This window comes from Leucoraja erinacea, chromosome 35, assembly GCF_028641065.1.
Source record: "Leucoraja erinacea ecotype New England chromosome 35, Leri_hhj_1, whole genome shotgun sequence".
Classification (NCBI taxonomy): domain Eukaryota; kingdom Metazoa; phylum Chordata; class Chondrichthyes; order Rajiformes; family Rajidae; genus Leucoraja; species Leucoraja erinaceus.
Genome location: NC_073411.1, coordinates 15,232,077 through 15,304,165, shown reverse-complemented (window position 1 = coordinate 15,304,165; position 72,089 = coordinate 15,232,077). Strand labels below are relative to the sequence as shown.

Sequence of the window (72,089 nt, the reverse complement as noted above, 5' to 3'; positions counted from 1 at the left end):
CACCAGTAACAAGAGCCAATCAGCTCTCCTTCACACCAGTCCCCAATTGTTGCTGTTTGGGGCAAAAAGAGAAGACAGGCAGATGTACCATGTTTCCACCTGGCAGAAGATGCATTTCCATTCATCATACTGGTCTCCCAAATGACCAGGGAAGTACTCACATGTCTCTAAAGACTGCCTACAACCATCAGTAAATCCATCCTGATAGTTGTCCAGAGCACATCAGCTCAAATCACCAATCCCCCCTAGAAATACTCAACCTTGGCAGCATGAAGGTCAGACTAACTGCACCAGCTCACTTTAAATCACTCGATTTGCCTCACTCACATTTGAAGCAATGCTATAAAGTTAGGAAAGGTTAACTTGTTTCATAATATGTCTTCAAAATTAATTGAGTAACTTCAAGTCAAAAATTAGGACTTTTATAACCCAGACTACTCCTACTAACACCCAATACTGGCATTACTCAATGGTTAAATTATTTTACCTTTACATACATGCTCAAGAAGCCAAAAATGAAGGGGCATCAACTTATCTCCACCCATTTCTGCTTTCCACAGAGACCTTTCCCTCAGCAACTCCTCCCTTCCCACCCCCTCTCCAGGTACTTTCCCCTGCAACCACAGCAGATACAACACCTGCCCCTTTTTACCACCCCCCCCCCCCCCCCCCCCCCCCCCCCCTCCATCCAAGGAGTCTTTTTTCAGGTGAGGGAGAGGTTCAACCACATCTACTGTTCCAGGTGTCAACTTCTGTACATCGGCGATACCAAGACAGGCTTGCTGATCGTTTCGCTGAACACCTCCGCTCAGTCCGCCTTAACTTACCTGATCTCCCGGTTGCTCAGCACTATAACTCCCCTCCCATTCCGACCTGGGCCACCTCCATTGTCAAAAGTGAGGCCCAGTGCAAATTGGAGGAACAGCATCTCATATTTTGCTTGGGTAACTTACACCCCAGTGGTATGAACATTGACTTATCTAACTTCAAATAGCCCTTGCTTTCCCTCTCTTCATCCCCTCCCCCTTCTTCCCATCAGTCTTAATGTCTCCGACTACATTCTATCTGTCCCGTCCACTCCCGACATTAGTCTGAAGAAGGGTCTCGACCCAAAACTTAACCCATTCCTTCTCTCCAGAGATGCTGCTTGTCTCACCGAGTTACTCCAGCATTTTGTGTCTACCTTCGATTTAAACCTGCAGTTCTTTCCTACACATGAATATGATACATCTAGTTATCAGGGGCATGCATCTCAAAATAGGAATAAGACTTAAATAAGAAACCAGAAAGGAAAAAGCCCATTGCTTAGTTCAACCATATATTTAAGAGGGACTTAGATGTGGCCCTTGTGGCTAAGGGGATCAGGGGGTATGGAGAGAAGGCAGGTACGGGATACTGAGTTGGATGATCAGCCATGATCATATTGAATGGCAGTGCAGGCTCGAAGGGCCGAATGGCCTACTCCTGCACCTAATTTCTATGTTTCTAACCAACCAAAGGAATAGAAAATATCAATTGAGAACAATTAGACAACCCATATTGGTTTACACAACTTCAATAATCTTTTGAAAGAAGACACAGCAAACACAATATTTTTATAAAATGGTTTTATGAATTGTTTTATTGTATAAAACACACTTATGTAACCTAGTTGTTGACAAACAGCTGTATTTTCTAGTTATATTTTCATACAGCTTCAAATCTAAACTGTAGGACATACAAACAGATCTTTCAGATTATATTGAACACTAAATTTATCTGCTAAAACTCTCCCATTTCATTTTAACTACTCTTTTAAAAAAAATATGCCAAGTATCCCCAGGTTTCTTCTGTCCAAATTACAGTACGACAGCAGGGAGGAAGAGGGTAGGTTCAAAACTGAGCTTTATGCAGTTTTCTGCTGGCCCTTCTTTCCAATCAGAGACTTGTGAATGTGAGGGATCACACCTGTAACAGAAAACAAAATAACATACAAATGCAACAGCAAATAGTTAACTACTTTAGAAACATAGAAAATAGGTGCAGGAGGCCATTCATCGTGATCATGGCTGATTGGCCCCCATCAATAACATGTGCCTGCCGTCTCCCCATATCCCTTGACTCCACTAGCCCCTAGTAGAGCTCTATCTAACTCTCTCTTAAATCCATCCAGTGACTTGGCCCCCACTGCCCTCTGTGGCAGGGAATTCCATAAATTCACAACTCTGGGTGAAAACATTTCTCACCTCAGTCTTAAATGACCTCCCCTTTATTCTAAGACTGTGGCCCCTGGTTCTGGGCTCCCCCAACATTGGGAACATTTTTCCTGCATCTAGCTTGTCCAGTCCTTTTATAATTGTATGTTTCTATAAGATCCCCCTTATCCTTATGAGCTGCATTTACTTGAAAACGGTCTGCCCATCTTTGAGATACCAGCCCAATGTATTGCAGTAAAAATTGGACACTGAACAGTGTAGGTGAGTGTCTGGAGAATGGGGAGTGGCAAGAGTAAAGTTGATGGGCAAATGACAGAATAGATGAGGGAACAAGACTGATGGGAATGCTCCAAGACACAGTAATAGATTCACTACAGTGCTATGAAGTACAAAAATGGGACTACTTGATTCGAAGGGTTCCTAGAATTGCTTAATTTTGTCCTCGTTATAGGGATAAATCAGTAGGCATGACGTTTTTCCGACCCTTCTCTCCAACAACCAGTGCAAAACCAAAACCCAGCAAAGCAGTTATAGAAATTGTACTTCTATTCCAATGCTGGAGTTACCAGCAATCCTGGAGCCCTTTGCACTTCCCTTTCTTAAATAAAGAAACTTTAGTACTGCATTTTGCATTCTTAACGGTAACTAATTATCTACACCAGGAATGACTAATGAGCCATGGACAATTTAAATACAAAATAGTATTAAGTTACATTAGAAGGAAATGCAAAAACTCAAAGAATAAAAATATCTTAGCATTCTACAACTGTTATTTAAAATGTTATTTGAAAGATTTATTATTTTGGTGCAAAGGGGTAAGGAAGGAATGGGAATCACATTATGGGGAAGCAGTGACATTTTGTATTTGGAGAGATCAGGTGTTAATGTACAATAGAGACAAAGGGCATGCAACCAAGTTGACATACTGGGCTTGGTCCATTTGGCCCACACCACTCTAAACCCTTCCTATCCCTATATACAAATCTCTTTTGGAAGTTGTAATTGTATCTACAATAGCTTAATCGTGGAGTTTATTCCAGATTCAGACCTTCTGAGTGAAGGAGATACTCCCAAGGTTCTCTTTAATCCCTCCCCTCAAGCTTATTCCCGCAGTTTTAGAATCTACTGCTCTGGGGAAAAGCCAGCATTTGCTTTATCATTAAGCTCCTCATAATCTTGTATACTTCAATAAGATCACCCCATAGGCTTGTACGGGTCAACAAACATGTTCCAGTCTATCCCTACAACTCTAGCACAAGTTCAGATTAACACCCTGGTTAATGTCCCTTTGCACTCTTTCCAACTTATTGACATCCTTCTTGTAGCCAAGTAATGAGAACCGTACACAGTATTCCAGTGTGGTCACACCAACTTCTTGTACAGCTGTATCATGATATCCCAATGTTTGTACACATTATCCTTCCCTATAAAAAGTGTGTCTAACCTTATTCACCTTCCTGCCCACCCGAATCACAACGTAGAGAACCATGTACCTGTACTACCAAATCTCTTGGGAACCACTCCAGGGTTTTACCTTTTATAGTACTAAAGTGTATCACCTCATACTTGTCAAGAGTTAAATTCTATTTACCTTTCCTTGGCACAACTTCCCAACTGATCTAGATCCTGCTGGAGACTTAAATATCTTTCCTCACTAACCACTATATCGCCAATTTTGGCATCACCTACAAATCTACGTGCAATGTTAACTACATTGTCATCCAAATCATTAATGTAGACAACAAACAGTGGACAGGACTAACCACTGCAGCACATCACTAACCAGACATACAATGAGAGAAACAATCCTCCAAAGGACCCCGTGATTACTCCCCCCCCCCCCCCCCCCCCCCCCCCCCCCCCCCCCACTGCTCCGACCGACGACGAGAGGCAAAGGTCCAGATTCAGAGCTATTAGTATTGTACCCATATTACATTTTTGGATGAGCACGCAGAGGCCTGGATCTTTAGATATTCCAAACCCACTAATTGCAATGTGACATTTAGTTCAGTTAATGTCTGCAATAAAAGGTATAAATGTTGATCATTAAAAAACACAGGCTAGCCTACGTGACACAATCCACTAATTTCTTTCGTCTTAACTACTTTTTTAACAACTGCACTAATTTCTTGTTTTCTTGCAGTCATGTTTTCATTGGCAGGTAGAATGCGTGTTACTTATCTACAAGTTATATTTTTCTGTGTAGCCCGAGATTGAGTGCTTATGAGGTTGCTGCTGCAAGTTTTTCCCATTGTTCCTCAACATGCTTGTGCACATGATAAGCTTGACTATTTCAGTTCAGCAACAGCTAGGAATTGGCAATCAACGGACCATAACAATGATTTTTATGCCCTGTGAATGAGCTGTAGTCAGAGTATTTCAACTGCTACAATCAATACGCTGATCTAATAATACAACTTTGTTCTGTCAGCACCAAGATAAAACCAGGCACTTTAAATTTCTAATACTTTTTCAACCCCCAAAACTTCAATTGAACAATATCCAGTAGATGAGATATGCTCTAAATAAGATCTATCCAAAAGAGCATGGCACACTGTTTGTATGCGTGAGCATCAAAGCTTCCAGTTGAAGGACGCTGGACACCTCACTTGGAGTTGTATGAAAACCAAAAGCTGAATTCACATTGGAGGCCAGTTCAAGAGCAATAGGGAAGCTACTTTAAAGAGTATATAATAAGGGCCCCTTAAGTGCAGAATGCTTTTTAAAGAATATTCTTCCATTTGATCAACATGAAGCCAAGTTTAGCAATGGATTCAAAAAATTACCCCCGCCAACCCTAATAATTCCAACACGGCAGACAATATCTTAAAATAAACAGAACTAATATTTTATCTAATACAATGCAAAGATAAGAGTCAGGTAATGGCTCCAAAGTATGCAGTGTGCACCACCATGTCAATTCTCCCTACCAAGCTTACAGTTCTTAAGAGCACGTACCCTTGTCTGTTGGCAAGCGGCCATTAAGCTCCTGGCATCAAGTTGTACTAGCAGCTTTTTACATCCATTTATACTTACAAATTATACAATTAAGCAATGGTTTATGCAAATCAATACCCTTCCCTTTCTTATTCTGACAAACGATTGCTTGCATGAAGAACAATGACTGTTGCATCAATACATACCACCACCAGCAATGGTTGCCTTGATCAGTGAATCCAGCTCTTCATCACCTCGGATGGCCAACTGCAAGTGACGTGGCGTAATGCGCTTTACTTTCAGATCCTTCGATGCATTTCCTGCCAACTCCAACACCTGGAGAATATCAACAAAATTCTATCTAACTTTTGAAGATACAAATTAAACAATTTTCAGCTCTTTGTTAAATGTTACGGTGAATATGTTAAAACAATCCAACATTGGGAAATTTTTCACTTTTTGGAAGGGCTGGAATGAAAAAAAAAAAAACCCCCAACACCAGGCACTCAATCTCTTCAAATTCCACTCTCTACATGCCACAGTGAATAATTTGTTTCCAAATCTTTTCTAGCCTCATATCAAAGCTGCATCTGTGCACAAACTATTTTGCTTTCAGTCACTAGATTTCAGATCTGGAATTCACCATTCAGATCACTCCCCATCGTTCCTTTACAATGTGGAAGCAGACTGTTGGCGCAACATGACCACTATGCCCCATCTACACCAGACCCATCTGCCAGTGCCTGGCCCATACCCCCCAAAACCTAAGAGTCAGTTGGCAAGCAGCCATTAAGCTCCTGCCATCTGGAATTGTTTGTTGAATTATTTCTGCCTCGCAGTACCTGGGTTCATAAAAATCCCTCTTATATAGCCTGCGATTCCCCTGCATTAATTTTTGCCAAATCTGATGAAATGTCATCAACCAAAAGCATCAATAATTCTCTTTCCCAGATGCTGCCTGACCCATTGGGTATCTACAGTTTTTTGCTCATCTATTTCTCTCCGGTCTTGGTCATCCTCAATGAAAAACCACTTAAATGATCCTTGCATAATGCTATCGAAATACAAGTTTGAGAGAAGGAAAAAAAAGTCACATAGAGCAGTTTAGATCAAGATAGATAAAAATAGCTAGATAAAAATGAGTGAACCAGACTTTATACATACTTATCCTAATACAAAATATTTATGGGATGAAACATTTATCAATCGCATGGCCTACCTCAGCAGTGAGATACTCCAAGATTGCTGCACTGTACACGGCAGCTGTAGCACCCACTCGTCCATGGCTGGTAGTACGAGTCTTCAAATGCCTATGAATACGACCTACAGGAAACTAGAAGAAAAAATACCAAGCGACAACTGTCAACATGGTCCAAAAAAAATCAAGAATCCTATTGGTAAGCTAATATTGTTATTTTATATATTCATACTCCTCCAGTCCTGTTAAAATATAGAAAATGTTCAAAGAGCATATTAGTTATGAGATCCATGCCTTTCCCTTGAAAAAGCGTCTAAATTTAACCATTTATTTCCGGCTACCTGGCTTAAATCTCATGTCAAGTTTCTCTCCTGGAGATAACTCATGCTACAGTAATTTTTCAGTAGACTTCACCACTGAATTTCATTTATCTTCCATACAAAGTTAATCACTCAAACCAAAAAGTTTAAAATGTAACGAAAATTCAAACACAAGCCGACAACAAAGAAATGTCCCATTTATAGCTTTGAGCAGTCCAAAAATGTCTTCAAAAAATGGTATTTGTTAGTTTAAAGCTGCCATATAATGGATTTTCTTCTGTGCAAAATCCCTTTTCCCGTCGCAGGGAAAAAATGCTTGCTTGCTCTCAGCTGGCCTACAGCCCCCCCCAATCCCCAACAACTGCTAGGAATGATGGCAAGAAGGTGCTGAAAATGTTCTACCAATCGGTTGTAACCAGTGGCACATTCTTTGCTGTGGTGTGCTAGGGCAGCAGGGCGAAGGCCGTGGACACCAATAACATTGACAAACTCATCAAGAAGCTGTACAACTTCTGTCGTGGGGTAGACTGACCCCCCCCCCCAATCTTTGCACATCCCAATCACGTCTACTCATAACTCTAATTTTACGTTTCATGTATTTTGTGTTTTATGATTGTTGGCAGATCAATTTCCTTCCTGGGATAAATAAAGTTCTATCGTATCATATGATCCTAAAGAGTGATGACATCATGTGGAACCAATCATAAAACTGGAATTCTCCTTTGAGAAGGTTAAAAGGCACTGTACAAAATTTAGGAATCTTGATAAAGCACACAGGGAGAAACAGCTTCCATTTAGGACAAAGGCAGCAACTTGGTCATGTTGTAAAATAATCAGCGAAAAGGTAGCAAATAAGAACCCAAATCACGATCTAGAATGTACTGCAGAAAGATTGGTGGAAACAAATTTGACTGCAACTTCCAAAGGAACTGACAAAATAAAGTTTTGAAGGACAGCCGAGAAACAACGGATGGGATGACTTCCAAGATATCAACACACAATTGAGATACATGACCCTCCCATACTGTATGCTTCAATTCTATAATTATAAAATTCTTCCCTTATGTCAACTAAAGTTTAAGAAAATCATTTTGTCCATTATAGATAAAGGGAGATTACTAGAAAGGGGTGACAGATCAGTCATGTTTGAAATGAATGCCAGACCGAGTCGAGATAATGTATTCCCCAGTCTTGCTCCTGAAGGATTCAAGCCCTTACACTAGGATTTCCCAAAATTAACCTGTTTAAAACTTGATTATGCTACTGAGAGTTTTTAAGGGCCAAAGACAGTAAGCCTGTTATAACCAGAGGCTAGGAGATTCAATGTAACTCACTAAAATATTGGGGGGAAAAGTGGCGAAAGTTTCCAACATATCCTGCTGCACATTGAAGAGATATTAAAGCAGGTAGACACAAAATGCTGGAGCAACTTAGTGGGACAGGCAGCATCTCTGGAGAGAAGGTATGGCTGACGTTTCATGTCAAGACCCTTCTTCAGACTAATGTCGGGAGTGGGCGGGACAGAGATAGAATGTAGTCGGAGACATTAAGACTGATGGGAAGAAGGGGGAGGGGATGAAGAAGGGAAAGCAAGGGCTATTTGAAGTTAAATAAGTCAATGTTCATACCACTGGGGTGTAAGTTACGCAAGCGAAATATGAGGTGCTGTTCCTCCAATTTGCACTGGGCCTCACTCTGACAATGGAGGTGACCCAGGTCGGAATGGGAGGGGGAGTTATAGTGCTAAGCAACCGGGAGATCAGGTAAGTTAAGGCGGACTGATCGGAGGTGTTCAGCGAAATGATCGGCAAGCCTGTCTTGGTCTCGCCGATGTACAGAAGTTGACACCTGGAACAGTAGATTTGGTTGAACCCGTCACCACTTCATTCTCTTCAAAGATGCTGCCTATCCCACTGAGTTACTCCAGCATTTTGTGTCTACCTTCGATTTAAACCAGCATCTGCAGTTATTTCCTACAGATATTAAAGCAGTCTGCCTTCTAGTACAAATTGACATTTTAAAAAACTTATCATAAATCTGATTTTGCAATTGGATATTTTAAAAACACTTAGAAATAACAATAATCTTGCAGCCATGTAGGGGAAAAAACAGGAAAGCTTAATAATTCTAAATTAAACAAGCAATTCAACAAAGTTAAATCTCACCCAAATTGTTTAAAGCAGGGGTCGGCAACCTTGTTCTGCATAGGGGCCGGGACGCATTCTGTGAGCGGCTGGCGAGCCATATCCATCACGTGTACACATGCATCCCACCCCGGATGGCAGCCATCAAGTCACAGGCCCCTTCGAGGACGCCACCCAGACGGAGCACTGGCCCCTAATTATGGGCAGATGGTTACGGGCGCTCACGAACATGGCGCACCTATGGACGATTGCCTTGGCTTGGTCCTGAAGGAGGTGGCTCAAATACTCGTCCCCGGCCTATTGACAACCCAAATCCCGACAGTGTGTTTAAGAAATAAACTGATGCTGGAAAAACAAAGGTAGACATAGAAGCTGGAGAAACTCAGCCGATGAGTCAGTATCTATGGAGTGAAGGAATAGGCGACGTTTCCGGTCGAGTCCCTTCTTCAGACTGGTCTCAGAGCAACGTCAGCCACTTTGGAAGAAAAGGGCCTCGACCTGAAACGTCGCCTATTCCTTCGCGCCATAGATGCTGCCTCAACCACTGAGTTTCTCCAGCTTTGTCTTCTTCCGATCCCGACAGTGAAACCCAGACATAGAAGGTGCGTAGCCGTGTTGGTGGCTTTGCGCAGGATGCGGTACAGCCAGAGATCGGCGCTCCGTCATTGCGGCCGCCAGTGCAGGCCTCCTTGCATCACCGCGTCTGGGCACCACAGTCACGGGGATGAAGGAAGTCGACGGGCCCACACAAATATGGGGGGGGGGGGGGGGGGGGAAACAACGTCTGCGGGCTGGAGGATTCTGGGTTACAGGCCGCATTCGGCCCGGGGGCTGTAGGTCGCTGACCCCTGGTTTAAAGAACCCCTCCAAAGTTTAAGCTGTTTCTGAAAACAAACTTATTTGTATTATCCTTTTAGTCCTTACCAGGATATCTGATCCACAATTATCATTACTGAACAGAAAAATGACAAAATTATTTGAAAATGCACGGACAGTGGCGAGATGTTAAAATTCAAATTGACAATAGATGACGCCTTTCAATGTTGTGTAATTTAGCTCACTTAATTTATCCGCTGCTACCTGGAGGATACTCAGAACCTTCAGACTTGAGAAAGGAGTAAACCAAGGAGTTCTGCCAACTTCTCTAGCGCCTTTCCCAAAACTCCAGGATTGTAATGAACCTTCTTGCAAGAATTGACCTAACCTTCAGAGCGGGTGAGAAATAGTTCAGCCTATAGCAACTAGAACCTCCATGCAAACTGCAACATGCAGATGATCAGAATGTTTGTGCTTCACGCGTGGAGGCAGATCTCCAAGACATTGTTGACTTGCTCACCGAAACATGCAAGGCTTTGGGCTTCATACCCAAGAAGTAAACGCCCACAGACCCCTACTGACCTGCCATCCCTAGAAAACACTGCCTTCCATCTCTGAAGGTTCACTTTGAAATCTTGGAAAGCACAACCCACTTCTTGGGAACCACTGCTCAGCAAAGGTAGACAACACTGCCATTGGTCAATGAGGAAAAGGGCATTTGAAGATCAAAACTTCAACTAGACAAAACAATCTACTGGGCAGCATGAATCCGGACCCTAATTTCTGAGAGCTGGACAGCAGGCATCTCAATGCACGACGAAAACAAATCCACGACTGTCTCTACCAAATTTTCCAAGTTCACTGGAAAAAGCAGACCAGATTCCCAGCTAGTCTAGGTCAGCTACACTGGGCTAATCACATTTCTGCTACTCCTTAAAGAGACAATACCCAAGCTGTTATGGGAGATTGCCAGGCAGACAAAACTCAAAAATGTGCTCAAAGCTCAAAATCCATATCAACGCTTGGGAAACTGGGCCATAATCCCTCGAAGAGGAAGAGCATTCAGGTTGGGGCACCAGCAACACAGCCCAGCATAAGCACAAATTACACCTTTCATAATCTACTGAACACAAGGCCCCATCTGAAGAGGAGTCTGCAGCTCCCACGTTGGCCTCATAACCGTCTTACTTTCAAAACTAATTCAGTCATCCTCAATTGCAAGGAACTGCCTAAAAATACATTGCGATGATGCTCCTGCCCCACAACGAGGATATTCTACACTGCTTAGTGGTACCAATTGTGCAAACCAAACAAATAGAGGACTGATCTAGAAGCCCACAAGCTCAACAAGAAATCGAAGGTGTAGGAAGAAACTCAGATACACACAAAATGCTGGAGTAACTCAGCGGGACAGGCAGCATCTCTGAATAGATGGAATGGGCGATGTTTCAGGTCGAGGCCCTTCTTCAGACCTTAAGGTTTCTTATCAGTGGATTCTTCACGAACTCATGGGGCGTGTAGTAGGGTACATCAAAAGCATTAAGCATATCTGAAGTGAATATACCAATTTAATGAATTTAGTATTGTGTCTAATAGCATTAAAAATATACTACATGCAAACGTATTTAACCAAAACCAGTTACTGAACATTTTTTTTAATTTCCTTCCTTCTAGGTTGCAAATTCCAGAAAATCATTTAACTAAAATAGAGCAGCCAGCTGGAGCAGTCACAAAGAAGAATTTGGGCTGAAGTATTACTGTCACAGGAATATCAATACCCTTTATGGGAAGAAATTTGTCGACCTTCCCAGGTCTAGTTTATATGCAATTCTCAAATGCCTGACATAGCTGAGCAGAAGACTTAGCTCAAGGACAATAAATGTGGCTTTACCAATAGTGTCCAGTCCTAAAGAATAAATATTTAGAATAGGTTTGTCTTTTTAACATGAAAATGAACACAAAATATATCCAAGATGGCAAGTCCACAACCCACCTTTCTCCATTCACATTTCTCTCTCCTTATAATTCCATCAGCCACATCCTTGTCCATTAACCAAGCTTGTCTATATCCGACTGCAGCCTCTGTGTCCTTCTCATAACTCCCACACATCAGCAGCAAGCTTGTATGGTGGCATATTTGGTGTCCAAAATCACTCAATATTTGCAGCTTAAGATCTGATCTTCATAACACCCAATTAGTTAGATCCCCATCCTCAAAAAAAAGCTTTTGTGTTTTACTGTTAACAATCCTCACTCCAAACCAATACAATGTCCTATTCCCATGCCGTCTAATTGTAATTACTTACGTGGGACATCTAAGAGCCCTTCTGAAACGTTAAAACACATCACACCTTTATGATTTCTGCTGGTCACAACCACAAAATTAAATGCATTCTTCGCATAAATCTATGTTAACATTGCCCTGTTCTATTATAATTTTCTCAGCATCTTACCACATTCAATCGTGATGTGGACTGGGGTACAAAAACAGCCAGTGGTAAATAACAGCATCAGACGCGTTGCAAAGCAGATAGAAGGAAACAAGAGTGACTGGTGTAGTACCCTACACACAAAGTAGTTATTTGTTGGAGGCCAATCATTGCAGTCCAGGAACTGTTGCAAGTTCCTCAGAAAAAAGCCCAAATTACCTTCAGCTGCTCCAAGTAGGGCTGTTCATTGACAATTTCAAAACGAAGCCTCATAGGACACAACATTTTTCTCATACTATAAATAACAACTCAATTATTTGGATATGTACCCAGTTCTGAAAAGCTATTTTGTTATATCCAATTTTTATCAAAAAGGCATACCTGTAATCCTGCTCTTTGAGAGCGGGAAACTGCTTTAGCTTTAGCCTTTCCCGAATCCTTCCCAGCTTTCCCGCCAGCCTATCAAAGAAAGAGGGAAGATGAGAACACAAAAGTTCCCCCCATATCAATACAATATGCAATACATGCAGAATTAAAGGCTAAGTGTACCAAAATGTTCGTGGCAGTTAATAGTGAATGGAGATTTCCTCTTGTACTTATTTGATTATCAAATACATTGTCTCATGATAATGTCCCCTTTGTATAACCTAGAACTATGAAGTTGTACATGCTGAAATTAAGAACATGCTGATTTAATGATATTTAAATAGAATTGGTAAATTTATATTGAGATATTATGAAGAATTTGAGAGAGGAACATTTAAATGATTACATGTGACATCACATGGAAATTGAACACTTCTAACTAAAGCAGTACCAAGAAACCAAACTGGAAAGCATTTCATGCAATATTGTACAGCCCCAGCTAAACCTTTATTGGACTGAACAAGTAGTTCAGCAAAGGGAGAGGATGAAAAATGATTTTTTTTCTCAACTGAATTCAAGAAATACATGTACGAACTTCTCAAGTTTGTATTTAATTAATTCTTGAAATTATTGTAACTAATTGTATTTGATCCACATTACAAGATGCACTTTCACCCAAATGATGTAGTTTTGGTTAAAAATCAATTCCTTGCTCAAAATATTCTGAATTCTATTGCATTTTACATTATAACAATGACTATAGTTTCAAGTACTTTAGCCTACATATTGTTTTACATAGAAACATAGAAATTAGGTGCAGGAGTAGGCCATTCGGCCCTTCGAGCCTGCACCGCCATTCAATATGATCATGGCTGATCATCCAACTCAGTATCCCGTACCTGCCTTCTCTCCATACCCCCTGATCCCCTTAGCCACAAGGGCCACATCTAACTCCCTCTTAAATATAGCCAATGAACTGTTTTTTGAGACACCAAGATTAATAAATATGTGCAAGATTTCCCATTGAAGTAATCCTTAGCCTCAAAAGTTAGCTAACAATCTCATCATGTATGGGTTGCAAACAATAAGTTGTTAAATGTTAAATAAAAGCACAAACTTATGATATTGTCACACATTTGTTCTGGGTTGCCAGCTGATCACCAATGATGCCACAAAACATTTATTTCCAACTAGTAACATTTGTTCCATGCCTAGACTAAGTTTAATACTGGATTAACTTTTGTTTTAAGAGTATTCTGGCAGTAAATCCAGATAAATAAAGCCAACTAAATGTATTGTTGTTGATGCTTTTAACAAATCATTTTACATTAATCCAGACTCACACCCCATCATGAGCCAATGCCAGCCTCATACATCCAAGTGCACAGCAGTAAACCTGGAAATGGAACAATTTAATTCAGCTGCTTAAATTCATCACTAATAATGATCTAACCAATAAGCATTAGTTCCATAAGTCACTGTGGCCTGGAACAATTCACAAACATTGACAAGTAAAAGCAATTTATTCTCTCATAGTAATCCCTTGAGCGACATACTTAAAGTTGCAGATAGAAACATAGAAATTAGGTGCAGGAGTAGGCCATTCGGCCCTTCGAGCCTGCACCGCCATTCAATATGATCATGGCTGATCATCCAACACAGTATCCTGTACCTGCCTTCTCTCCATACCCTCTGATCCCCTTAGCCACAAGGGCCACATCTAACTCCCTCTTAAATATAGCCAATGAACTGGCCTCAACTACCCTCTGTGGCAGAGTTCCAGAGATTCACCACTCTCTGTGTGAAAAAAGTTCTTCTCATCTCGGTTTTAAAGGATTTCCCCCTGATCCTTAAGCTGTGACCCCTTGTCCTGGACTTCCCCAACATCGGGAACAATCTTCCTGCATCTAGCCTGTCCAAACCCTTAAGAATTTTGTAAGTTTCTATAAGATCCCCTCTCACTCTCCTAAATTCTAGAGAGTATAAACCAAGTCTATCCAGTCTTTCTTCATAAGACAGTCCTGACATCCCAGGAATCAGTCAGGTGAACCTTCTCTGCACTCCCTCTATGGCAATAATGTCCTTCCTCAGATTTGGAGACCAAAACTGTACGCAATACTCCAGGTGTGGTCTCACCAAGACCCTGTAACAACTGCAGTAGAACCTCCCTGCTCCTATACTCAAATCCTTTTGCTATGAAAGCTAACATACCATTTGCTTTCTTCACTGCCTGCTGCACCTGCATGCCTACTTTCAATGACTGGTGTACCATGACACCCAGGTCTCGCTGCATCTCCCCTTTTCCTAGTCGTCCACCATTGAGATAATAGTCTGCTTTCCTGTTTTTGCCACCAAAATGGATAACCTCACATTTATCCACATTATATTGCATCTGCCAAACATTTGCCCACTCACCCAGCCTATCCAAGTTGCCATCAATTTCCACAAGTTACCACTGACATTTAAATTCTAATTTATGACGTCTGGTTTATTAATCTCAAAAACATGAAACATATGGCAGTACAATTTATGGGCAAAACAGTCAAACACTCGATACTTTGCAACACACATTTTAATCTCACTGAAACCAAAATAACATCTCTATTGAATCCGTGTAAAAATTGAGATTGCGCTACGACGTAATTATTGCCAAATATTCTACAAATTACTTAGGACGTTCACGACAATTGTAGAAAACACTTTTTAAACTACAAAGTGAGACTTGCATGTCTAAATGCCCACCCCAAACTCGGGGTAAGTTGCTAAAGTTAGGCTGCAGTTGTGCACAGCCCGCTCTCTGGAGCTGCGGGGCCGGCCGGGGCAGGACAGCGTTTCCCGCCACTCAGCTGTCACTCATCCCCGGGCCCGGGAAAGCCCTGGGGGTGGGGAGACGCCCCTTCGGCCCCTCTCCTCACCGGGTATCCCTCCCTCACCCCGCCGGGCATCCCTCCCTTACCCCCAACTCTTCCCCATTGACGGGGGCAATGCCACACACCCCGTGCTCGCGTGGGTTAATTGACGCCGCGGGGGGAGAGGTCGGTTCCGGTTAAATATACCCCCCCCCCCCCCCCCCCCCCCCCTCCAAGATTGGAGATAAAGGCAGCGGCGTGAAGCAAACGGCGGTAACCGGTGCACGGACGCCGACCCGAGCGGCGGCTGTGGGTGTCCGGGGAGCGGCGGCGGCAACAGCGCACCTTCCTTCAGCCGCCCCGCCAAAAAAAAAAAAAATCCCGCCGCGGCCGGCAGGAGGACGCGGGTTATGGATGCGGTGTAGCGGCGGTATCTGTGTGAGGGAGGGAGATGGCGGGAGGGAGGGAGCACTCACCATGTCCGCTGCTGTCCGCTCTCGCTCTCTCTCCCGCCGCCGCCTCGCGCCCACTCTCCGCTCAAACAATAACCGTCACCCCGCCGCCGCGCGCGCCCACGTTCCGCCAATCGCCGCCGCGCTTGCTCATTCAAACCCGCCGGCCGCCCAATCGCCGCCGCGTTTCTTCCCACGTCCCGCCCCCCGCCCAACGGCTGCCGGGCCCCAGTTGGCGCGCGGAGGCGTCCGTCCACTCGCCCGGCGGCAGCGGCTGCAGCAACAGCAGGGGCTCAGGTAAATCTCCTCACATATATATATATATATAAACATGGTAACCACACTCTTTCATCCCCCCGTTCTCAACAAACCATGGATAAATAAATGACCGTGTGAAGTGCCGCCAATTAGATCAGGCCCTGCACACTAGTCCCGCCCACTCGGCGCTCTTTTCCAGTTACTGATGACACGGTGTGTGCTGTATTTGTTTAAACTAGCCGACTTCGACGATCTCGTCCCGTTTTTGTGGAGTTGGGGAAAGTAAAGTTCCTTCAGTGAGTGGGTTTGGCGGGAGAGGAGATATAAGGGGCAGCCCGGCGGCGGGGACCGCTGATTGACAGCAGCACCAGCCAGTGCAAAGCAGAATTAAATCTTCATCGCAGTTTGAAACTCATTTTTGAAAAACAACAAGATGTGCATCTTTCCATTCGCGTTGCATGGCTGCATATTTTCAGATTGCTTTCAAATCTGGCCATGTCATTCCCCCAATGATCGCTACGTATTACTTAATATGTTAGCTGTTTATAAAGTTGACCAGCATAGGAAGATTGATTTTTTAATTAGTGTAAGACAGCTTTGATGGCATATTTTTTAATTGCATTTGTATTAACTTCATATGCACAAAGTAAACATATGGCCCATCAACAGGTTGTCTTAGACAGTTTGCACCATCTGGTCCTCCTATTTGGGAGCTGTATACGTTAAGCATAAGGTTTTCAAATTGGGCCATAACCACACTTTTTCCTAAGGCAGGGATTGGTGAATTTCTTGACGCGTTTAAACATGATTTTTTGAAATTTCACAAAATGGTACTTTCATTCTGTTGTTAATTTCCTGTCTACATCTCAAAATAAAGGGTTCCCATGAACCTTCCTGTAGCTTCTATCAATTACTGCAGTCAGATCCACACCTCTGCTTACCTACCTTTGCTCCATTCCCTTGACGAAACATGATCTATCAATTGCAGTTTGGAAAGTTTTAACTAAACCAGCACATTGGAAGAGGGTACCAATCTATCTATACATAACTAAAACTCTGATCTTGGTATCTTCCAGTTTGGCGGTCATTCTATTTGCGCAAAAACGGTTTGCGATAGCGCCACGATTTTTCGCCAGTTCACTCACCGTTCTCCTATGCCACGATTGCGATTGGTTGAATGTCGTAAAAGTTAGCGAGGTTAAAAAATCTTAAATCCACACGTGCGCAGATCGATCTCTTCTGCCAGTTGGCGCTGCGTGGATTAGTCTCTTCTCCTGTCACTTCCTGGGACGGTCCACCCCTTCCTACGCCATTGCGTCTTTATTGGAGCTGAGCATGGCCAGCGGAGGTTTCCAACCAGACTTTCGGAGGGACCCGAAGCAGCCCAGCCCAGCGTCGGCGATGTCGCCAAACAAAGCAGAGATTCTGATCCCGGTGGAGGAGAACGACCAGCGCCCACCGTGAGTCCCCATCACACTGCCAATTCCAGCCACTATCCCTCCGGTCCCACTCGCTGGCTCCTCCCCCATGATGCCCCCCTCTCCCCCATGATGCTCCCCCCACCCCCCGCTCACACATCCCTCTCCCCCTCCCCACAACCCCACCCTCACACACTAATCCCCCACGACTCCTCTGCCCCCACACACACACACACACACACACACACACACATACATCCCCCTCCCACACACCTCCCGTCCACATAGATAGTTAATCATAACAATAATAGTCTTCTTCTTGCGTATGGCATGCACAGCCTAAAGTTGTAGGACAACTTGTTCTATTTGATCTTATTTGACTGTGCACGCCGGGTGGATTGCATTAGTCAAAACAGGGCGGACCACGGGAAGGTTGCAATCTTCCACCCCACAATAACAGTAATAAAGGTCCAAAACATGACTTAAATGGCCTGACACGAGTAAACCAAATTTGTCCTTGTTATTCCTGCAGAATAAGCACCTCAACGATACGGTACATCACTAAATACACGTCAGATATGTATTATGTCGACCCACTTAAAAAGATTGATTTTAAATTAGCATGTTTTTTTGGTTATATTTTGCATATTTACAGTAACATTATGTGCACAAAGTAAGGATATGGCCCCTTAACAGGTTGTCTTTTAGACAGTTTGCATTGCCTTTTGGGCCCAAAGAATAAAAGTCGTCAAGAATCCTGGGACTGGAACAATGAAATTCTTATTTGCTGTAGCTTTACACATTAAATGCAACAATTTAGCAAATGAATATTCTGAGTTATACAATATAATAAACAAGGCCACAATAATGCAAGCCAACATACGTAGTGCAACTTACTACTAAAGTCCATCATAGTTTGGTGCTGAGGTAAGGTTGCGGTTAGGGATGCACAGGGTGGGTGGTTACCCATGGTATTCCAGCAGACACTTAACACTAAATTGCTAACCAGCAGAGGCTTGTTACTGTGAGAAATATAGTCATGTATGTTCAAGTACTTTAGACATCGTTACTGAACCTGCTCAAGGATGTATGCCTATATTAACAAATACTTGCCAAATTTTGAATATAATTGAAACTCAACAAAAGCTGCAGGCAAGAGAGGACCTTGTGAAGGAAATAAGCAATATGGAAACAGAGATGCTGATAGCACAAGCCAACCATGTCTTCCCCAGGTTCATCAGTTTACCAGGATTACCTGGGAGCATCACTACTGCAAATAACTGACACTCGAGCCTTCGTGTTAATACTCTTTCCTTAGTTCCTACCACCCTTCTACACATAAGGAGCAATTTACTATTCAGCCTATTAACCCATACATCTTTGGGATATGGGAGGAAACCCACACAACCTTAGGGAGAATGTGCAAACCATATACGAGTACAATCAAACCATGCATGGTGCAGAATGTGAAAGGAAATAGAGTACAGAGCTGCACATGTTATAGCTGTAGATAAAGTGCAGATAAAAATGATCTTTAATTGCCACCTGAACCTGGGAAAGCAGTTCATTTGCCACAGTTTTTTTTTCCTTAACAAGGTTTTATTCAAATGATCACAGTTCCAAATTACTGGAAAGATCAAAAACTGCTCAGTTTGCAAACGTCAATTAATCAATCATCAAATTATATTGTCATCCTTATCCATGCCTCACTCAATCCCCCATGACACCGATGTTCACAGAAGGCTTCCAGCGTCGTGGACATCGCGTGTTCCCTCTCCAGGGACACGCGGGCACGAACGTAAGCCTGGGAGATGGGCAGGCAGGCAACTCGGCAGAATCCTTGACTGCCTGCTGCCTGGACCCGTGAATGGCCTTCTTGGCCCTCCCTAACCAACCTTGCTCCCTCCGTACTGGGTGACCGAAGATCAAAAGCGTGGGGTTGAATTGCAGCTGAAACTTGAGTAGCAGCCCCTTCAGATATTTAAATAGGGGCTGCAATCTCTCACACTCTATCATTTGCCACAGTAGACAGGGCGACAAAGCGGGAGTTGTGAGTGGATTACTGAAAATAGCTGGGGCAGTGGAATGAATATCCTGTGCATTTCTCCGACTTTATAATTTCAAATTCTGTTACATTGGAGAGATTGAGGCTTTCCATCCAAAATACACTGGCTAACAGTAAGAAAACAGGATTCTGGTTAGTTATACCCTCTCTAACCCAGTAGAGGGTGATGGTAGAAATATAATGTAGCATTCCCAATTATTCGTGCACCAATCAGAATTCATTCAACTGTAACACATTGGTCCACATCCATATATGTGTGTGTGTGTGTGTGTAATATATATATTTATAATGTGTGTGTGCCCCTCCCCCTCTACCCCATCCTTTCTACCCCCCCTCCCTCTCTATCCACGCCTGCGCAGTTGGGGGCTATGCGTGAGTGGATAGGGCGGGGATGGGGGAAAAGGAGCGAATGAATAATATTAATATAATATCAAGGGGGGTGGTTAGAGTGTGTGATGCCGCAGGCCGACCCCCCCCCCACAATCACACAATGGGACGGGACCCAACGGGTCTCACTTGGTCTAGTCTATATATATAAATATATATTATTATATATATGTGTGTATGTATGTATATATATATTAGACCAAGCGCAGATTCCACCGCTCAAGCATAACCCCCAACTGTGCAAGTGCATCTCATTTCTCTCATCCCCCGGCACTCCCTCCTCTTCCTCTTCTCCCTCCCTCTTCAATCCCCAGAGAGGGAGGGGGATAGAGGATAGAGAGCGAGTGGTGGTAGAGAGGGAGGGTGGTAGAAAGGGAGAGGCGTTAAAGAGGGAGGGGAGTAGAGAGGGAGGGGGCAGAGAGAGAGGGTGGTAGAGAGTGAGAGGGGGTAGATTTGGGGGGAGAGGGTGAGGGAGGGAGAGGGTAGAGAGGGTGGGAGTGAGGGTAGATAGGGAGGGGGCATCTTTCTCCTCCACCCCTCCCCATCTAACTCCTCCACCCCATCTCCCTCTACTACCCCTCTCCCCACCCCATCTCCTTCCTCAATTCCCTCATTCTCCTCCCCTCACTCCAAGTCGTAGAGCAGTGCCAGGGGCCTGGAACTCTGCCTGGTTCTCGTACTCAGCCCGGCCCTGGCTGTAGACTCCAGCCGTCAGCTCAGCCGCCGCCTGGGCTATAGTGCAGGCTACGACTTCATCTGCGGGCTCGTCCCTGACCACGGACCCAGGCTCGTCCTTGGTTCCAGCGGCGGCTTCTTTCTCGGCCCCGGTCACAGCCCCATCCCAAGCCCCGGGCTCAAGAGAGTCAAGAGTCAAGAGTCAATTTAATTGTCATTTGGACCCCTGGAGGTCCAAACGAAATGCCGTTTCTGCAGCCATACATTACACACAAATAGACCCCAGACACAACATAATTACATTTTACATAAACATCCATCACATAGCTGTGATGGAAGGCCAAAAAAACTTATCTCTCCACTGCACTCTCCCCCCCCCCCCCCCGATGTCAGAGTCAAAGTCAAAGCCCCCGGCTGGCGATGGCGATTGTCCCGCGGCCATTGAAGCCACGCCGGGTGGTGCGAGGTCGCACACCGGGTCTTGGTGTTGGAGCCCCCTGTGTACGCTCGCAAAGTCCCGCGGCCATTCCAGCCGCGCGGGGCAGTGGTGTCAGGCCCCGCTCCAGGAGCCCTTCAACCCCGCAACTCGGGCGGGAGAATTCGCCGTTGCAGGAGCCCCGAAAAGCGGTCTCCCTCCAGGGATCCGCAGGCTCCCGGTGCCGCCGTCCGCAGACCCGCAGTAGCAGCCTCCGACTCAGCAGCAGCAGCGGCAGCAGCAGCAGCAGCAGCGCTCCTCCACCGCTCCACCCCGCTCCAGTCTCGGCCAGCTCCGCGACGGCAACGGTGAGTCGGCACCAGAGTCCCCGGCTTCTTCCCGTTGGAGGCCGCTCCTCGTTGCGGCCTCAACGACAACTGAGACCCGACGAGAAAAAGGTGGGGTCTCCAGTGCAGGGAGAGATTCAAAAGTCCCCCCCCCCCCCCACCCCCATCCCCCCACACACACACCCCAACATAAAAAAACAAAAACTACATAAAAACACAGACAAAAAATATAAAAAAACGCGGACAGGCTCAGATTCAGATTCAATTTTAATTGTCATTGTCAGTGTACAGTACAGAGACAACGAAATGCATTTAGCATCTCCCTTGAAGAGCGACATAGCAAACGATTTGAATAAAAAAAAAAAAATAAGTGTCCGGGGGGGGGGGGGGGGGGGGGGATTGGCAGTCACCGAGGTACGTTGTTTAGTAGAGTCGGCAAGGGTGTTTAGTAGAGGCTGCAGAGGCCGCTGCTGGCTAGAGCCGCGCCGCCTACCGGAGAGCTCAGCTCTCACTCCAGCTCGAGCATTAGGCTCGGCTCCAGTCAGGGCCCATGGCTCCACCCTTGCCATCAGGTGTCGAGCGTCGGTGGTCACGGCCCCATCCCAAGCTCCGGCACTCACTCCAGCATGAGCACCAGGCTCGGCTCGGCTCCAGCCAGGGCCCAGAGCACCACCCTCGCCACCAGATGTTGGACGTCGGCAGCTGCCGCACGAGTACTGGAGTGGCCCGCCCTCCCTCCCGGAGTGTCCCATCTGCGGGTAGTCGACGGCTGCACCGGGGTTGACTACCTGCCCCTTTTCCGGGCCTGCGTCCGTGCCCACGTGTTCCCTCTCCAGGACACGGGGACTTTGGAGGCCTTCCATGAACGCTGGTCGCCGAGGGAGATCGAGTGTTTTGTTGATAAAGTTGGCGTTATATTAATTTGATGATCGTTTGTTTGTAAACTGTCAACATAGGCAGTCTTTGATTGTGTTAATACTCTGTTTTTTAAATTTTTTTAAATAAAAATATTTGTATTAAAAAAAACGAGCGTCCCGTCCTGCCTTGCGAGTGCATTGTGACGTCACCGGGGTGCGCTGGAGTGTCCCCCCCCCCCCCCTCCCGGAGTATTCTGCCTTGCGAGTCCATTGTGACGTCAATTGCAGGTTTTTTTCCGAAATGGGTGAGTTTTCGGGCTGTTTGTAAAACTTTAAACGATTAAAAAGTTCGGAAATATAGGTGGGAATCCGACAGAAAGATGTTTATCGCTTCGACAGGAAAAATGTGAGTAGAATGTGTGAAAATGGGAAGGCTGGGGCCTAGCATTTGGAAGAAAGTAGGAATTAACCAGATTGTGCCCAGATGACACACATAGACACACATATACATACACATAAACAAGAGAAGAGTTTTAGTTATAAATATATCTATCCCCAGAGGTAATCAGTTTTTTGGAGGCATTTTTGTCTCAGTGACAAGGAATTGCCACAAGTTTAACGTTGATCTTTAGTTTTTTAGCGATACAGAGTAGAAACAGGCGTTTGACAGCACTGGGCCTGTCTTATTTTCTTAATGTTCAGCTCTGCTGCGAAGCCAGTAGATTTCCAGAAACCGCACCCCACAATAGGTTTGCCTATCAGATCTTGTATATCACAGGTAGCTGCTCTTCAGTAAGATCGAGGAAAGGCTTTGCCACACGATAAGAATCTGATCCTCAATAGTGCCAGGCCGTTACAATGGATAACATGCACTGTTCCCACTCACAGCATTAATCAGAAATCAGGATGAGCCAAAGTGGCTTAATGAGGACAGTGATCTGTCTGCATATTCATCCTATCAAGTGCAACCCCTTTATCCTGCACACTCCTTCCCCACTTACTTTCTGACTAAAAACAAACTTGCATTTTGTTTTTTCCCAGTTCTGATGAAGGGTCAACAACCCAACATGTTGACACTTTCTCAATAGAGGCTGCTTTGCCTGCAGACATATTACAGAAGTTTCTGTCTTTCTTTCAGATTTTTAACATCTGCAGTTTGATTTTGATAGAGTGAGAAATCTCCCTCCTGCTGGCTGTATAACATCTTTGTTTAGGGGATTAGCTCAGCCATTTCTGGCATAGCCTGAGTCCTCTACCCTTTCTTGGTAACATACATAGGTTTCTGTACAAATAGGTTGGCAAGGAAAGACACTCAAGTAGCAATGGATTATGAAGGATTTCACAGTGGAATAAAATATGAGAGGCCTCAGTTGAATGAGAAGAGAGAGTGTACTTTCCTTAACAGAGAGGTCAATAAATAAAGGACATATCTATATAGGGTATAGAACATAGAAACTAACAACTGCGGATGCTGGAGTAACTCTGGGTCATGCAGCTTCTCTGGAGTACATGGATGGATAGGTGACGTTTGGGATCGAGACCCTTCTACAGACTTTTGTCTTTATATATAGGGTAACTTGCTAACAGAATTAGAGGAAAGTGCAGGAATAAATATTTTTCATCCAATGAGTTTGGACTCTGGCACTTACAGGTACATTTAAAAAGAACCTTGAGAATACGGTTGATGTTTTATATTCAGCACTCGAGAATATAAACTCTCTAGAGTGCGATCACAGGAAGTCCCTTGGTTATAACGGTTCATAACCATAAATTTTAATGTTGGAAATGAACGAGAATAGTGTGTGGAGAGAGATCACAGAAACAGCTGTGATTGGAGAGCATCCAAACGCAGGAAGAGCGGCCAACAACTAGCCTCACTGACCCAGTGAAAGACTCGGCTCTGCGCTCCCAGCGCTGCTCGGTTTGTCCCAGACCTTGATCATTGTAGCTCGGTGAGAAATGGCAAGCGGAGATGCTCCGCTCCCACCCGGCAGAGGATGCCTGCAGCTCTGCTATAGCTAGCCAATCCATCCTCATCCATCCCACCTTCCTTCTATTATCAAATCCTTAGGCTTGGGGACTGTTCGATTCACGGCTGCCCCAATCAAAGATTAATCTTTGGCCCCAATGAAGACATTGGACTTTGTGTAAGGAACAGATGCGTTACAATGCTTAGAACTATATTCTGCACTCTGCAACTTCACTTTCCTCTACATAATGAGTTTAAGTTGATTGTATCTATGTTTGGTATATCTGATATGTTCGTATAACATGCAAAACAAAGGTTTTCATTCTACCTTGGTACATGTGACAATAATAAACATAAATCTAAGTCACATTTCAGCCAGTATGGAATTTTGTTCTCTGAGAGACTTTTTATTTTCATTAATGCGGTGTTGATGCTGCTCACTGTGCTGATATTTATTTCTTCCCCCGATTGCTGCACTCTGTATCTTCCCCTTTGGTCTCGATATATTATACTTGAGTTTGAATTGATTACATCTACGTTTGGTATAGGTAGAAATATACATATCTTTTGAAAGCCTTCAGGAAATAGGTAAGAGACAACCACATTGATAGGTCTAGAGTCACATACTTACCAGACACATAAAGACAGCAGGTTTTCCTCTGAAGAAAATCAATGAAGTAGAGTAAAACACGAAGCGCTGGGGTACCTCAGCGGATCAGACAGCATCTCTGGACCACCTAGATAGGTGATGTTTCGGACTGTAACCCTTCAGAATGATTGATCTTGAAAGCTGGAAAATAATTTGGGCAGGACAAAGCCTGGGTTTGATTGGCAGATGATTCTGCCACATCCATGCCTTCAATCAACATTTCTCATCTGCCAATCCCCATCGCCTGTATCCACCTATCACTTGCAAGGGTTTGTTCAGTCCCCACCTCTGGCTGGTATGTGCCTGTGACTACCCTGGTCATTAACTATCACAGCCATCTCCCTCTATGTCTCAATTCAACACTCGTGAATGGGTTCCCAGATTCTTATCATTTCATCCAAGTGTGGTTTGCGGTGATCACAACTGCACACAATATTCTTAAGTATAGTCTAACCAATGTTTTATGAAGTACCGTGATTTCCCAGTCGTAAATTATAAGCCATGTTCAATGGAGCCAAGCATCCAAAATGCCTTCCTCACGAACCTATATTTGTATCCCTTGTGTCTCTGGGTGTGGACACCGACACACTCACAAATATCTGCCTCTAACCAGTTATCCGCTGCTCCGCAACTTACTCCAGCCATTTTAGACATTTGAAAACCCTATTTCCAGCCTGCTCTCTCCAGTGTAGTACTCATAATGCATTTGGAGAGAGGGGGAGCACCCAACCAGCAAATGGCCATACAGAGGTCATGCCCACGGTACCACGAACTGAACAGGAAGATTCCAGTCCGACACAACCCAGTTAATGGATGTCAAGCTGGAAAGGGTGCAGAGAAGATTTACAGGATGTTGCTCAGACTCAAGTGCCTGAGCTATAGGGAGATGTAGAAAGGCTAGGACAAGCTGCTTTCCTTGGAGTGTAGGGGTGATCTTATAGAAGTGTACAAAAACATGAGAGGAATAGATAGGGTAAATGCACAGAGTATTTTGCCCAGAGTTGGGAAATTGTGAACCAGAGAACATAGGGTTGAGGTGAGAGGGGAATGATTTCATAGGAACCTAAGGGGTAACTTTTTTATACAAAGGGTGGTGGGTGTATGGAATGAGCAGCTGGAGGAGGTAGTTGAGTCAGGTACTATCATAACATTGATGAGATATTTGGAAAGGTAAATGGATAGGATGTTTAAAGGGGTTATGGGCCAATCGCGGGCAGGTGGAACTAGTATAGATGGGATGCGTTAGTTGGCGTAGGCAAGTTGGGTCGAAGGGCCTGTTTTCACGAACTATAACTATGAATAGACTTCCTACACCCTTCAACACACTGCAATCTCTGAATAGCAAGGCAAGAAATTTCCAAGCAAGATTTCAGTGAGAAATATAGGAAGCTGTAGATGGAACTCATTTAGAGCTGCCACAGGACCCCATTAAACACTGATTCATTTGAGAAAGGGATTGATTTAAGTGCATCTTCTTGTACACAAAGGGGCACCATTGCCCAACACACAATAAATTTTAAGAGCATCCAAAAAAGCACAGACCATATGTGATCTGGCACAGTAGATACTGTTCTTTGCTCATGGCTTTGGACAGGGTTGATCCTTCTAAACTCCAGCGAGTACAAGCCCTGTGCTTCAAATGCTCATCATACGTTAATGCAATCATTCCTGTGATCATTCTCGTAAACCTCCTCTGGGCACTCTCCACCACCAGCACATCCCTCCTCAGACTGCTCCCAATGCTCCAAATACGGTCTGGCCAGTGCCGCATAATGCCTCAGAATTACATCCCTGTTTTTACTCTCGTCCTCTCAAAATAAATGTTAACTTTACATTTGCCTTTTTTACTACCAATTCAACTTGCAAATTAACCTTTTGAAAATCCTGCACCAGCACTCCCAAGTCTCTTTACATTTCCAATTTCCGAACCTCTCCCCATTTAGAAAATAGTTATTTCAACAGTTATTTATTTCAACTACCAAACTGCATGACTCCACACTTTGCTACACAGTATTTTATATGTCACTTCTTTGCCCATTCTCCCAACCTGTCCAAGTCCTTCTGTAGACTCCTTATTTGCTCTACATTACTTGCCCCTCCACCTATCTTTGGATCATCTGCAAACTTGGCCACAATTCCCTAATTCAAATCATTGATATACAACGTGAAGAGTAGTGGCCCCAACACCGTGACAGCCAATTAGAAAAAGTTTTCTTTATTGCCACTGCCTTTCACCATTCAGCTAAACTTCTATCCATGCTAGTATCTTCCCTCTAAAGAAGGGTGCTCCGGTTTCCAAAGACGTGCTGGTTTTTAGGTTAATTAGCCTCTGTAAAATTGCCTCTAGTGTTTAGGAAATGAATAATAAAGTGGGATAACAGAACTAGTATGTATGGATGATCGATGGTCAGCATGGACTCGGTGGGCTGGAAGGCCTGTGTCTATGCTATATCTCTAAAATTAACAAAAACCTAAAACCTCGGAATGCAGGAAAGACAGTGGGGAGAGGAACATGAGAGGAAGGTATATACAGATATGTTATCCTCGTGGACAATTGGTCTGTGGCACTTGAATCCCTGATGTACTGCACCTTATTCTCCAGGTGATGGGGCCTGTGAGCTCAGTCGCAGCTCCCTGTGTAGGCTAATCCAGTTACTTCCAGCTTCTGCAAGAGAGATGGGTGTTAATGGGTGTTACAATGTTTTTGCATGGTGTGCCTGCATATCTGGATTAAATATCTGGAAATAGCAAAGGTGTTGGCACAATGGGGTTTTCACTTTTTCCCTGGTGTGTCAGAGGGAGCGCAAGAACAGGAGCCCCTGTGTTCTAAGAGAGCGCAGGAATCAGGCCCAGTAACAAAACGTCAGGGTTTCCAAACAGCGGGAAAGTGGATTACAGGAGTTTCACTCTGATTTCACCTGGTGGTCGACTCCCAAATTAATTCATGCCTAACAAGTTTATGAGAAAGCCATTGTGATCAGTGTCACAGACGCACACAGAATTAACACCGGATATAGGCATGTAAATCAAGTATTAATGACAGGATTAAACTGACCTCAGATCCTTGTACGTTGCCATTTTACTACAGGGTTTAATGGGCAATTGAATTTCTGGTACAGTGTTTGAACCAGACGTTCTAACTTGAAGAACATTTGGATCACTTAACCCTGATCCTGTGTTCAGTCAACATATACCAGCAGGGGATACTGGTTAATGATGAGAGACAGGGCGATTTGTTGCTTTCCAATAAGGGTACCAAGTACCGAATGCTTGGTGATAATCAGTTGATAGATGTGCCAGGCCTTTATCACTCAGAGTAGAATCAATATCACACCAGGGCTTGTTTTAACTCATCACTGGCTGGAGCCTTAGACAGAAGCATCATGAGTGGATAAGTCACAGTGGTGCAGAACAATTCACCCACAAATCAATTAGAAAAAGACATTGAGGTCTGTTACAAGGGAACAGGTTCAAGGATCTGACTAGTGGAACAGAAAAAGGCTCACTCGTCTGTTTAGTTACAAATCAGTTTTATTGGCAAGAGAGCCAAACACAATACTTGTCTTGGTATGCGCGGGGTCGAAGACTCGAGGGTTCTTGGTCCTACCTGCAGCACGGCCTGTTGCAGGCTCCTCTGCACTGAGGGCCGCAGCTTGGTGCAGGGGTGCTTGGCCTGCACCAGCGCCATCTCGTTTAAATATTTATTTTTACCAAACATATTCTATTCGTCCGATCTACGCCAAATGTTTCAATGGAACAGGTTCAAGGATCTGATTAGTAGAACAGAAAAAGGCTCACTAGTTACAAATCAGTTTTATTGGCAAGAGACAATAGACAATAGGTGCAGGAGTAGGCCATTCGGGCCTTCGAGCCAGCACGGCCATTCACTGTGATCATGGCTGATAATCCACAATCAGTACCCCAAGGACATTACGTTCCTGCCTTCTCTCCGTATCGCATGACTCCGCTATCTTTAAGAGCTCTATCTAACTCTCTCTTGAAAGAATCCAGAGAAGTGGCCTCCACTGCCTTCTGAGGCAGAGAATTCCACAGTTTCACAACTCCCTGGATTAAAACTTTAATCCTCATCTCCATTCTAAATGGCCTACCCCTTATTCTTAAATTGTGACCCCTGGTTCTGGACTCCCCCAACATCGGGAACATGTTTCTTTCCTCTAGCGTGTCAAATCCCTTAATAATCTTATATGTTTCAATAAGATCCCATCTCATCCTTGTTAGAGTTAGTGTTCCAGTGTTAGGGAGAACAAAAATAATACTTGCCTTGGTATGCGCAGGGTCCGGTTTACAACAGCACGCCTCTCTCTTGGCCTCCGTCCGTGGCGTTGATCGCGACTCAGTCTGTCGGTGAACACCTCTCGTGCATAAACTAACTTCAGGTTTACTGGCGCCTACCTTTCTACAGGTAAGAGATCAGCTGTTAAAATAACCGCTGGTACGTCCTGGCCAATAGCACTGCTCCCAAATTCAAACTATAACCAATGGTAGGGGACTGCATTCGAACGAGGCCCCCCCCCCCCTTTGGGAACTAGGCACTATCAGTCGCAGACTGGCGCGTAAATCAATACACACAGACCTACAGACATGGCGCATAAAGGTAATACAGCGCTGCTGGTTTGGCGCGCAAAGGTTTAAACAGCTCTGTCGGCTTAAGGGCCTGTCCCACTTGGGCGTAATTTGTGCGCCATTTACGCGTCACGACGCACGTGTCATGATGCGCGCGTCATGACACGCACGTGATGCGTGTATGGTGTGCATTACGGGCGCACGGTGCGTGGTGACATAGGCAGTGACGCGCGGGACGCCCCAGGATTTTGGGATGTCCTAAATCTGCGTGATGTGCAAATTACGCCCAAGTGGAACAGGCCCTTTAGTGCATGGCAATTTAAACTAAGCGCTGTCGGCTGCAGTACTATAGGGGGTAAATATAGCGCTACCGGCTTCAGCGCTATGGGCTTTAAATAAAACGCTACCGGCTACTGCGCTATGGGCTTTAAATATAGTGCTACCATCTACAGTGCTATGGGTCACAGACGGTTCGGGAAATATTCACGCATAACAAGGTCTCAACTGAAACCTCAGCATGTTTGTCAGAGAGATGGTAATAAATATAACTAAAGGTGGGCAGGAGCCATTTTAAAATGCACTCTGTTGGGAATCTTTCAAATTTAAAATCTCTTTTTGCTGAAATAATAACATAAGAAATATTTACACTTCAGTAAATTTTAAAGGATTAATGTGCTATCAGGAACCAAATGTGTGTTAGCTGAGATAAGGAAATGTTTGTTTAGGAGCCTTGCACAGAACAGGTGCGGGTTAAAGTCGTTGCTGAGGGGCCTGGTCCACCGATGCCTCTCCAAACAGGTGTCTGTGGCATCTGCCGTCAAAACTCGGAACTCCCAAAGAGCCAGGGCGGATCGTGCAGCAGGGCTCAGTCGCAGCCATGTATAGCAGAACTACACAATATAACGCAAGAATAAACTGGTGTTAAAAGCTATAGAGTCATATAGCATGGAAACAGCCCATTTGGCACAACTTGCCCATGCCGGCCAAGATGCCCCATCTATACTAGCCCCATCTGCTCACGTTTGGCCCATCTCCCTCTAAATTACGGACATTTCCAACCTCACTTCTGAGGTCTGAGGTCCCCACCTGCTTTAAAAGGGCATCAATTATACCGGTACCCAAGAAGAGTAAGATGAAGTGCCTCAATGACTATCGACCAGTGGCACTAACCAGTGGCTTTGAGAGGCTGATCATGGAGCAAATCAACTCCTACCTCGACAAAAACCTGGACCCACTGCAGTTCGCTTACCGCCACAACAGATCAACGGTGGATGCGATCTCGCTGGCCCTCCACTCCGCACTGGACCACTTGGACAACAAAAACTCATATGTCAGGCTGTTATTCATTGATTACAGCTCGGCATTCAACACAATCATCCCCTCCAAACTGGTTACCAAACTCGCAGAACTGGGTCTCTGCGCATCCCTCTGCAACTGGATCCTCGACTTCCTCATCCACAGACCACAGTCTGTTCGTATTGGTGGAAATGTGTCAGCCTCGATAACAATCAGCACGGGAGCACCTCAAGGCTGCGTGCTCAGCCCCCTGCTGTACTCTCTATACCCATGCAGGGCTCGCGCTTAACTTTTTTTCCCTGTTGCCAGCCGGGCAACCTTGGCAGCTTTTCAGGTTGCCAAATGACATTTTAGGTAAACATTTAAGATGGCTTGCATGACGCGTGCTCGGACGAAGTGCGCAGTTACCAGTCGGAATTATGCATTCACATATTATTTCTGCTTCAAATAAAGTCACAAACTAACATATTCACCAATCAAGTCATGATATATACCACAATGACATGCAGCAAAATTATTTCCAAACAAAATTGTGGTTGGATTATTCGGCGTATGATCAACCTGTGTCAACAATTCCTGGACCTTGATAACATATATGCTTAACCATGCACACTACAAGCATGTTTTCTGTGAAGAACCGAACATTATCATGACATGGCCATAGCATGGGTCGTTATTGCTATTGGTACAGAAACACTCTCGCTTCCCACATAATTTATCCACAACAAAATATACAGGTTGCAAGGAATTTTCTAAAGGCATTTTATGATAATAGCTGACAAAACTGACTATACCCATCTGACATTACACTAACTAACAAGAGATGGCCAAAGGACATAAATGCAGCTAATGTTTGGTAATATATTTAAAGGTGTCAAGACGCCACATTACCAGACATTCAGATTAGATGTATGTTGCAATGAAGATACCCAGTTTGTAAGCACCATTTAAAAAAAAAATGTTGATAAACGCTTTTTCCATCAGTCCCACTTCAGAATTAACGTTAAAATTTCAACTGAAATATCCCGACCAAATTTGTGATGTATATGACTGACTGTAGAAGTAAAACCTGGATAAATCCAACGTATAGTTGTGAATGTTGCTCATTAAATAACTACAGTACTGATACTCCATATTAACAGCATTGATTTGCCATTAAAATGAATTCTGTAATAACGTGTCACTGCGGTTTTAATGTTTCACGTGTTCAAAATTTAATTAATCCATCTTTATGGATTAAAACAAATAATAACATTGGGAATTAAAACATATTTGATTCAATTCCGTTATCAAACATAGTCAATGTTAGCTCTGAAGACATTTCCAGCACAATAGGGTCGGAGGGAGGGGGTGTATGAATCGGTGTGGATTGGATGGATTGAGGCAGGGGAATTAGTGAGTGTTGGTTGGAGTAGGTACAATTATGAGGGGAGAGCGCGGGGGATGTCAGTGGGGTTGAATGGGGGGGATCTGTGCAGGATGGATGGGGGAGCAGTGCAGGATGAAGGGGTGAGCAGTGTAGGATGGATGGGAAGGGGGGTCAGTACAGGATGAATTGGGGGACCAGTGTAGGATTGATGGGGAGTGGGGAGAATCACTGCGAGGTGGCTAGGAAGATCAGTGCAGGATAAATAGATGGGGGGGGGGGGGGGGGGAGTGGGGAGCACAGGGGATGTCAGTGAGGACACACGCACGAGGCTTCGGAGGCTTCTGTGAACGGTGATTTCAGCTCAATCCAGCGCTAAATGCAGCTCAGCTCTGCCTGTCTCGCCTACAGCCCCGTCTCAATCCAGACATGGCTGTTGGTTAACCTGGCGGGACTGGCAGAGCTGAGCTGGGTTTTGCGCTGGCTGTGGGCCTGGGGGCGCCGCGCCCGTCTGACTCCCGACGCCTCTGGCCATCCCCAGGCATGTGGAGGCTCTCGGGCGGGGACGGGGATGGTCCAGTGGCGGTTCGGCAGCGATTGCAGCGCCGGAGACTGGGATCGGTCCTGGCTGCGGTGCAGGGCTGCCGAGAGTGTTTTGGTTCGTCTCCCTCCACCAATCACCCCCCTCCCTACCCCTACTCTACTTCCGCCTCTGACCGACACCTCCCTCCTCCAAGGGTCTGTTTTGAAAGAACCGTTGGCGGAGTGGCAGCAGCTGCCGCTAACACACCGGGCGGGGTGCGGGAGGAGGAGATGGAGCCATCGCCGTCGCCACTGCTGCCCATCTTTAGCTCCGACCCTCCGTCGCGCCACACTGCTGCCGGACCCGCGGAGTTACTCCAGTTTTTGTGTGTCTATCTTCGGTATAAACCAAGTTGCTAAGCCGGGCAAAATGACTCGCCGTTTAGGTTGCCCGGCGGCAATTTGAGTAGTCATTGGCACCCGGGCAACCGTGAATTTCAAGCCCTGCCATGACTGCATAGCCAACCACAGTGCGAACTCCATCATCAAGTTCGCTGACGACACCACTGTTGTGGGGCGTATCACTGATGGGGATGAGTCAGAATATAGAAGGGAGATCAAGCAACTGTCCATATGGTGCCAGCGCAATAACCTGGCCCTCAACACCAGCAAAACCAAGGAACTGATTGTGGACTTTGGAAGGAGTTGAACTTTGTGTACGAAGAAACTGCTAGTTTAAACCGAAGATAGACCCAAAAAACTGGAGTAACTCAGTCGATCCAGCTCACAATTTCATCGCTGACAATCGATCCAGCTCGAGGTTTTTCCCTCGAGCTTAAAGGTCGAAGGCAGTTGCTGAAAAGTCGTGTTAGTGGCACAGGCCCTTTGATCCCCTGCATCTTAATATTCTGGATCAGCCTACCATTGGGGACCTTATCAAATGCCTTACTAAAGTCCACGTACCCAATCCTCATCGATCATCTTCATCACCTACTCAAAAAACTCAAATCAAGTTAGTAAGAAATTACCTGCTGCTGGCTGTCCCTAATTAACCCATTCCCTTCCAAATGAGAGTAAAACCTAACCCGAAGAATCCTCCACAATAGCTTCCCTACCTCTGACGGGTGAATCACTAGCCTATAATTCCCTGGATTCTTTCTACTTCCTTTCTTAAATAAAGGAACAAAATTAGCTACTCATGATCAACATTCTGGTCACCCCCCCCTCAAGGTTCACTTTGTTGGCACAGCAGAACTTATTTATATCTGGTTGTACTTCTATGAAATGTTTTCAAATATTTTACTCAGTTAAGGGTGTCATATGAATTGTCATTGTGTTGGGATTCTAAAAACCACTCAAATTATGCCCACAATACTGACATCTTTTGAAAGGAGTTGCCAAAACAAAATTAAATGAATTGTTCCACCCTATGCAGTAACTCTGAGATCAGTGGTGGTGTCCCTGCCTGTGGCTTTATCTGATGGAGGATTATAAGCTTATGCGAGCAAACGCACCAATCCGGGGAAGTGGAACAGTTGGCAAGAGCAGAATTCCAGCTGTGGAGTGGTTTGAGGAGTCGTATTGCATTATTTGATAACAAGGCACCAGCTTAATGCTCCAGATATAATCAGATATAATTACAGAGGAGTGCAGAGACTGATGTCTCATTAATAATGCACTCACAATACAGTCTTAACAGGTGCCCATCCCAAACCCTCCCGGGTATGTTCCCAACAGGAAACATGGTTTGTAAAAAAATGTGAACGAAGAAGATAGTAGATTGGAAACCAAAACAATGAGGAATTGCCATACTAATTGGTTCAATCAAACAGGGGCAGGAGCAGATCATTCAGCCTGAGCCCACTCTACTGTTCAATGTGATCACAGGCTAATTCAGTACTCTGTACCAGCTTCCTCCCCTTAACCCTTGATCCCTCTAGATCTGAGAAACACATCTAATTCCTTTGTAAATGTGTTTAATGATTGACTTTAACTGATTTTCGTGGTAGAGTTCCACAGGTTCACCGTGGAAAAGACATTTCTCCTCATTTCCACTAAGAAATGATGAACTCCTTAAGGACACAGAGTGCTGGAGTAACTCAGCGGGTCAGGCAGCATCTCTGGAGCACGTGGATAGGTGACGTTTCGGGTAGGGCTTTCTTCAGGCCAGAGAAAAAAGTAGAAGGTATGAGATAGGATTGAAGAGTTTTATGATGTCTTAGGTCAGGAGACAAGATTTATGCACAATACTCTTGGCATGACCTTGCCAACATCCTGTACAACAGAAAACAAATCACCCTATTTCTTTGCAGTAAAGGCCAATATAAAATTTTTCTTCTTAATTACTTGCTGCACCTGAACACCCAGATCCCTCTCTAGTCACTCGTATTTGCTCTCCATTTAGATAATAATCTATCTTTTGATTCCGAAGTACATGACCTCACTTTCCCACATTATGTTGCATTTGCCAAGTTTTTGCTGGATTACTCATACATTGCTTTAGTCATTACATCTTCATTTAGCGTGTACTTCTACCTACCTTCCTGTCATCTGAAAACTTGGATACCTTACATTCTGTCCCCTCTTCCAGATAATGTCTTATACTTTATTTTTGAAGTGCAGATTATCTTTCTGATCCTCAAGGCCAATATATCTTTACTCATAGACACAAAACGTTGGGGTAACTCAGCAAGTCAGGCAGTACCTCCAGAGATGCTGCCTGACCGGCTGAGTTATTCCAGCATTTTATGTCTATCTTCAGTGTAAACCATCATCTGCAGTTCCTTCCTACATAACTCTTTCCTCAACAGTCAGAACTGTTCAGAGTGCTCCAGATTTAACTTGGAGAAAAATATGGGTGTATCCTCACTGGCAATGGAGGAGGCCCAGGACTGAAAGGTCAGTGTGGGAATGGAAGGGGAGTTACAACCCAACAATAGGAATATTGAATTTTCTGATTTTAAGTTCTAACTCACAAACAGCCCACTTCCCCCTCCCCTTGCACCCCTAAAACACCCCCCCCCCCCCCCCCTTGCTTGCTTACCCCCTCCCCTGAACCCCAACTAACCTTATGCTGGTTTCTCCCCTCCCCCTGCATCCCATCTACCAGCTTCACAATTTGCTACTTTTCTATCTTTGAGCTTTACAATTCACAACTTTTTACGTTTTGGGCTCACACCTGTCTTTTCATCTCTGGCCTTTGTCCAATAATCTGCCTATCAAACCTCCCTCCCTGGTCTGTGTTCACCTATTTCCAATCACATCCTGTCTTGCCCCTCCTTTCAGTTTTCTTTCCCTTCTTCCCTGTAATTAATCTGAAGAAGGGTCCTGATCCAAAACGTCACCTATTCATTTTCTCCAGAGATGCTGCCTGACCCGCTCCAGGTGTAACAAGGGCTTTGTATAGCTATATAGTTGTATGCAGTCCATTGTAAATGAAGGCTGTGCGTGATGTTAACACATTCATGTGTACGCGGCGGAGAACAAAGAATAATTGTTTACTAACCAAGCCGACCATTAAGATCATAACTCCAAAACACCTTCAGATTTGAGTTCCAAGTTCCAAGCACAGGCTGGCTGACCCAGTTACAGTGGCAGATTAGGTGTGTCACATGACTCCTGCACAGAGAGCAGTTTGTCTACAGAGGGAAACACCACAAAAGCCAGCATTTCATTCAGCTTTTCATCTTCTTTCTGCCCTTACAACAATTATGTGAAGCACAGAGTGACAGCAGTCAGCATGTAACACGACTCTGGAGTGTTGCCAGGAGTAATCTGCTGTGTTTATTTTTGGGTTTGGCATTTTCCCAGCCTCTCACAGGGAAGCATCTTACATACAGTTCCATTTAATGCATCTGCACGCTTTAACATGACTAACACTGCTGCTAGAAAACACTCTGGAGCCTGTTCTTTCAGGAGGCTGCTACAAATTGCTGGGCTCTTTCCCTACTGCACTTAGATTTTCCACACTTGTAAATAAGGCAATACATTTGACTTAACTTGGACAGCTATAGAATTACTGGCGCACCATCGTGCCCCAGCATTTCCACACTGCTGCCAAGTCAAGTCATATACACAGGTACAGTAAGGTACAGGCACAATGCAGCAGCATCACAGGCACAGACAACACACAAAACACACATTATATATATAAATAACACATTAATTCTACAAGACTGAAAAGGGAAAGAGCAGTACAAAAAAACCAAGTCCACGGTAATGCAAGAAGTGATCTGTGGTGTTCCATTGCCAGGGTAGCATTACAGTCACGTGCAGGGTGGTTCAAGAATATGATAGTTGTGGGAAGGTAATCGTTCCAGAACCTTGTGATGTGAGGCTTCAGGTTTCTGCATCGCTCCTGCATGATGCGAGCAGCTAGAATCCAGAGCATGGCCTGGATGTTGGGGATCAATGATGCTGCTTTCTTGTGACAACATCTCACCTGCACACTTCGATCATGGGGAAGCAGAGCTTGAGCTTATACTGTGCATCCTTTTGACTCGCTGACTATCTCCCCACTTCTCCTTCAGTTCAGATGAAGGGTTCCAACCCAAAGTGTAATCTGTCCATTTACCTCTGCAGATCCTGCCTAACTCCTCTGAGTTCCTCTAGCAGTTTATATATTGTACATGGTTTGAGATCATGTGATAAGGCAGTGAAAATATAGCTTTACATTTTATCTTAACTAAACCATAACCGCCCTGTGAGTGTTTGCCAGGATAGTGTAAACACAGCTTTATTCTCTCTCTAACCTGCACTACAACTGCCCTGGGAATGTTTGATAGGGCAGTGTAAACACAGCTTTACCCTCTATGTAAGGTGGGCTGCACCAGCCCTAGAAATATTCAATGGGCCAGTATTGGATAAGCTTTACTTTGAGAGGCAGCACCTACTGAAATGGAAGGCTCTATTCTCCACTCCTGACACCTGTTTGCTTTGAGCACATAAGTCACACATCATTAATTACATCATTAGTTGCACAGATCTTCTCCGAGTGCTTGCTTTATTAACCTCACCATTCTCTATTTTAAATTAGCCAATGATTTCATGTGAAACCTCAACATTGACTCCTATTTCAGCCTTTTGACTCTATGACCATCCCCCCACTACTCTTTCCGTCCATATGAAGGGTTCCAACCCAAAGTGTCATTCCACATGTCAGCGGATTCCACTCAAGCAGATGGAGGAGACTACAACCCAGACCTCTGCTTCACATCGAAAACCGATGTTGGCCACCCCCTCCATGCATGACGTAAGATCCTTTCACACTTCCCTCACAGTCAACATAGACCTGCTCTGATCCACATCGGTATACAGATCCTGGTGATCTCATTCAAGCCTCTCCCATGCTGGATCTTAAGGAAAGCAGATTGGACAGGTTTCACATGAGAAGCTGAGGAAAAGATCATGTCTTGAACCTGTCCTCAAGAACTACAAGTCCTTCTGCACGATCCTGAAGGCTGCAGCAAAGAAGTACGTCCCTAGAGGCTTTCGCAAAACCTTAACTCCTTGCTGGCTCCCTAACTCAGAAGACCTCTTGAAGCAGTTTGAGGCCACAGGCAACCCAGATACTGCCACAGAACTGCTAGATACCCTGGATGCAGCAACACATCAGCGCTGGCAAGAGACTGTTGATGACAAACTTTCAAGATTCAAGAGAATTTATTGTCATGTGTCCCAGATAGGACAATGAAATGCTTTGCTTCAGCACAACAGAATATAGTATGCATGAATACAGAACAGATCAGTGTGTTCATATACCATTATATAAATATATACACACACATGAATAAATAACAGATAAGGTGCAAATAAACAGATAATGGTCTATTAATGTTCAGAGTTTTATTCACGTTAAAAGGGAATATGTCCATTTAGTGCAAGCCCTTGGTATTGGTTTTCATTGTACCAATACCTCACCGTCCTTGTAAATATGACATAAACTCATTGGCTTGCTTCCTCTGGGTCTGTAGTCAGAGGTGGCCGGTGAGATGATGTAAGACTGGCAGCCCCTCTCACAGGTGGGGCAGGGTGTGACCAATGGGTGTTGCGGTGTGTAGTTTGTGAGGAGGTCCACTCCTTCCATGTGCTTCCAGGTCATGGTCGACAATCACCGTCTGCTCCTGAGGCCTCATTATGCCTTTGAATTCTAGTCAAGAATTGCGGTAAGGTTGGACCGAGCGGTTGTTGCGGGATGGAATCAGAGACTCTGGTTTGATCCTGACCTTGGGTATTGTCTGTACGGATTTATTCCCCGTGACCATGTGGGTTTTCTCCGGGTGCTCCGATCTTCTTCCAAATCCCAAAGACGTGCAGGTTTGTAGGTTAATTTGCTTCTGTACATTGTCCCTAGTGTGTAGGATAGTGTTTGTGTATGGGTGATTGTTGGTCAGTGTGGACTCGGTGTGCTGAAGGCCATGTTTCCGCATTGTATCTCTAAACTAAACTAAAAGGATCATGGCCCACAGTACGTTTCTGAGCCTCCTGTGCTCCTTCCTTAGTTCCTAGGTCTTCAGTTGGACCTTTATGTTTAGGTGCCTGCAAAACTGGTGGGACGGATGGGCTTATAACCCGGAATGCCTAACATCTGTGGTTAATCAGCCCCTCAATATCCTGGTCATGCCCAGCTCTTCTGGTGGTGAAGCCAAGAGCATCTTGGCAGGAGTAACATGTCTGTCATACTACCAGCTGCTCCCTATCCTGTGACCTCATTCACCATCTTCTGCACTGCTAACCATACTTGGTGTTATCTGCAAACTTTGAAGTAGCTCCAGGTCCTTAATATAAACATTGAAAGAAGCAGCAACTTTAGCACCAGCCTTTGGGGAGCGCATCAACATACATAATACAGCACAGGAACAGACCCTTCAGCCCGCAATGTCTGTGCATGGTTGGGTCACAAAACAGCAGTGTGAAATGACAGTATAGTTAAGGGATATGCATTGGTCATAACAACATGGTCTAAACTGTTGAGTAACATCAAGAGAAGTTTCACATTGACATTGTACGGCCCAGAGCTGCCCAATCGCCTGCCTATGCTGCTATTCCTTTGCACAAATATAGGCCTATTGCCAAAGGAAATAAATACTTTTATTCTAAGTGAGCAGCAAGGAAAGCAGGCAGGTGGTGTGAGTGAGCGTGGTATGGTGCAGGAATTCATTTACCCCAGACCATGATGAGTGCTGAGAGTGGGATCATATCTTCCTCCAATAAGTAACCATACACCTTGTTGCAGCCTTGTCTCCATTCCATATCCAGGTTTCCATTCTTTCTAATGCGCTTCAGTTTTACTTCAACAAATGCTTTTTGTATGTCCACAAACACAACATCAACCACACTAGCCTCAACTTTCTGTTAACTGGTCAAAAATCAGTCATTAATTCCTACTCCTTCCCAACGCTCATTGGATCCTGCCCAACAAAGCCATTCAAAGGTATATCCTTATCTGAAAGGTATTGCGGAGAGAGGTGAGTGCAGACCTCAGGAATGCAACCTTCTGAATTCCTTACTGATTTATTGCACTCCTGCTGCCAAGTACACCTTCAACTCATTCTCAGCACCAAACCCAGTCGTCTGGTTTGGCAACTTGAAGGAGAAAGTGAACAAATGGTCTCAGTCAACACTTAATCGCCTCTTTTGAAAAGTATGAATTCAGCAAGTTTTGGGGCGGATCAGTGCAAAGTCCTGATTAGACTACACCGCCACTGTTCTGGGAATGACAAGGAGATAATCGCAGGAATTTGACATTACGCAAATAGTCAACAATACTTGGGGTGTTGGTTGGGTAGATTCGTGTGAGCTGTTTCTAATATTGCAGAAGCCGACAGCGTATCCAGAGGCACACAAGAGATTGCAGATGCTGGAATCCTGAACATAACATAAAGTTGCCTCATTCTCAGCACCAAACCCAGTTGTCTGGTTTGGCAACTTGAAGGAGAAAGTGAACAAATGGTCTCAGTCAGCAGGCCAGCATCTGTGGAAGAAAATGGACACACAAGATTTTGCATGAGGACTCTTCATACTGATTGAGTATGAGATGGGAGATGACTGGTAGAGAGAGAGGTGAGGGGAAGAGGTGGGGCAAGAACTGACAAGGGATAGGTAGATTCAGGAGGGGAGGGGTTGATTGCAGATGAGTCAGGTGGGGGAGATAGAGGTGGGTAGACGTGGTTGGAGGCCGCACCAACAGCAGTAGGTTGACTGAAGCCCTCATGACCAGGGGGAAGACTTTGATCCCGAGACTCGCTTGCCTGCGTGAAGATGTCTGATCACCATCAACTGCTCTACTCGCACCTCCCCCATGGTTGGAGATCACGTGATGGTCTGCAGGAAACTGAGCAAGCTGGGAGGAGCAGGACAGTGGGCACTTTGGCAGAGGATACTTTGTGTAAATAAGGAACAGGGAGCTGTTCCAGACTGCAGCCATCTTACATGCCAGGGGACCTCTGTATCTTGACAGCAACGTAATGGTTTCAGGATCAATGTTTCACAACCCTCGTGTAGATCACCCTCAAATCAAAGGATCGACAGCAAAGAGAAGAAATATATATCAAAAAGCCCTGCCAATGCAAAAACGTTACCCCTTTGCCTGATTAAGGTGATCCTGTTTCACTTGTTGCGAAATTAAATCGACATGAATGAATCTTGTATGAGATGTGGATCAGAGTGCTTGAATTCTGTTAACCTCGTTTCTGCACAGTCCGTCAATTCACAATTGAACGACGTGGCATTTTTAAAAATGCTCTGGAACTGAGCTGTGTGTAAAATCTAACGTGCACTCCCTTGGCAAAATGAAGCACATGCATTACCTGCAAGCACCTGAAGCAGGGATGACGTCAATGAACATCTGATACATTGTGAAACTGATACTCGTGTGGACTAAAGTGCATGGAAAGCAGGCCAGGCAGCAGAGGAAGAAACCCAGCACCTGTGTTGTTTAATGCAACAATCCACACACATTGGCTCAGCACATACGGCCACCATCACTGGCAATTTCAGCACAGCTGCGAGGCAAGGCCTATTTGCACAAAGCAATAAGAGATGCCATTTGGCCAGCCAAGTTCGTTAGCTCCTTATTACACAAACCCATTCCCCTGCTCGTTCCCTGTGGCCTTGGGAATTTGGCTGTGCTTCTACTGGGCTTTCAGGCTGATTAGGACCAGGAGGAGATGGTCAAATGCAAGTCTGTCGTTGAAGATGTACTCAGGCGCGCAGAGGAGTTCTGGCCAAGCAATGTTACTCTCTATGTAAAGTCAGCAGTGGCATAATGCTCCCTCCAGACGGGCTCCGATTTTTTTGGCCATTGGATCATCCCAGAGTGCAGCATAGTAACTCAATTCACTCAACCAATACAGGCCATATTTTTCTGACTTGACTTCCTTCTCCCTATGTGGCTTCCTGCTGCGTAATCTACGCACATGGGTATGTGCTTCACAACGATGTCAGTGTTGGCACTGCCGTGACCACTGCCTGTTCATGTGTGTATTTATGATGCACATGTACAAGCCATGACCCAGTGCTTAAGTTTGCAACAGACTGTTTCCCATTGTAATCCCCTCAGCCTTGACCCCTACTCTTTTTGCAGAGCCCTGTAAATTAGATTTCCGCAAGTGTCTGTCCAATTTTGAAAGCCCTAATTAACTATTTCCGCAGGCAGATCATACGAACTCTCTACAGAACCACATCTCCTGTAGCTGCCCACCCCAACCACATCTTGAACCACTTGCTCATGGCACCAGCTGTAAATTCCACATGGTGAAACCAAAATGTATAAAAATGGCCTTTAATAAAATCTGACAATGTGTACTTTAACCACATGTGATTTATTTCTATTACATATCTCAAATTGTGGAGTACAGATGCAAATAAATAAATGATGGGTCTTTGTCCCAAACATTATGGACGGCTCTGTATGCCTCGAATGAAGTGGAGCCGATGTCTCGGGGAGCCACACGGGCCCGATCCACCCGCCAAACAAACGCACCGCCAACGACCAGAACGAAGACCGGAACGCGCCCCACAGGCCCGACGTCGGTGGTAGAGAGCCTCGGCAGTAGAGTGAGCCTCGTGAGGCAGCAACTTTACTGCTGTGCCACTATGACGTTCACCACCGGCTAATCGGGATTCTCCACAGAAAACGGCCAGGAATATGATCTCTCCTTCCCTCTATGCTGTAAGGAATCATCAGTGTAACGGTGAGGAATGATCTTAGCTTGTCAATGATAATGATGTAGAATTAATCATTTTTGGCCAAGGAACAAAGGGCAAAGGCATTGGTAGGAGCTATTTATAGTCAACTAAATAGTAGCTGTAATATTGGGCACGGTATACATCAAGAAATTGGAGGTGTGCCTAGCAGTGGTGATACAGTCATTATGGGAGCGTGTAATCCAAATACCTCCCTCTAACAAATCCTTGCTGATTCTCCCTGATCAATGTTCGCCTTTCTACACAAAGATTTATAAAAACCTCCGAATGGATTCCAACAGAATGCCTGCCACTGTCATTATCAGTTTATCTCTTCCTCACTAGCAGCTTTCCGCTCCTGCAGCCAGGGAGCATTGGAAAACAATGCTCAGAGACTGCAATTTCCGCCCTTCCCTCTTCTTTACATTCTTTGATTCTCATCGAGGCTTGTCACAACTGTGTGCATGTGACAGCTGCTGCTGATTTCTGACGACACTGCAATCCTGACAGCAGTCGACTGCTTCTTCCCGTTGCTAAAGAAAGTTCCCTCTGTGTCCTTCCCACAGCCAGCCTATCCCCTGAGTCCAGAGGGATCAGCCTCCTGACCTGGAGGACATTTTGAGCATTTGCTGTCTCTCTCATAGCAATATGTGCTACTCCATCACATTCTCTACCACATCCATTAACCGGTGAAATTCTTCATCTGCCAACCTATCGTTGTTACAGGCTGTGGACGCAAAGTCAATGGATACAGTGCCCTCCATAATGTTTGGGGTAAAGACCCATCATTTATTTATTTGCCTCTCTACTCCACAATTTGAGATTTGTAATAAAACAAAAATCACAGGTGGTTAAAGTGCATTGTCAGATTTTATTAAAGCTCATTTTTATACATTTTGGGTTCACCATGTAGAAATTACAGCTGTGTTTATACATAGCCCCCCCCCCCCCCCATTTAAGGGCACCATAATGTTTGGGACACATGGCTTCACACGTGTTTGTAATTGCTCAGGTGTGTTTAAATGCCTCCTTAATGCAGGTATAAGAGAGCTCTCAGCACCTAGTCTTTCCTCCAGTATTTCCGTCACCTGATGGTAGTAGCATAATTAATTCTGAAGTGTATGACACATCCTATCTGCTCAAGTTCAAACAAATGCCTCAAAACTCATTGGCCGACAGTTCATTCTACATCAAGACAATACAGGCCTGGCAGAGTATTACCAGAGAAAACACCCAGCAATTGGTGATGTCCATGAATCGCAGACTTCAAGCAGTCATTGCATGCAAAGATATGTAACAAAATACTAAACACATTGCTGTGTTTCAAACCTGAAATGGGGGAACTATGTATAAACACTGTTGTAATTTATGTATGGTGAAACCAAAATGTATAAAAATGGTCTTTATTAAAATTAGACAAGCTGCACTTTAACCACATGTGATTTTTTTATTACAAATCACAAATTGTGGAGTACAGAGACAAATAAATAAATGATGGATTTTTTTCCCAAACATTATGGAGGGCAGTGTTTTTAAGGCAGAGATACATAGATTCTTGATTAGTACGGGTGTCAGGGGTTATGGGGAGAAGGCAGGAGAATGGGGTTAGGAGGGATAGATCAGCCATGATTGAATGGCAGAGGAAACTTGATGGGCCGAATGGCCCTAACTGCTCCTATCACATATATAAAACATTTTTATCACCTGCTTCTTTCCTGGTATTTTCATTCACAGGGCTTCTGCTGCACGGGCATCAGCTAGCAATGGGCAGTATTAGAGAGAGGCAGTGGAATCTGGCACCAATGTAGCTGCTCCTCTCCACTCCCTTGTGTTGCCTGGTTTTAGAACGAGTCTATTAACTCTATGCCAAGTTGGCCCAGGAGTTGGATGAATTAATGAGATTCATTGACCAGGAGTTGTAAGGATTGTTTGCAAGTCAGAGTTCAATCTTATCAGCTAAACATTAACAGAAAGGAGTGGCTTTTAGGCGTTCAATAAAATTCCTCAGTTCATGTTTTCAATTCTCAGCATTTTTATCTGAGGTTTCTCCAGGACATTTTCTGAGACTTTTTCCAACTATCGGGTGCATGGGACAGATGAGGATAACGGGTGCGGTGATGAACAGAGATTCGGGAGGAATATGCTGGTATCAAGGGTTGCGGCTGCTTCAGCTCGTGACACCAGCAGTGTGGAGCTGCCTGCTTCAATGTAAGGCTGCACCTACTCCCCTCTCCCCATCCCGCACATACCCACACCCTCTGCACCCACTCCCCTGAAATGGGGGGACTATGTATAAACACTGCTGTAATTTCTACATGGTGAAACCAAAATGTATAAAAATACCTTTTAATAAAATCTGACAATGTGCACTTTAACCACGTGATTTTTTTTCTATTACAAATCTCAAATTGTGAAGTATAGAGGCAAATAAATAAATGATTCGTCTTTGCCCTAAACATTATGGAGGACACTGTACATTTGGGAGGAACAATGTGGTAGGGAAATGTATAATAAATGGGGGGAATATGGAGTGGTTGGAGGAACAGAGGGAGCAAATATCCAGAGCCCTTCAAGGGTAGCAGGACAGGCCAATAAAGTCTGTACCCAACTGGTTGCTGCATTACACGTAAGGTGCAATTATACTGGAGAGGATGCAAAGGGGACTTATTTTCAGCCTTTCCAATATTTATGTGGGATGAAATTTCCGCTCATCCACTCAGGGGTTAAACATAGAAACATAGAAATTAGGTGCAGGAGTAGGCCATTCGGCCCTTCGAGCCTGCACCGCCATTCAATATGATCATGGCTGATCATCCAACTCAGTATCCCGTACCTGCCTTCTCTCCATACCCCCTGATCCCCTTAGCCACAAGGGCCACATCTAACTCCCTCTTAAATATAGCCAATGAACTGGCCTCAACTACCCTCTGTGACAGAGAGTTCCAGAGATTCACCACTCTCTGTGTGAAAAAAGTTCTTCTCATCTCGGTTTTAAAGGATTTCCCCTTTATCCTTAAGCTGTGACCCCTTGTCCTGGACTTCCCTAACATCGGGAACAATCTTCCTGCATCTAGCCTGTCCAACCCCTTAAGAATTTTGTAAGTTTCTATAAGATCCCCTCTCAATCTTCTAAATTCTAGAGAGTATAAACCAAGTCTATCCAGTCTTTCTTCATAAGACAGTCCTGACATCCCAGGAATCAGTCTGGTGAACCGTCTCTGCACTCCCTCTATGGCAATAATGTCCTTCCTCAGATTTGGAGACCAAAACTGTACGCAATACTCCAGGTGTGGTCTCACCAAGACCCTGTACAACTGCAGTAGAACCTCCCTGCTCCTATACTCAAATCCTTTTGCAATGAAAGCTAACATACCATTCGCTTTCTTTACTGCCTGCTGCACCTGCATGCCTACCTTCAATGACTGGTGTACCACGACACCCAGGTCTCGCTGCATCTCCCCCTTTCCCAATCGGCCACCATTGAGATAATATCTATGTGGTGAGGTAGAGTTAGTTGTCATTGGGGTACTGTTGTTACTGTGGGATGGCAGCTTAATGAGGAATAGGATGATGTCAGGGGGAGCCTCATTCTGTGTCTAACTGTGCTGTACCTGCTATGGAGTACCTGATGAAGTAGCAGGATTCCAGCGATGTGGATAAAGTGGAGGAATGATTGTTCTGCATCTTGGACCAGGAGGAAATTAAGGGGTCTGATGGAGGAGTTTAAATAAAGGAAAGGTATAGACAAAGTGGACGGTCCAAGAACCACAGAACAAAGGGAATTGGCAAAAGAGCCAGAAGTGAGATAATTGAGATCAAATTCCTGGGCGTCCACATCTCTGAAGATCTTTCCTGGTCCGAGAACACTAACACAATTATCAAAAAAGCTCATCGGCACCTCTACTTCCTGAGAAGATTATGGAGAGTCAGTTTGTCAAGGAAGTCTCTAACTTCTACAGGTGCACAGTAGAGAGCATGCTGACCGGTTGCATCGTGGCTTGGTTCGGCAATTTGAGCGCCCTGGAGAGGAAATGACTACAAAAAGTAGTAACTGCCCAGTCCATCATCGGCTCTGACCTTCTTTCCATCGAGGGGATTTATCGCAGTTGCTGCCTCAAAAAGGCTGGCAGTATCATCAAAGACCCACACCATCCTGGCCACACACTCATCTCCCTGCTACCTTCAGGTAGAAGGTACAGGAGCCTGAAGACTGCAACAACCAGGTTCAGGAATAGCTAATTCCCCACAGCCATCAGGCTATTAAACCTGGCTCGGACAAAACTCTGATTATTAATAACCACTTTCTGCTATTTGCACTTTATCAGTTTATTTATTCATGTGTGTATATATTTATATCATGGTATATGGAAACATTTATCTGTTTTGTAGTAAATGCCTACTATTTTCAGTGTGCTTAAACAAAGCAAGAATTTAATTGTCCTATACAGGGACACATGACAATAAACTCAGTTGAACTTGAGGAGAATGTTTCTACACAGTAAGTGGACAGAGTGTGGAATGTGGAATGGATGTGGGTGGTAGTGAAGTTATAAGCACCGTAGGAAGTTGGATCAAGTATCAGCGACGGTGTGGAAAGGGTAGACCATTGCCAACGGCTGAACTGTACTTAGAATGTTTATTTGAAAGGGGCAAACAATCAACCATTGAGTCTTTACTTGGTCTGTGGATTAATTACATGGTCTAATCCATAGCTGTCCCTGCAGGGAGCTCCAACAGATTTTGGCAGTGGCACTGAGGCCGAGAAAGAGGTGATCATGGTCCACCTGAAGACCAGGTCTATGTTATATTGCACTAGATGACGAGCTGAGAATGCTTACACAGGGTACCATTGGCAAGGACTATGAACTGATCATGTAATGAACACTGAGTATTTAGGTTGACAAATAAAATCACTTTTAGATTAAAAAAAAGTTTATATTTAATTTGTAGGCATGTGAGATTTCCCACACCAGAAATAGTCTCGAAAATGACTCTCAGGAATACCCATCTGTAGTTTTTATGTTTGTGTGACAGTTTCAGTTTTGTGTTTGCAATCCTGCAGTTCCTGTGTGGTAAATTATCATGCATTTAATATGTATGGAGGTTATCAGACTGACAATTGTGGTTTATTTCAAGACTTGGAAGAGGAAACAGTATAGAAAAGGCTGTTGGATTCTCAGTATAATTAGCACTGATTAAATAAATATTGATTGAAGAGTCAGTTATTGCCTGTACTTCTCCTGCTAGAAATCATGGACAAATCTTCGGTAGTGAGTCTGATGGCATCCACTCATGCAGGTGCTCCTTAAACACGGCAGGCAAATGGATCATGGCATTCGTAAGCAGAAGTACAGAGCACAAAAAACTATTTGTGGATTGCGAGGCTGTATTGAACCTGTTCAAAACACTAGTAGGGCCTCAACTGGAGTATTGTGGCCAACACTGGTCGACACAACTGTGGGGCTCGCCTATCGTGCAGAAACGAGTTACTGGAATGATTCAAGGGATGAAGGATTTCAGCTGCCTGGTTAGACTGGAGTTGCAACTGTTCTTTTTTGTTTTTTTTTCTCTTTAAATTTATTTTTATTAGAAGCAATTGTATACGGATAAATCGCTCGGCATCTACAACTATACAAATATTGTACAGCTTCATTTTTTTCAAATTTTATCATAACAAACACACAGTAGACAGAGAACAAAAAACAATTAAAGAAACAAAAAAAAAATCAAATAAAAACAAAAACAAACAAATAAACCCAAGAACATATCAACAAACAATAAAAACAAACAAACAAAAACCAAAAAAAATAATTAAAAATAAAGAGTTGCAACTGTTCTTGGAGCAAATGTTGAGGGGACATTGGATGGAAGTGGACTAGATCATGGCAGGTTTGGAGAGGTGAGATAGAGAGAAGCTGTTCCTACTTGTGGATGGCTTGAGGACTTGGGATGCAGAATTAGCATTGTGGGTAAAACAAAAGCACAAATGGATGTGCAAAGGCGCGAGGAGCGAGTGATTCACATAACTAATGAGATTAAGCTGCTAGGAGCTGGCATGGACTTGATGGGCTGAGTGGTCACAGCTATTCTATGTTCTTATTCTCAATCTTTTCACAAAATAGGATTGTTTTTCAGTTACTTTTACCATTGAATAGGAAGTTACTTACAATGAACACATTAATAATGTACTAAATCTCCTGCAGCATCTGACAGATTCTATAACGCCTTGAGCAAAGTGTTAACTGCATCTGCGACTTAGTAAAACTTCCATTTAATTAGATTAATTTGCAAACAGCATCCTTCCGAAACACTTTCCTATCCTAATTTCACTCTCTTATGCTCATCTATAATTGCAGGCTCCATTGATTTTCTTCTCCTTAACCAAAGATAAACCACAAAATAAAAATTAACAGTTATCTTATGTGGTTTCATGGGTGGAATCTTTTTAAACCGAAATAAGGAACTGACCGGTTATAGGAAGACCTGTCCGCTGTTCATATTAAGAAATTAACTCTTCCTCGGCCAAGAAGTTTAGAATTTTTGGTGAATTTAGTGGCCTCGATCAAGCCATGTAATGGAGCTGCAATAAGCAGAGATGCCATGGGATGCGTACAGATGGGTATTCAATGTCATGTATCGACACGGCATTGAATATTCATCTATACACATCCCAAAGAAAGGCCTGTTTCCTAACTGTACAACTGTAAAGTGTGAAATAATGCATTTGGGTAGGTACAATAAAGTAAAGATATAAGATATCAAGAGGTGCAGAGGAACAGAGACTTGCCCACAGATACTTAATGGTTGCAGGACAGATCAATAAGTGGTTAAAAAGGCACACAGATGGCTTTAGACACAAAATGTAGCAGTAAGTCAGCGGGACAGGCAGCTTCTCTGGAGAGAAGGAATGGGTGACCGAAGACCAAAGAGTCTCGACTTGAAATATCACCCATTCCCTCTCTCCAGAGAGGCTGTTTGTCCTGCTGAGTTACTCCAGCAATGTGTGTCCATCTTTGGTTTAAACCAGCATCTGCGGTTTCTTCCCACACACAGGTGGCTTTCTTTTATTAGACAAGGCATAAAAATAGGATCTAGGAAATTATGCTGAAATATCACCAAATGGTCAGGGGAATGTGAAAGCACTGCAGCAGAGATTAACGAGGATGTTACTGGGACTTAAAGATTGCACAGATTTGGAACAGTGAAAGTTATTTCCCTTGTAGAAGGGTTAAAACAGAGAGTGCGGAGTAGACAAAGAAATAAGGAGACGGTTGGAGGGGAAATGAAGAATTCTGGTTGTTGAATTAGTTGCCAGAGTGAATGACCTGGGTCACCTCTTGATCATCGCTTTCTCAAGAAAAGCAGTCTAATATTTGTTCTCTCTCATGTCATATATGGCAACATTCTGCCCTCTCAGGCAGGTACAACTCTCAGAGAATGTGCACGATTTATAAAGTTTCAAAATGACCCAATTCCTTCACTGCCTCCAACTCTTGGTACCATCCCCTCACAACCGTACACTGATGTTGGTCTTTAAAACCTCACTTATCCAGTTTCCACAGCACCTTGAGAGCAGTATGCCACTTTTCTGCTCCCCTATATGTGAAACGCCTTTCTCAGATTCACTGATTAGTTCTAATTTTCATCATCATCTATGTTATGGATTTCCACAATAAAAGTCTTTAATCAATTTGATATGGTTTAATTTAGACATACAGCGTGGAAACAGTCCCTTCAGCCCACCAAGTAGGTTAGTTCCATTCTACAGACTAGTGACAATTTACCTAAGCCAATTAACAACCTACAAACCTGCATGTCTTCGGAATGTGGGAGGAAACCGGAGCACCCAGTGAAAACCCACACACGGTCGCGAGGGGAATGTGCAAACTCCACATAGACAGCAGCCGTAGTCAGGTGCTCGACCATAGCACCATTGTGCCTGGTGCGTCTAGTACCGGCTAAAAATGCTTCAGCCTTTGTCCACATGTAATCTAGAATAGGAGGAGTGCAACAGGGCAAGCAAGGAGTTACATGACAAACCAGTTTTCCTTCTCTGACGGGGTGAATGCCACCAATTGTGAGCACCAATTCCAGCCAACTTGTAATGCTGTCGGTGGATGCTCGCCTTCATTTGTATTTGCTTAAGATAAAAGACAAAGTGCTGGAGTAACTCAGCGGGTCAGGCAATATCGCTGGAGAACATGGGCAGGTGACATTTCAGGTTGGGACCCTTCTTCATATTGATGGTGGTGTGGGGGTGGGGGAGAGAAAGCTGGAAGAGAGTGGGGACAGTACAAAGCCTGACAAGTGATAGGTTGATACGTGAGGGTTTTTATATGAAACGTTTGGACAAAGGCCAGAGATGAAGAAACAAAGTGTGAGATAAGGAGTTGTGCCAATTGTGAAGTCGGAGGACGAAGGGGAACGAAGAATGGGGGGATGGGGGGAGAAAGGGAACGTGTGTGAGTCCAGATCTTCTTCTTGCATATGGCGTGCACAGCCTAAAGTTATAGGACAACTTGTTCTATTTGATGTTATTTGATTATGCACGCCGGGTTGATTGCATTCGTCGGAACAGGGCGGACCACGTGAAGGTTGCAATCTTCCACCCCATGAATCCAGAAGGGGCACAGGGTTGTGTGTTAAGGGGGTCAAAAAGGGGAGGTATTTGTTAAGTCAAACTACCTTTAAAATTAATGGATTGATATATATATGAAATGCATTTGATATAGAATGGAGCTTTCAGGGAACTAATGTGGATTAGTGACTGCACCACATAGACATTTGGAGTACCATGAGTGAAGCTTTACCTAACCAAAACCCCAAGCTAATGAGTTCTGTTAACTCAAGCCTGATGGACATTGATCTAGAAAGAGATGGGTGAGGTGACTAGCTGCGTACATTGATGTCCCTCACTGTTCTGGGTAAACTGAAATATGTTCAATGTACGAGAACAGTCTGAAGAAGAAGAACAGTCTGAAGAACAGACTGAAGAAAACTGACCATAAAACGATATTTTTAAAAAGGCCAAATGTTTTTGAGCTGGAACTCCATTATAGATAATAAAACATTAAATCATAAGCACCTCTCCACACCGCTACAACCCGTTGCCTTTTCAACAAACCGACATCCTGCATTAAATGCTCACAAACACTGCTGGTTTAGGACAAAATATATTTAAAACATTTCAATACCACTAACTTGATTAAGGTATAGTATATAACATACAACATTTCAGTGCTAAATAATTAATTTCCTCCATTTTATTTTAGGAATATCGCCTACTTCTCTAGCATTTGTGAGGGCTGTGTGATCATAGGCATTCTTTATCTGCAGAACTATATTAAGAACTAGAAATGGCTCTCGTGGAACTAGCTGGTAACCATGGGAAACTACATGGGATCTCACCTACAGCCAGTGAAACTGTCCCAAGAAAGGATGTTGTGCAAAGAAGGGAGTTTTCTTAAAAACATTATTGGTCCTAATGTATTGACTGCGTAGATTCTAAAAACAAATGTTTTATTTAAGATGTTAGCCAGTCTTTCCTTCTGAGCAGAAGAATGTGCAGAGGTAGCCAAGCCCTGCCATTGCTGGAGGCAGACCAGGCTTCTGCACGTTTCTGTCATAGCAACTGGGCTAAATATAGAAAATGCAGCACCACTCTCTCAGCTGCTCATGAATGGCTGAGCTTAACATTCATCAAATCAACATGAACAAGAGCTGGAGATGCGAACGAGTGCAGCAGTGACTTACTGTGAGATGTCGTTTTCTCAAAAATGACAACTTGAAATGTGGACCTCCTGTTAAGTGAGAATTGAAATGACCCAAATGCAGAGCTATGTCTAAAGCTCACACTTTGGTGCAGGATTTATGCTCTCAGCATTTTCTTTCTTAAAGTCCATCTCCGTGCATAATGCAATCAGAAATCTTCCATTAACTCTAAATGTACCTGGTGTTAGGATGCGCAGCAATGCAGTGTTGCACACGTTCCCCATCATTTCAACTCCATTGGAGTTGTCTGACTCACCCACACTACCTCAGTGACAAACTCCCACCCAGAGTCACCCAACGTTCTGACCACCTTGTTATCAGGGGAATATTTTTTTAATGCATTAGAATGAAGCAGGATTTTGTACGCTAATAATGGCTTTGCCTCAATTCCCCAAATGTTGGTGTTTGTGAATTAGCATCTTCTCTCTCAGAACAGATCACTGTGGAATCTTGGTATAGGCGGCTATTCAGCCCATCAAGCCCATGTTGGCTCTTTGTAGAGCAATGTATTCAATCTTATTCAGAGGCACTTTCTGATGAATAAAATTAGCGCTCTTAATCACTCAAGAAATTCCCCTCGGAAAGCCCCGATTGTATCCCCTATTGTTAGGGCAGCGGGTTCCAGATTAGAACTAGTCTTCACGATAGAAACCTCTCTCCAGATCCTATTTTCTCATCAAAAATTCACGTTCCTGCATTCCTCTCCATCTGCCACCAGGAACAGCTTGCCTTAATTCAAACTATTCATGATGCTGTCCACTTCTACTGGATCCGCCCTCAAGAAGAATCACTCGGGCTGAAACCCCTTGTCCCTGGTCCTATATTAGTAAATCATGAACACCCTCTAATTTCTAGAAACCAGATTGCCGAGAATTAGATCAAATCTCCTTATAACACCTAACCACGTCTATATGAACATGCCAGAGGAGGCTATCCAGATCTTTAAACCTGCTCTGATGTTAAGAATAAAGTTGACTTTCCATATCCATGACCACATTCCAGCATTATCCCAACATCCAGAAATTTTTCAATATCCGTTTTGAACGAACATAATGATGGAGCATCCAGTCACCTGGGATGGAGTATTCTCAGTGCCAAACAGCCTGTCCTTTATTCTGAAGCTCCCTGAGACTGTCTCTCCCTCTATTTTCAGCCAAAATGTAATAATTTGCATTACCCTGTATTAAATTTCAACCGTCACCTGCCTGCCCATTCTGCCAACTAATGTTCTCAGTCTATTACCATTACCCTTCTCCCTTATTTATTGCAAACACAAAAGGAGGGCCCATCAGTTCCATGCTGGTTCCCAACCAAGTACTCCCATCAGCACCATTCCATGTTTTGTTGCATTCATGTTCTCTACAAATTATTCTCTTACACTTACCCATCAATTTGCCTTTGACTCAGTTCTCCCTTACCTACAGCAAGGGATAATTTACAATTACCAATTAGCCTACCAGTATGCCTCAACAGCGAGGAAACAGGTAACAATGTGTGAGAGGTTAAACTAAAATCAATGGAAACACCAGACTAGATATTGGATCTTGAGCAGGTGCAGGAGGAATGGTTGCTGTTAAGCCATGCATTATTTATGATTTCTTTATTCCATCATGCCTTAATGCAAGGTCCCAACCATCTCTTTGCCTCTACATGTGCTGCTTAATCTACCGTTTCTCTAGTTGTTTTTGGCTCGGTGGAAATAGTCCACTGGCTAGAGCAATGGAGAGCAGGAAGCATCTATTGTTGGAAGTAACTCATTTTAACTCCAAGTCATCGTTTAGGATATTCATAGGGCCGTGTCCGAAGCCAAACAATGTTCAGGTGCTTTAATAGTGTGATCTTTCTGAGAGATTAGAAGTGAGGCGACCATTTCCGTGGCAACCTTTTTTTTTTTTTTTTTAAACTCGTGGGCATTTTTCAACATGTTGAAAAATACGCCGCGACCTAGCTGAGGCATCGAGTACGCAGGAACTACTCTCGAGCATTACAAAGAGCATGGAGGACCTAGTGTCCACCATGCTGTGAGTACGAGTCGAGGGCAAACTCGTCTGAACTCGCAAATTAGGTCGCCGCTGTGGGACAGCCTCTTAAACCTGACTTGTCTGGATGAGTGCAGTTCCAGGAATAAGCCAAAGCAGGCAGCATTACCCAGGTCAAAGCATCCCCCTTGACTGGCACCTGTTCTTTAGCATTCCTCTCTTCCACATATGGCTACTGTGTATATCATTTACAAAATGCACTGCAGTGACATATACCTTCTGCCGCCACCAAAGGAAGGACAGCTGGAACACCACCGTCTGTAGATTTTCCAAGTCGTACACCATTCTGCCTTGGAAATGTGCCAATTCCTTGCCCACGCTGGTCTAGGTTCGAGGAATATTCTATAAGTACTTTCACCAAAAGTACTGCAGCAGTTCAGAGCAGCAGCTCATTGCCATCTCAAGGTTAATTAGAGGGGAATAAAATCTATCCCTGCTAATGATGCACAAATCCCAGGAATGAATAGCTAAAGCATGGATCTGGGTTTCAGCAGATGAGCAACATAAGAGATTTCTGGAGCTAGAATTGAATGGTGTAAAAAAAGCTAATCTCAACCTGTCCTGGTTCAAAACCAATGCTGAGAGCGGGTCTGGAGTTACCTTTCAGGTTGATAACTTTGAATCAAATCTAGGGACAGCAGGAGACAAAACAGGGAAATGGGAAGAACATCACCTTTTGAGATGACCGTACAAAGTTGAATAGTGCAGTCTGGAAGAAGGCCGTGTGGAACAGGACAATGATCAGCAATGATAAAAAAGCTGTAATCACATTTGTTTTAATGCTGTAATGGGACCAGAAGGCTATGATGTATCCTGTCAGGAGATAGGATGGTCTTCAAGCATGTGTTAAGCTACACAGATGTAGTGCAGGAGATAGACGGGGGGGGGGGGGGGGGGGGGGGGGGGGGGGGGGGGGGGGGGGGGGGGGGGGGGGGGAGATGGGTCACCTTTATGTTTGAATGACTGCATTCCAAGGCATTCATCCAACTACTATTTGGTTTCCTCAATTTAGAAGGGTCCTCAGCATGAGCAGCAAGTTAGACTTGCTTTATTAGAATTGTAATTTGCTGCTTCATCTGAGGCATTGCAATCCTGGACATTTGTGTGTACGTGGCGAAGGAAGATAGTAAAATGGCAGGTGTTGCAGTTGCATAAAACCAGATGAGTGGCACAGTTAGAGGTCCTGTTGCCTCACTGCCGCAGTAATCCAGGTTCAATCCCAACCTCAGATGCTGTCTGCATGTTCCTTCTGTGACCACATGGTTTTACACTGGCTCCTCCAACTAAATTACTCTCACATCTCAAAAAAATCTGGGATTGGGGGAAATTGATAGAATGTGGGGAGACTCAGTGGGCCCATTTCCACATGTATCCAACTTAAGATGCATAAGCAGCTGTCATCGGTAGGTGAAAGGTTAACATTAGTTCAGTCTTTAGCATTCTGAAAAGTGAAGTGTCTGGTGGCGGCAGCAAGCAGAATACGATAAAAGTATTTGCTACCACACCTCCAAACCAGATGATCCATTGAATGGGAAATGATCTGAAGTGGAAGATGTGGACAAGGGCAACCCTATCCTGATACCAGTTTGGAGATGTGGTAGCTAACAATTTCCCCCCCACAACCAGCTCCTTTCACTGATCACATTGTGCCACTGCGAACAAGGATGGCCAGATGTCAGAACAAATGGAAGAGGTAGAAAGATTGTTTTCTCAGTGTGTGTAAGTGGGAGTAAGTAGACTAAAGTCATATGTCAGTCAGTATTCCATCCCCGATATAGAATTGAAAAAATAGGGTGGATCACTTTGAAAGAGAATGCAGAATGAAAATCTGCAAAAGCAAGAACATTTTGTAGGTTTAAGTGAATAGAAAGCAGCACTATAATCAACAATACACTGGGAAGAAGTGATAAAGGAATTGAATCAAAGTATATTTTATACAATCCAGTCAGGTTTGGTTCATACCTATTAAGATCCCCATAGTTACATCTTTTAATTGGAGGAAATATATGGAATTAAAATGTGAAAAGGTCAGTTAGGTTGAGGAGTGCTTGAAGCTTGATTCAAGTACAAAGCTCACCAGCACTGGATGTCAGACAAGTAACACAAGAGGCCGTGACAGGGAGGGGAGATAAGATGCCATTAGCAAACAATGGCAACTCATTGCCAATAATCAGAAGATTCAGAAGGATCAATCTATAAATAACAGGTGCTAGTTAGTGGGGAAATTGTTGATAGTGGTCAAAGCAGTTTTCAGCCATCTGGAATATGCCGTCTCTTGATAGCTATTGCCACCAAATGGGAATAGCCTTTCAGGAACTTACCCAGGTAGCCATAGGCTCTCAACAATGAAGGTCATCACTTTATGTAAAAATCACACCAAACTGAATTCTGCTTTCATCCATCATGCACACACTTATGTCATTAAAACATGGCAGACAGGATGTCATGAGTTGGAGGCATATTACTACAATGGTTCTGTGATGACCAGAGGAAGCTGCTGCAAAATCTGGACCAACATCACAGCTTCTCTTCAAACTTACAAAGTATTAGATTTAAATGGTTTGGGGAGATGGTGTCAGTCATCCAGTATTTTAATTTGCACGATAGAAAGAACCAGGTCAGTACTATTTTAAAAAAAAGTAGTGGAATAACAACGCAACAAACAGGCAGCATCACTAGAAGACATGGCTGGGCAACATTTCAACTCTGAATGTTGCTTGTCCATGTCCTCCAGAGATGCTGCCGACCTGCTGAGTTACTCCAGCACATTGTTTCACTCAAGATTCTATCATCTGCAGTTCCTTGTGTCTTCAGGGGTCCGTATTTATGTTTTTGGAAGTTTCTCTTTTAAAAAAAACGGAGCTGTTATTTTGCTTTGAGGTGCTGGCTCATTCATTGTCCCCACACAAATTGCCACATGACTAATTTGTTTGTAAACTTGATAGAATAATAGCCATCAGAAGGGATTAGGTTTTTCTTTTTGTAGAATCCAGGGGATTTTTACACCTACTCCCGCAATAAATCCCTTGATAGCACATTAAAAAACTAGTGGAAGGAAGGCATGTTAGCAAGGCTCTCTATAGAACATTGTCCATGCAGACTATAATGCGCACACCACATAGTGAAGCCTTGCAAGTCACCTACATTAAACAAATGCTCTTACATTTATATTGAATTGTTGATTCATCCATTAGTAAGGGAAGCATAGTGAACTTGTTTCAGGTCAAACAAGAGTGGAAAGGATATATACTGGAGTGCAGTGCTTAGATTGACAAACACATCAATTCTTGACAATGTGTACTCCAGCCCAAGTGAAATCTGGCAAATATATGGCATCTATAATGGGCTCAGTCAATACTAAGAAACCTTAATATTGAACATTATCTCAGCACTACTTCACCAATTACTATGCCAAGTTGAGATGCGTGTTCTAAACCAGTGATTCATACGTGTGCAAGACCACCATGCCCAATGAAATTGTTTCAGCAGAACACTCGTGTAAATGAAACACTTCCTTTGTAATGCCGGTTTTATTAGTAACAAATAAAGTTGAATCATTGTTAACAAAAACTTGAGTTAGAGAATAAATACTGCACACTGTTCAACAGGCAGCACTCATTTACACCAGCGTGCAAGCCCAGAATTAATATCTGTGCACTCCCCATGCAACATCATGCACAATACGCTTCAGATACACTTTACAAACAGCAAGTCACTGCTCAATTTAGGATTTCTTTTTACGAGGCAACACATCAAAACCACAAGGTTTCTTTTTTGGAAAGTCACAGGCTTAATTTGGTATCACTCACTTTCTTTACTTTAAACCCATTTGTAACAAAAAAAGGACCGCCTAATATCAGATACCAATTGGACAAAATTGTAATCTAAAGCGATATGGGATCTCATCAATTTGATTCCCACTTCAATCAAACGCAGGAATAAAATGGGACTCTTAATTTTTAAAACCATATGGTTTTGTTTAAATAAGTGGCACTTGTTAAACAAGGGCATCTTTGCGAAGGCCAAACCACTCAAGCTGCCCAAGTCATCTCCCACCAAACTTGGTCAGGTCCTAATTCTCAAGTGCCCTGGTCTACCGGACCTGTGCATTAAGACTGTGCTAAATTTTGTGACAGAGGGTACTCGTGTAAGTTTATCTACCTGGTAATACTCCATAGCCTCAAATTGCAATGATATTTTATAATCATTTAAATTTCAAATGGAATATAATATATTTTACTTTGCACAAATTCAACAATGTTCCATGTAAAAAAATAAAGATTTGTCTGGAAAGACAGGCTCGTACGTCAGGACTTCTTTCTCCCATAAATGATGCCTGTTCACTTGCACACCTGAGTTACCCTACCAGGGGGCAATTTTATTTTATTCTGCCCTCTTGTGCTCTTATTGTTTGTCTGTGCACAGATACGTTTATTGGCATAATGCAAGTTGAGACACCCTGCAGCCAATGGCAGGATGTGCGGTAGGCGGCATGTAGGAGGGACGCAACACTAGAACGAGCTATATTAAAGTGCAAGGCGCTCAATGCAAGTCAGAGAATAGCTGCTTTCATCTGGATGGTCACATTAGTGTTTGAAAAAAGTTCCTGCAGATAGGAGGAGCCTGTTAATTCTGGCAATTGGGGTATGGGAGTAAATTTTGTCAGGTGAACTGATTTACAGTTTGTGAAAGATTAATTTTGTAAATACAATTTGAAGTTCAAATGTGAAAATAAATGGGCAGCAACAGTGCCACTTGCCCTTGTTCACTGTCCAACCGATTTGAAAATACATCAAATTGCATTTAGCATGGATTATACGAGTCAGGAAATTCCCCATTTGTTATTTAACTAATTGCTTCAGTCTATAGTTTAAACAGTGGTATAATTTTTTGTATTATGCCAAATACGAGAGGAAAACTGTTAATTCCACAAAACCTTCTCCTATATCACACCCCTCCCCAAACTCTCCCAATAACTGTGTTGCAACAGGTTCTGCACATGCTTTCAATCCTACTAGAGTAAGTTACCACACCATGAACAGCAAATCCAGAAATACTTATTCAATGCAGCAATCTCTTTACATTAAGCTAAAGTGGGTGCAAGAACTAAGCAATTGACAGAAATAAAGATGCCCTATTACTCCTCTATGCATCCAAGCTTTATGGAAGCCTAATTTCCCCATTCAGCACAGTAGGCACTTCAAACATTACAAGCAAACAAAACATGGAGTAGGTTAGAACTTAAAAGGCAATTTTGTTAAAACAAAGTTTAGTTTTCTTGAAAATTTTGCAAACAGAATTTTATAGCTACTAGTGTTTTAAAGATTAAGTGATAAAATGCCCATTTTAAAGGTCAAGTAAAAGTTTTTTCCTTTATATTTAAACAAAAGTCTTGCAAATAAGAGCCTAAAAATTGGGCCAGCCATCCAAATCCAATAGCTCAAGTGAATTTTATACAACCATTGTTGGACATGAATCTACTGAAACTCACTGATCGAAGTTTATATGCAACATGATTCTCCAACAAATCTAATAGTGAGAAAACACACACACGCACGCACACACACACACCGCAAGGTGAAAGGAGTCTCCTTTAAATGTGATGGTCTTTATCTACCGAAACAAAATTCAAGTAATTAAGTGATTGCAGACTGTTACTTTTAGTTAAAAGATAATTAATTTCATGAACATTGCTAGAGTTCTAACTATTTATAGATTCTGTCTTTCCCGGGCATTCAATCATCTCCCTTCCATATGACAGGAACACAGTTTCTATGGTTCTTGATTTAGCATCTGCAAGTTACCCAATTTCCTGTTTTTTAGATAAACACCAGCCAAAATTCAATATTGGCTTCTCCTGACATCCATATTCACTTACATAGGAATCCAACCTGAACTCTACCCTCTCAAGCCCTAGGCATTATTTATTCACAAATATTCGCATAGATTAAATCACTTTGTTCAGCAAGAAATCCGATGTGGACAATTACACCCAATGAACATGACTTCTAGCAGATAACCCAGAGCTTGTTAACCTCCTGGAAGATTGGACCCTCTGGCGTTATGCTGTTAGAGAATGAAGACAGGTTCTGGTTATTCAACCAGCTTGCAGAGCTAGAGTTGGAGTAAGAGGGCAGCCAATCATTAGTGGCCCTTCTACAATGACGCACTTGCTCCTGGAGTACCAGTGGGTAGTGGACAGGTACCAAAAATACAAATATGCTAGGCTTGCTGATTGTCAAAATTAGCAATTCATCTTTTAAAAGGCCATGATGTTATCCTTTTTCTAAATATCAACATTTCAAAGTTGTCAGGAAAGCAGACAATATTATTCCACTTGCAAAGCAAAGTTTTCAATTATTGGTGTTTCATCCTAACTGTTAAATATGCACCTGCCCTTTCCTTGACCTTTAAGTAAATGGACCATCAATACATCATGTAATGATCAGAGGTGGGTTACAAACTCAATTTAAACAAAAAATATAAAAGACTCGCAGTAAATATATTTAACTATATTATGCAGATATTCATCATTTTTGTCACCAAGCAACTATTGACTTTTCACAAATCTTGCCACTAATTCAACTGCGTTAGTCCGAGTCTAATGTACATGGCAAAACAATACAAGCAGATGAGACTGTACATTTCATTCAAGTGAAATACGTAAGGAAATCAGAGAGGTAGCTAGGCACACAGCTTTACAAAACCATCTCAGCTGGGTAGGCCCCAGAAAACTCGGGACGACATCGTGCTACGCCAGCATGACAATAGAAGACCTCAAAATTTGAACGGTATTGACTACTTTCAAATGCTGAGAAGGTTTCTGGCCATGCCATGCAAAACAGTTAAGTTTGTTACTCATCTGCTTCCATGACTAACTTGCTCCCCTTCCTATCAGTGTTACTCACAAAATTAAGACATAACCATTAACTATGCAGATTTACTGTTCGCCAAGAACGAGGATCGCAGTCCCCAGCTGTTCCTAATGACTTTAATTCTTTTAACAATTTACTGACTGCTAACATACAATTTGTTTTACTTTGATGCCATATACAAGCAAGTAATGATTTAAATGAGCTGTCCCGATATTATTAGTAAGAATGGGCACTGGATGTTTGTACCAATTGCCTATGTGGGAATGATCCTGGGAAAAGGGGAAACTAATTTACACAATGAGCTGTTGGAAATCCATGAGTGGGAAAGTGCTCCAAAGTACCAAGGTGGCTTCTGGACTCTGGGTTATTTATTTTTTCTATTGTGAAACATGATTATGACAGACCAACGCAATGGGAAGGAATTGGAGCACCAATGATGAGTATCCTCAAAGAGTAGATGGCTAAAATTGAGATCACCAGACACCAGAGTCTTAACCCTAAATACGGCAGTGAACAAATATTCTGAATTGCCACCATGTACAGATTGAAATTAAAATACTGCAGGTCAAGAGATTTCAGTTACTAGCTCACACAAATCCTTCCAATGATCAACCATTGAGAGTACCAGCTACAAGGTGTTTGGGGACTATGCCAGATATCACAATCACTATCTGTCCATACACTCACAGTGCAGTAGCATCTTGGTCCACACATATGATTCTAACCAAATCCTCAGTAGCAAAGGTCAAACAAAATGTAACTGATGGATACAAATTCCAAAGAGAATGGAGCTGGTCTATCAAACCTTGTAACTGCTTAGAGGAAATTTTCTGAAGGAACGGGCTAATTGGTTTTAAGCTAGTTAACAATGAGATACTTAAAATAGAAAAAAACCCCATAAAAACTAGTTGAATAATAAATTGAAACAGACTATCAGTTTTAATTTTAAAAATCTAGAATTGAATTATAGAATATAGTTTATATTTTTAATTGACAGGCTATGAATCCACTTATATATACTGATGTCTTTCCATGTGTCAAAATTCAGCATAAAATTACAAGCTTGAACTTCATAATCAATTTTGACGAATGTGGGTAAAAGCTTACTTCATTAAAGAACCGATTCAGCACGACAAACTACCTGTGCCATTACTTAGTAATAATGCCAAATGGTTGAGGCATTAAGAATAGTGTGACTAATTCTAAATCTCTGCTCTCTTGCAGATTACCCAAAAAGAAATCAAATGTTTATCAGAGGCAAATATTGAATGGAAGCACCAGTCGGTGTTAGTATCGACTAGAGTGTATTTATTTGTTCAAGTCACTAGACCAGCCATCTCCAAGCAAAATCTCATCCCCAAAAGGAATGGAAGAATGTCTATGCAGATTTAATGAGAAATAATATACTGCATTGGCCAGAGGTCATATCATTACTGTCATAAGATTGGCCATACCACTACAACTAAAGAGGCTCCTCCCTGTCAAATCACAAGCAGCCCAACCTGATGAGCACACAAAACCGAGTGAACTTAAATACAAAAACCTGTCTGGAAATTCTTACATAGGAGTTAAAATAAAATAACTTTGGGAAATGGAAAGCAATCTTAATCAGAAAAATTCTCATTTCAGTGCTCTGCCCAAACCATAAATGCACAAAGTACATGTTGGTAAGGACAGCTGAAATGATTAACTTCTTTCAAATCAACTTTATATTTTCAACATTTTGCATTAATAACTTCAACTTCCTTTTATTCTAAACAACCTATGGAAAATTTATCTTCATTAATAAAATAAAATGGCTGCAGATTTTGAGCATTCAAAACAACAAAGCACCAGGTTGGAGAGCTCTACATCAAGTCCAGTTACTGAACAGGGGCCACTTTGGTGTCCAAGGGCAATGGCCTCTTTCTGTTTATAAGTTCAGTTTACATTGAAAGCACGTTATCCCATCAAGACTGGGACACATCAATAACCACAAAAGCCTTTTCTATACATTAGTTCTCAGTAGGAGGACTACAGTATTACTGAAATACAATAATTTAAACTGTAGCTCTCTTCACTTGGTTTACGTACATATATCTACAAGATTCATTATTAGTTCCTCCTCCCTCCCCCCCCCCCATCACCACACCCTCCCTCAAATCATAAATTGGATTCTGTAAAGGTTTGTCTAATGAGAGACATAACTTCATCCTGCTTTGTTTCCACAGTTTAGGACAATCAGATTTAATTGCTTACTTGCAATATCTGGACCATGGAAGTTCAGTTAATGTTCTGAACTGTGCATGACGTCTGAACTGGTCTGTACTGGAAGTGGGACAAATGTGAAATAGTCAAGTTTCCCTCTGCAAGTCCCACAGCTAACCAGATGGTTTCTTTCTGCAATTACTTCCCATCATAGTAAGTTTAATATCCTTCAAACTGAACTTCTTCTAAATGCTTTGACTGATGGCTCATGTCAGCAAATTGAATAGGTTTCACCTAAAAGCAGATAAGTCCGAACCATTCTATTTCTATGCAGCCACGTTGACCTGAGGTCAAAACAGCACTTCCAAAAAAAGATCAAACCCATCTGTGCTAGAATTACTGTTCCTACTACTTCTGCAGACATGGTCTGAATGGTCACTCACTGGGAATTGGGAAAGAGAGGTTTGTACAAAGTCCAATGTATACTAAAGATTATAAAATGAAGATCAAGAACTGGATTCTGATTGTATTCCCATGCCATGTCCAGGAAAGCTCCAGTCCCCACGTCATAAATCTCCAAGCTTTCATTTCCCCAGTTAGTGCTCTTCGCTTTTATAAAAATAGAACGACAAATGTTTTTGGTTACATCGACTAAAACAAGCAAGGATTTTAAACTTCATGCTTGCCTGTATCTGTTCTTCCAGCACCTATAACATGGCAATGCCTAAAAAAACATGGAATGTTATCAACCTGGCTTGATTGGCTTGAAAATCATTAGCCACAATGGAGAAAAAAGCCAAAAGGCTCAATTGTCAGCAAGTCTTAATTTACAAAAGACCTTAAAATGAATCTACATTAATTTGTAAAAAATATCCTATACGCGTCTACAAAAGCAGGACGAAGTTAAAAACTCAACATTAACAAAAGCTTTTTTAAAATTAATTATCGACAGCGAAGAATTAAAATATTTGTTCACATATGCAATCACAGCAAAGTGATAAAGGCTGCAAGGAACAGCAGCTTTACTGTCACATGGAAACACTCAAAACCCAATTCAAAGCTATAGAGGCACTGCACCATGCCTCCAGAAATATTTTCTTCACTGTGGAGAATAACAGGACCTTTCACTTTGTATATTTTAATTTCTAATAAGTTTTAAAAACAAAGACACCACACACTGAATAAGCAGATAATCAGAAAATTCAACAAACAAACTGGCTATAAATTCTCCTTCGAACAAAGATTACCAAGCTGCATGTTTTGTATTCCAAAGCTCTCCGCTAAATTTCCTCCTTACATCAAGAGTCTATTTCATAGACCCAACTAATCATGTTTGAACCAGCCAACTCTTACAGCACATTGAAACGTATCCAAACAGGTGTGGATTACTATGCTCAACACAGGTGACATTTTATACAGCTTAGAAGTTGCATACTATCTCGTGTAATTTACAAGCCACAACCAGGTTATGAAGACTCCAATCTACTTTCTCATTTTCCTTCACCCATGAATTTAAAACAAAAACACACAAAACCAAAATATGCAAAGTGTAAAGGACCGTATCTGGTGGAGATATTCCCATTCACACCAGAATTATATATCTATACACACACACACAAACAATATTTGCCTAGCAGCTTCTCCCAGTTATCCTTGAATGCTAGCTGGCAAGAGGTTACTTTTTTTTTTTTTCAGTCCAGATATTGTTTACATCAGCACACATTCAAACTGAAAGCTGTTTGATTGCAAAAGTGATATCTGAACATCCTGGCTTTAATTCCTCCCCTTTAATGCACCAACACCATCCCCTTCCCCACCCGACTCAGTTTAAACACAATTGAATAACACGTCACAACTTTGACAGCTCATGTAGGGGTATATTGAATGGCATAAAATTAAATTGTGGATAACGAATAATGAGTGGTCTATAATGGATGCACATATAATTCAATAATTTTCAAATGTGTATTGAATGCTTATATCCGACTCACCGGCTACTTGGGTCAATCGGCAGGAAAATGCTCGTTATTTGCTCTAATAGCATAGTCCGGAGCCTTTAGAGGGGAAAATACTGCAAAATATAATTACTGTTTCTAATAAATAAATAGACAGCTTAAAAAAATAACATTAAAAGCCTAAATTCCTGCACGATTTAAATGGAAAAAAACAGCAGAGCTGTACGACCCTTTTCCTTATTGCCGGTGTTTGTTAGGTAAATAATTTTAGTTCTCATCTATTCTGCCCAATAGCTAACAATTTTGTGTACATAAATAATGTTTCTTGGGAAATTGTGGTTCATTGTGAATTTTTTTTTTTATACAATTATTCTACTTAAAAGCAAATGCACATTCTCAAGTCTGGAAAAGTCAGATTGTACGTCGTGGATAACTGACTTAAAATAAAAGTAAAACAGAAACACTCCATTGAGCATCTCTTAACAAGGCTCGACATGTCATTAGTTGTCGACAATAGCACCGGGGCTAGTTACAAGCAGTCTCTACTACAGGGTAACAAGTTCACACTAGCAGAATTTCTGCTGATAATTTATACTGCAATGATGTTACAGGATGCACATAACACTGCCAAAAATACTGGGGGGGGGGGGGGGGGGGGGGGGGGGGGGGGGGGGGGGAGAAGAGATACACTACAGCTAAACAAAACACACAAAACAAAATGGGACATTACTTTCAAATGGATGAGCTGCAGTCAATCTGTATGCAAACCCTGGCAGTAGATTTCATGTGAAACTAGCACTGTATCCTGCTATTGAATAAGTCAAGCCTTCATTTGTTTCTATTTAAAAACATTAATTTTCTACATCAGAAACGACAGTTTTATCAAATATATTTGAAATATTTAGAATGAAAACAAATTTTAAAAATGACTCTTGATTGTCCAGTATTTAAAATAATTAAAAAAACTTCCATAAGAACTTTTTAAATATACGAAAAGAACGTTTTTGAAGTGTTGCTGGCTTCAGGGCCTTGATGGTGGCTCTCCAAATAATTTTCACTCCATGTGGAGGTTTGTAGTTTTTTTCTCTTCCTGTAAAACTTTTGGTTGTGCCAACAAATCTTTTCTTTTCTGAATTGCTGATGGTTCAGTGATACGACGCTTTTCCACAAATAACAGTGTGTATTTCGCAATGAATCGTTCATCCAACATCTTCCAGAACTTGCTCCATTTCTTTCCCTTCACAAATTTGCATACATATACCATTGCAAGTCGTTTCCACTCTTCAGAAGATGCATTTTCACTTATGTAACTGCGTTTCCCAAAAAATACTATTCAAAACATTTTCTCGAGGTTTTATTTTTGTAAATCTTCTTTGCAATCGACCCAATTTGTTCTTTTTAAAGATTTTTTAAAACGTCTTTCTTTGCAATCGACACACCAATTTACTCGTTAATTTTTTTTTTAACTTCTCAATCGACACAATTTGCTCTTATTTTCTTTTTTTTTGTTTCTTCTTCTCTTACTGAATAGCTTCAATCGTCGTCCACATCTTCGCCATCCGATTCGTCGGCTCGCCTCTCGAAGAGCATCTTGTCCCGATGCTTGTCCTGGATCTCCTTCATCTCCTCGGCGTACTTACTGAAGGCGCTGCCGAACTTGGACCAGGCTTTGTACGGGATGGTGATGGAGTTTCTGTACGACGGCTTCACCTCGCTCACCCGCATGAACACGCCGTACTTGTTGGAGCCCACGTCGAAGAAGAAGCGCTTGCTGTCCACAGTGATGGACGTGCCCTCGGGCAGCTCGGCCTGGCCGCACGGCTCGTCGTCCACGCCGTAGTCGTCGATCAGCTTGGCCAGCGCGTCTCTAAACTCGATCAGGCCTTGCGCCGGCAGGGCGATGGTCTGGCCTTGCGTCCCCCCTAAGCCGGGGCCTCGATTTAAGGTCTGGCGGATGCGCAGGAAGCGGCCGCGCTGGTTCTCCTTCAGGTCCATGTAGTACTTGCGGTTCTCCCTCACCAGGAACTCGCTCTTGAGCGCTCGCCGCGGCTCGTCTGATGCCAGGCCGGCGGCCGAGTCCGTGTCCGACGGGCCGAGCTGCGCGTAGTGCTCGATGAAGTCGCCCAGGTAGTCGCGGAACTCGGCCGCCACCGCCATAGAGAGCGTGAGCCGGCTCTTGTTGCCTCCCGCGCCCACCTCGGCGATCTTGATGAAGCGGCCTTTAGCATTCTGCTTGACGTCCAGGTAGAAGCGCTTGTTCTGGATGTCCACCCGCTTGGAGGCCAGCTCCTGTGTCTCCTGCTGCTGTTGCTGCAACAAGAGGCCGCCTCCCCCGCCTCCTCCACCTCCCCCGCCGCCGCCACCTCCACCGCCGCCGCCGCCTCGCTCACTCCCGCTGTCACCCTCCGCCATCTTGAGCCACCAACCTTCCCTCTCCGTCCGACCGACAGTCCGTCCAAGCGGCGCCACTCCTCGCGAGATCTCCCCAGCCCGCGCACGTCACGTCACGTCACGCACGGCGCGGGGGCGGGGGCGCGCGCGCATGGGCCGCACCGTTGGCGGGAAGAGAAGAGTCAAGAGCTCTGATCTTTGGTCAAGATCAACATTCAATCACGTTCACCCTCTTGCTTAACACCAGCAACTCAACAGCTATCATTGGTTTGCAAACCCAAAGCAACTCAAGGGCAGAGAAAGGTGAGAGGTGGGAAAAGTACACAGATACATAGACAATATGTGCAGGAGTACAGGCCATTCGGCCCTTCGAGCCAGCACCGCCATTCAATGTGATCATGGCTGATCATCCACAATCAGTACCCCCCGTTCCTGCCTTCTCCCCTGACTCCGCTATCTTTAAGTGCCCTATCTAGCTCGTTCTTGAAAGCATCCAGAGAACTGGCCTCCACCGCCCTCTGAGGCAGAGAATTCCACAAACTAAACTCTGTGTGAAAAAGTGTTTCCTCGTCTCCGTTCTAAATGGCGGAGGGGAGATGGAACTCCGACGTCGGGACTGGAGGACAACCTTAGCGGAGGGGAGATGAAGGGATGAGGTTGGGGGCGCAATGGGATTGAAGAGGATGAGCCATAATTCTCACCAAATCACAGCTCGTTTTGCAAAGAATTGCAGAGAATCAAGAATTTCATTCATACATTAACATTCCTCTACTGCAGTACCACTGTGCCACAAGGCATAGTGTATTTTGTGCCCTTTACTGTTTATTTAGTGTATGTTTATTTGCTGTTTTTTCCAAGAGTACTGTACATATTAAGCCCCTTATTTGGTTGTAGCAGAACATTGGCAATAACAGGCACCACCTCCCTCCCAACCGCCCCCAAAGCAAATGCAATGTTAGCATTCATTTCAAAACAACTGGAATATAAAGTTAAAAAGCTGAATAACTCTAAAATATATAAAGAGATGTAATGCTGAGGCTTTTGCAAGGCACTGGTCACACCACATGTGGAATATTGTGAACAGTTTTTGGACCCATATCTGAAGAGGGATATGCTGGTATTAGAGAGCGTGCAGAGTAGGTTTATGAGAATGATTGGATTAACATATGATGAATGTTTGATGGCTCTGGACCTGTACTCGCTGGAGTTTAGAAGGATAAGGGGGGGAGGGGGGCCTCATTGAATAGTGAAAGGCTGGAAAGGGTGGATGTGAGAGGAAGTTTCCACTAGTGGGAGAGAGTCTAGGACAAGAGGGCACAGCTTCAGAATTAAAGGATGTATCTTTAGAAAGGAGACAAGGAGGAATAAAATCAAAGAGAAGGCATATAACATTGCATATACCGTCAGTCTCTCCCCGAGATTACGAGCTCCTTGATGTTGAAATCCGCAGGCCGTGGTTGGAGTGTCGATCGCAGGCTCCGATGGTAAGTCCACGGCCCTGCGGTGGGGCTCAAAGTCAGTCTCGAGCAAGGTCTCCAGCTCAGCACAAACTGCCAACACCCCCTCCTCTATAAACAACACAGGACCAGCTCGAGGCTGTGTGCTCAGTCCCCTGCTCTGTGACCAGGACTGCACAGCCATACCATTCCAATGCCGTCTTTAAATTTCACCGATGGTACCACCGTTGTTGGACAAATAATGGGTAATGACGAGTCAGAGTACAGGAGAGAGATTGATATTCTGAGGGAATGCTGCCAAAAGGACTTTATTACTCCTGTTCTTCCATGTCTGTTTGGATATCCTCCAGAATGTGGTTACTATAGAGAAAGGTGGTTTATTGTAGGTGAATTTATATCTTCGTCCAGAGAGTGGCAGTCAGTCACCGTTGATCCTAGGTAGGTGAATTGGATGACAGTTTCCAGCTGACTGGTGTTTAGGATGATTACAGAGGGGAGTGGAATGCCTTGACCCTTGACAACAGTTGTCTTAATATTGATTGCCAGTCGGTAATCATTGCAAGCATGAGACAGTCTGTCCATCAGCCCCTAAAGTCCTTCTGTTGGGGTGATGAGTGACCAATATGGTCCCGATGGTTCCTCTTCCTTCTCGGTGTCGTGCCATTCCATGAGAAGTCTGACCACCGGCACCTACCGAGGGCCCGTACTTGACACTTGTCTCGGCGGTCACTTCGGCTGCCGGGTTTGTCCTTGTTCGTGGCCAATGCGGGACGAGTCCGGTCTTGAGTGGCTTAAATTTTCTGTCATTCAAGTCCACGGTGATCATCAATCTTGGCCATTTCCTGTCATCAGAAACCGACCTGGTAAATGGAGACAAGATGGAGTCTTGAAGATTCCCGATCAAAACCGTTGTCTGTCCAATCCCTCCGCAGATGAAATGTCCTCTCGGAGTCGTGTCCTCGACCGACCTGCGGCACCCACCTTCAAACAATCTGGAAGAGATCCAGCACCCTAAGAAATCCCACCAAGTTATTCCTCAACGGCTTATCCAGCACCAGGTGTGGATGTTCGCAGAGAACGTGGAGCAAGATTGGGTCTCCAGGATCTTCAAGCATCTGACATGCAAGTCCATGATGATCGTCAATCTTGGCCATTTCCTGTCATCAGAAACCGACCTGGTAAATGGAGACAAGAAGGGTCTCGATCCAAATGTCATCTGTCCATTTCCTCCGCAGATGCTGCCTGACCCGCTGAGTTTCTCCAGCAGTTTTCTGCTCCACCTTCGCTGACAGCCGAGCTCTAAAAACATATCTCCATCACGGTCTTCCACTGAGGGCAGTTTACAGAGGATCAGCTCCACATTCCCAGTGACACCAGATCTTCCTCAGCAACACAGCAGGGTCAGGTGTGATGAAGCTTCTGCGTGCCAGCCCTGGTCCATGGCCGTCTCTTCAGATATTGTCCTCTGGTCAATCACAGGAAACATGGCAGATGGTCGATGACCTCAGGAGGGGAAAGTCGATGATCCACAAACTTGTCTTCATTCATGGGACAGTGGTGGAGAATATTATGTTACAAGTTCCTGGTTGTCCATATCTCTGAAGAATATTACTGGATGTCCTCACACATCTCGTTAACCTTTGTCTCTGCTCAATCTTGTACAACTGGATCTTCAATTTCATCAGCAGACCACAATCCGCACATACGGGCAACACCCCCTCCTCTATAACCAACACGGGACCAGCTCAAGGCTGTGTGCTCAGTCCCCTGCTCCATCACCAGGACTGCACAGCCAGACCATCCCAATGCCTTCTTTAAATTTCACCAACGATACCACCGTTGTTGGACAAATGATGGATAATGATGAGTCAGAGTACAGGAGATTGATAATCCGAGGGAATGCTGCCAGTGCAGACGTTTTGTTCTCAATGTCCGCAGGACCAGAGAGCTATTTGTTGACCTCAGGAGAAAGACGCAGATCCACAAACCTGACTTCATTGATGGGACAGTGGTGGAGAAAGTTATGTTCCAAGATCCTGCTTCAAGTTCCTGGGCGTTCATATCTCTGAAGATCTGCCCTGGTTCCGACACGGGTCCCATTTTGTTCTCCACATCATTCCTCGACCGACCTCCGGCACCCACCGCGGGCCCATCCTAGGCTGCCCACCGCCGGGTCCCCTCTCGGTCCTCTCCCATTCATTTACCGTTCTTGATGTAGGTAAGTCGCCCAAGCTTCACTGCTATACAGTAACGTCTTCAACACGTACACGTTGTAGACAGTTACCTTGGTCTTCATTGTGAATTTCCTGTTCTTCCATGTCCACTTGCTTAGTCTCCTGAAGGTGGGTGCTGTAGAGGAAGGTGGTTTACTGTACGTGAATTAGTTTCCTCATCCAGAGAGTGGCTGAGTCACCGTAGATCCTAGGTTGGTGAATCCCTTCCCCACTTTCCCTGAGTTTAGCTAGATCCCACTAATAATACGGCACAAAGACAACATCATCTGTTTTAGTAACATTGACTGTAGGATAAATGCAGAATTTAGGAACAACACCCCCCAGGTTCACCCCGCCAATACAACAACCCTGCACTTACAAACTGAGACTTTAAAAATGTCACCAAACCTGGCCTCTCTGTCCACTATCTCAATCTACTACTGTTATACACTTGTACCATATCCGAGATGCTTATTTAAGATTTGTCATAGTGATTATGTAT

At 43.7% G+C, this 72,089-nt stretch overlaps 2 protein-coding genes across 3 annotated transcripts; both read right to left on the bottom strand.

Moving 5' to 3' along the window:
- Window positions 1–1,592: 1,592 nt before the first annotated feature.
- LOC129713425 (histone H2A.V) lies at window positions 1,593–16,127 on the bottom strand. 2 transcript variants are annotated; one of them, XM_055662471.1, is made up of 5 exons: window positions 16,078–16,127; window positions 12,421–12,498; window positions 6,352–6,465; window positions 5,339–5,468; window positions 1,593–1,947 (listed from the first exon to the last, which is right to left on the bottom strand). In XM_055662471.1, exons 1-5 carry the CDS (start codon window positions 16,078–16,080, stop codon window positions 1,886–1,888), a joined length of 387 nt encoding a protein of 128 aa, XP_055518446.1. In that variant the 5' UTR covers window positions 16,081–16,127; the 3' UTR covers window positions 1,593–1,885. The 2 variants fall into 2 exon arrangements, with proteins under 2 accessions (XP_055518446.1, XP_055518445.1); XM_055662470.1 differs by lacking the exon at window positions 16,078–16,127 and adding an exon at window positions 15,731–15,880.
- Window positions 16,128–64,693: 48,566 nt separating this feature from the next.
- On the bottom strand, window positions 64,694–67,953 carry LOC129713424 (transcriptional activator protein Pur-alpha-like). Its single transcript, XM_055662469.1, has one exon. It carries the CDS (start codon window positions 67,936–67,938, stop codon window positions 67,060–67,062), a length of 879 nt encoding a protein of 292 aa, XP_055518444.1. The 5' UTR covers window positions 67,939–67,953; the 3' UTR covers window positions 64,694–67,059.
- Window positions 67,954–72,089: the final 4,136 nt, after the last annotated feature.

Excerpts from the sequence above, each read along its gene's own strand:
- LOC129713425 (XM_055662471.1), bottom strand. Across the intron at positions 6,466-12,420 it reads CTCAAAGAGCAGGATTACAG|TTTCCTGTAGGTCGTATTCA; the intron begins GTATGCCTTTTT and ends TTTTTCTTCTAG. Across the intron at positions 1,948-5,338 it reads GGCAACCATTGCTGGTGGTG|GTGTGATCCCTCACATTCAC; the intron begins GTATGTATTGAT and ends TTTCTGTTACAG.
- LOC129713424 (XM_055662469.1), bottom strand. The coding sequence starts at position 67,938 with ATGGCGGAGGGTGACAGCGGGAGTGAGCGAGGCGGCGGCGGCGGTGGA.